Source organism: Geotrypetes seraphini, chromosome 2 (assembly GCF_902459505.1).
Source record: "Geotrypetes seraphini chromosome 2, aGeoSer1.1, whole genome shotgun sequence".
Lineage (NCBI taxonomy): Eukaryota > Metazoa > Chordata > Amphibia > Gymnophiona > Dermophiidae > Geotrypetes > Geotrypetes seraphini.
This window is the reverse complement of record NC_047085.1, coordinates 523,981,571-524,053,659: the sequence shown is the minus strand read 5'-3', so window position 1 is coordinate 524,053,659 and position 72,089 is coordinate 523,981,571. Positions and strand designations below refer to the sequence as shown.

At 42.3% G+C, this 72,089-nt stretch overlaps 1 long non-coding RNA gene across 1 annotated transcript; it reads left to right on the top strand.

Moving 5' to 3' along the window:
• Window positions 1–15,343: 15,343 nt before the first annotated feature.
• Window positions 15,344–65,229, top strand: LOC117354750. The gene is made up of 13 exons (XR_004538233.1): window positions 15,344–15,357; window positions 15,611–15,628; window positions 15,877–15,888; window positions 24,495–24,515; window positions 24,770–24,781; window positions 25,035–25,052; window positions 43,504–43,518; window positions 47,961–47,972; window positions 55,668–55,688; window positions 56,006–56,026; window positions 57,885–57,905; window positions 63,970–64,025; window positions 65,052–65,229. It is a non-coding gene; the product is annotated as an uncharacterized LOC117354750 (long non-coding RNA).
• The last annotated feature ends 6,860 nt before the right edge of the window (window positions 65,230–72,089 follow it).

The window sequence follows — 72,089 nt, the reverse complement described above, 5'->3', positions numbered from 1 at the left end:
TGGCGTTCTAAGGCGTACTATCCCGTTTGCGTTCTTTTTCCTGTCGCTAATGTATCTGAAGAAAGATTTGTCCCCTTTCTTAATGTTCTTCGCTAGAGTTTCTTCCGTTCGAAGTTTGGCCTCCCTGACTGCTGTTTTGACCGCTGCAGACTTTGTCCTGTATTCAATGTTAGCTTCTTTTTCCCCGGTGCGTTTGTATGAGAGAAATGCTTTTTTCTTCTCCTTGACTAGATACGAGACCTCATCTGTGAACCATTGGGGTTTCTTTTTCCTTTGTTGTTTGGTTACCGATTTTATGTAGCGGATAGTTGCCTCATGAAGGGTCGATTTCAAGGTTGACCACATAGCTTCCACATTATCAGTCACTTTTTGAACCTGCAGTGTCTGATAGATGAAATCTCCCATGTGTGTGAAGTCAGTGCCCCGGAAATTGAGTACCCTTGTTTTTGTTTGTGATCTAGGGAAGCCTTTCTTAAGGTTAAACCATACCATGTTATGGTCACTGGTGGCTAGTGTTTCTCCCACCGAGACCTCCGAGACGCTTTCCCCGTTCGTAAGTACCAGGTCCAGGATGGCCTGGGCCCTTGTGGGCTCTAGTACCAGTTGTTTGAGCCATACTCCCTTCATGGACGTTAATATCCTTCTGCTATCACAAGTTGTCGCTGAGAGTGTGTTCCAGTCTACATCAGGCATGTTGAAGTCTCCTAACAGAACTACATCCCCCCGTAAGGTGATATTCTCCATGTCTTCAATTAATTCTGTGTCCTTGTCCTCCGATTGTCTTGGGGGTCTGTATACCACACCAAGGTATAGGCATTTTTCTCCGCCTCTGGCCAGGTTTACCCAGATGGATTCCCCAGTATACTTGACATCCGTGATCCTGGTTGTCTTGATGTTCTCTTTGATGTAAAGTGCTACCCCACCTCCTAACTTACCCTCTCTGTCTTGCCGAAGCAGGTTGTATCCTGGTATAGTTATATCCCACCCATGAGAGTCTGTGAACCATGTTTCGGATATTGCTACTACGTCTAGATCTGCATTAACTATTTCTGTTTCTAGTTCTAAAAATTTATTCCCTAGGCTGCGTGCGTTAACATACATAGCTCTCCACTCTTTCTGATTTTTAAGCTCCTGTAGTGAGCCACCCATTGGAGTTAAAGTGTCTCCTAGCGATTCTTTTGCATTAAGGGTACTTACCTCAGACTTGAAAGCGGAGTTTTGGTTTGCCATATCAGGATTGTTACTTACTGCTCCGGTGTAAAAATGGGTATTCTCCCCCGACTTACCTAGTTTAAAGCCCTTCGAAGTAGGCGGGCTAGTCTGTGTCCGAAGACATACTTACCTCTGTTGGTCAGGTGGAGTCCGTCTGGTCCCTGTAGTCCCTGTAATGCCTCTCCGTGATTCAGGAATCCGAAGTTCATTTCCTGGCACCATCGTTGCAGCCACTCATTCGTCTTCTGGATGCGTTCGTCCCTGCCCCTTCCTCTGCCCCTAACAGGAAGAATGGAAGAGAATACTACCTGTGCTCCTGTCTGTTTCAGTCTCTTTCCCAGTGCTCCGAAGTCTGTAGTTATGTCCTCCAGGGTGTTCTTGGCAGTGTCATTCGTTCCTACGTGGATGAGCAGCATGGGGAAGTGGTCCTGGGGCCTGAGAAGTCTATCGAGACAGGTGGTCACATCTCTTATTCTGGCTCCGGGCAGACAGCAGACCTCCCTCGACTGCATATCCGGTCTGCATATTGGTCCCTCGGTGCCCCTCAACATGGAGTCCCCAATGACTATTACTCTACGCTTCTTTTGGGGGTGTCGATCCATTGTGCCCGGAGATGGAGATGTGTGCTGATCCTGGTCCATCTCTGCGTCGGTAGTCTCTTCCTGCAAGACCTGGAATCTGTTCTTCAGGCTCAGATGTGGAGTCGATGTGGAGCTGCCCTGGTGAGAGAAAGAGTGAGAAGGTGAAGAGATTGTGAATGGGGGGGGGGGTCTCCTACGTTTACCTGTGGAGGAGGTCACTAACTGCCAGGAGTCAGTGTCTCCATCCATCTCCTGAACTGCAACAGTTGGTTTCTCTGACGACGGCCCTGGAGTCATCATGGGAGATCCGTCACGGGCTCGTTCTGAGATTTGGGATAGTTCCTGCACTATCCCATCTATATAGGCCTCATCCTCTCTGATGCCTCTCAGACGTTTCACCTCCTCCCTGAGGCTTCTTAGTTCCTGCACGATGTCGTCATCCTGCTGGCCGATCTCCTCTGTCTGTGTAGAGGCCGTAATGTACTGCTGTGGGATGGCCTCGGTCTGCACGGAGACGTCCTTTCCCGGTGCTGTGTTCTCCTCCATCTGTGCGTAGGCTGAGGTCATCTCCCGGATTACCTCCATGCAGGGGATGCCGACCTTGTTTGTAGGTTTCATACTCCTTGTTCGCCCTGCCATAACAACAAAAAGGGAGAGAGTAAATGTGAGAGTATAAGAGATAGTATGAGAGTAAGAGAGAGAGTAAATGTGAGAGTGTGAGAGGTAGTATGAGAGATAGTAGTAGTGTGAGAGTATGAGAGAGATTAAACTAAATTCAGGATTAAACTAAAAACATTTTTATTCAAAGACGCATACCATAGCATTTAAATATTTCCTCCCTAATAGCTAGCAAACTAAATACAAACCGCTTCTAAGAAGCGATCCCCTTTCCTGATGTCATATCCTCCCACTCTCTTCCTCTCCTTTTAATTTTTCTTTTAATGATGTAATTATCAACTTTCCCTTCCCCTTCACCCTCAAGCTCACATTGGTAATTGTAATTTTTCCATTTAATGTTCACACACACACCCATCTTATAATAATTTATTTTTAACATTGTAAACCGGCCAGGTGTCCGTCGATGTTCGGTATATTAAAATTAATAAACTTGAACTTTAAGTTTATCAAATAAATAAGTTTCTAATGATTTCCTTCTTTATTTGATAAACAAGAATGTTGATTTTAATTTTACAATAATAATAATAATAACTTTATTTTTGTATACCGCAATACCACAATCAGTTCAGAGCAGTTTACAGAAGAGACTGTACACAGACAGTGAATTTACAAAGAAAAAAAAGAAATACTTTCTTTTTTATATAATTCTTTATTCATTTTATAACTTACATCAAGTACATCAACATTGGTATTAACATTTTTAACTTAGATATATCACTTGAAATTCTACAATTAATCTTATCAAATTAAATTTATCCCCTTCCCTCCCATCCCTTTATATTTCATAAAAAACATTTTCCAATAATAAATATCCCCCTCCCCCGCCCAATACTTTCAATTACATTAGTAAGCCGAGAGTAGTTAGGTATGTCCGGAAGTATTTCAGAGATAAAAACAGGCAGGAAGGAGTCAGAGAAATTTGTCAAAGAGATAGGTTTTAATTGATTTCCTGAAGGATTGGTATGAGGGTGAATTAGAAATGAGGGTGGTTAGACATTTATTCCATTTGCCTGCTTGGAATGACAGTGATCTGTCAAGGGAATCTCTAGTAGATACAGCCCTTCAGTGAGAGGAAGGCAAACAGATAGGTATTATGTGTGCAAGTGTTGCCTGGAAATACAAAATGGTACAAAAGGTAGATTGGGGATGAGCATGTTATGGTTTTGAAGCAGAGGAAGGCAAACTTGAAGATGACCCTTGCCTCCATTGGCAACCATGTAGTTTTTTGAAGAACGGGCTTACATGGTCTGACTTTTTGAGACCATAGATAAGACGGATGGCAGTGTTCTGAATGATTCTCAAGTCATTTGATGGTTTTCTTAAATGATCCCAAGTATATGATATTACAGTAATCTAAGGTGCTTAAGATTAGAGATTGGACCAGCAATTGTAAAGAGAAGTCAAACTAGTGTTTGATGGTACGTAGTTTCCAGAGGGTACAGAAGCATTTTTTAACCTGGGCATTGGTGTGATCTTCAAAAGTCAGGCATCGGTCCAGGATGACTCCAAGAATTTTGATGGTGGAATTGATTGGGTAGATTAACCCATTTAATTTCAGAGAGGTATTCATTAGCTTGTGGTTAGGACTTGCCAGGAAAAGCTTGTTTTTTTCTGGGTTCAATTTTAGTTTGAATTGTGTAGGCCATTGTTCTACCTTAGTGAGAACAGATGAGGTGAATTGTTCTGTTTCTTGTGTCAGTGAGGTTATGGGAATGATAATTGTAATGTCATCTGCATATATGTATGATTTCAATTTTAAGTCAGATAACATATGGGCCAATGATGCCATGTAGATGTTGAACACAGAAAGAGAGAGAGAGGGGAGCCTTGTGGGACTCCGCAGGGGTTACACCAAGAATAGGAAAAGGTTCCGTCACTGTGGACCTGGTAAGTACGTTTTTTTAGGAAGCCTGTGAACCAGGTTATTACCTGACCAGAAATGCCAATAGAATCGAGGCACTTGAGTAGAATGTCATGGTCTACAAGGTAAAAAGCACTGATCAAGTCAAACTGAAGGACCAGTGCACTTTTTCCCAGAGAAAATAGATGGAAGAGTTGGTCAGTCAGTGACGCTAAGACAGTTTCTGTACTGTGGTTTGTGCGAAATCGTGACTGAGAGTTGTGTAGAATGTGGTTCTATTAGATGAACGCTGCTAGTGATGGAGTAAGCCCAAACCTTTGATCTTATTCTTTTTTCTTCTGAACTATTTCGATGTGACATATATTAAATTGTAGCCAGTGTTTATATATGTCTGTGTTATATATGTATGTTTGTATGTGTGCATGTCTGTATCTAACAGCATATTTCTGTCTATCTGTCTATAATTCTGTCCTATTTCTGCCTATGTGAGGTTATTAAATTTGCAGATGACACCAAACTCTGCAGCAGGGTTAGAACCACGGAAGACTTCGAAGACCTGCAAAGGGACCTAACGAGGCTGGAAGAGTGGGCAAAAAAGTGGCAAATGAGCTTTAACATAGAGAAATGCAAGGTCATGCACATAGGGAAAAAGAACCCAATGTTCAGCTATAAAATGCGGGGATCATTGCTAGGGGTAAGTAACCTTGAAAGAGACCTGGGGGTGATGGTGGACACAACATTGAAAGCATCAGCACAGTGTGCGACAGCCTCAAAGAAAGCGAACAGAATGTTGGGTATCATTAAAAAGGGTATCACGACCGGGACGAAGGAAGTCATCTTGCCGCTGTATCGGACAATGGTGCGTCTACATCTGGAGTACTGTGTCCAGTACTGGTCGCCATACCTCAAAAAAGATATGGCAGTACTTCAGGGAGTCCAGAGAAGAGTGACAAAACTGATAAAAGGTATGGAAAACTTCTCATACGCTGACAGGTTGGAAATGCTGGGGCTATTCTCCTGGAAAAGCGGAGACTCAGAGGAGACATGATAGAAACCTTCAAAATCCTGAAGGACATAGAAAAGGTAGACAGGGACAGATTCTTCAGACTGTGGGGAACTAAAAGTACAAGGGGGCACTCGGAGAAATTGAAAGGGGACAGGTTTAGAACAAACGCTAGGAAGTTCTTTTTTACACAGAGGGTGGTGGACACATGGAACGTGCTTCCGGATGTTGTGATAAGCCAGAGCACACTACAGGGGTTCAAGGAAGGTTTAGATAGGTTCCTAAAGGATAGGGGGATTGAGGGGTACAGATAGAAGTAGAGCATAGCAATAGTCAGGGACCACTTCACAGGCCATAGGCCTGATGGGCCGCCGCGGGAGCGGACCGCTGGGCGCGATGGACCTCTGGTCTGACCCAGGGAGGCAACTTCTTATGTTCTTATGTCTGTCTCCCTCTATTGATTGCTGCCAATAAAGTGACTTTGCGGCTCTGTGAGTTTCCCATTAGATGTTCTTCTCTAATATCACTGATAAGAACATACTAACATAAGAATTGCCGCTGCTGGGTCAGACAAGTGGTCCATCATGCCCAGCACCCTAACCGAGACTAGCCCTACCAGCACCCATTCTTGTTCAGCAGGAACTTGTCTAACTTTCTCTTGAATCCTTGGAGGGTGTTTTCCCCTATAACAGCCTCTGGAAGAGCGTTCCAGCTTTCTACCACTCTTTGGGTGAAGAATTTCCTTATGTTTGTACTGAATCTATCCCCTTTCAACTTTAGAGAGTGCCCTCTCATTCTACCTACCATGGAAAGGGTGAACAACCTGTCCTTATCTACTAAGTCTATCCCCTTCATTACCTTGAATGTTTCGATCATGTGCCCTCTCAATCTCCTCTGTTCGAGGCCCAGTTTCTCTAATCTTTCACTGTACGGCAGCTCCTCCAACTCCTTAACCATCTTAGTCACTCTTCTCTGGACCCTTTCGAGTAGTACTGTGTCCTTCTTCATGTACGGCAACCAGTGCTGGATGCAGTACTCCAGGTGAGGGCATACCATGGCCTGGTACAGTGGCATGATAACCTTCTCTGATCTGTTTATGATCCCCTTCTTTATCATTCCTAGCGTTCTGTTTGCCCTTTTTGCGACCGCTGCACATTGCGTGGACGGCTTCATCAACTTGTCGATCAGAACTCCCAAGTCCCTTTCCTGGGAGGTCTCTCCAAGTACCGCCCCGGACATCCTGTATTCGTGCATGAGATTTTTGTTACCGACATGCATCACTTTACACTTATCCACATTGAACCTCATCTGCTATGTCGATGCCCATTCCTCGAGCCTGATTATATCACGTTGCAGATCTTCACAATCCCCCTGCATCTTCACTACTCTGAATAATTTCGTATCATCCACAAATTTAATCACCTCACTCGTCGTACCTATGTCCAGATCGTTTATAAAGGTGTTAAAGAGCATAGGTCCAAGCACTGAGCCCTGTGGCACTCCACCCGTGACACTCTTCCAGTCTGAGTATTGTCCATTTACCCCCATTCTCTGTTTCTTATGCTCCAGCCAGTTTTTAATCCATGTGAGAATTTCACCCTTGATTTCATGGCTCACAAGTTTACCAAAGTAATAATAATAATAATAATAGTTTATATACCCCATTACCATGAAGTTCTATGCAGTTTACAAAAGATTAAATGAAGGTACAAATTGATTGAACTTAAGAGGGGTGGAAGAAAGTGATTAATAGGTCAAGAAAACCATTATTGAGGAGAAAGAGATGTATGGGTCAGTTGTCTAAATACTTCAGGAACAGGTATGTTATTAGACGCTTTCTGAATTCCTCATAGGTAGTGGGCGAAAGCAATTGTTCTAGCTCTTTACCCCATAATGCTGCTTGATGTGAGAGAAGGTGTTCAAGGTGTTTTTTCAGTTTACAACCTCTAACTGGGTGGGAAACGAAGTTCGAATGTGAGCTTCTCTTGTGTCTATTGGCTGAGAAGGAGAAAAGGTCAGTTATGTATTTAGGGGCTAATCCGTATAGTACTTTAAAACAGAGGCAGGCGAACTTAAACCTTACAGGTGCTTCCATCGGTAGCCAGTGCAACTGCTAGTAGTACAGTGTCACGTGATCAAATTTCTTTAGCCCGAAGATTAGTCTGACCGCTGCATTTTGCATTAATTGTAAACGTCGCATATTCTTTTGGGAAATTGCTAAATAGGCGATGTTACAGTAGTCAAGTTGACTTAGTACGAGGGATTGAACCAGGGTTCTGAATGCTGACGTATCAAAATATGATTTAATAGATCTAAGTAGTCGTTCATGTGGAACCTTGTCGAATGCCTTCTGAAAATCCAGATATACAATGTCTACCAGATCACCCTTGTCTATCTGTCTGTTTACTCCCTCAAAGAAGTGCAGCAAGTTCATCAAACATGATCTGCCTTTGCTAAAACCGTGCTGACTGGTCCTCATCAGCCTGTGTCTATCAAGGTAATCAAAGATGCTGTCCTTTATCAGTGACTCTACCATATTTCCCGGTACAGAAGTCAGTCTCACAGGTCTGTAGTTTCCCAGATCTCCCCTTGAACCATTCTTGAAGATCGGCATAACATTCGCCACCTTCCAGTCTTCTGGAATCTTTCCCGATTTGATTGACAAATTGGCTATTAGTTGATGCAATTCTGCTATGGTCCCTTTCAGTTCCTTGATGACCCTCGGATAGATGCCATCCAATCTCAGGGATTTATCGCTCTTAAGCCTATCAATCTGCCTACAAACCTCCTCTAGACTGACCGTCAATCCTGTCAGCTTTCCATCTTCATTTCCAGCATATAGCCTGATGGGTTCCGGTATGCTGTGTACATCTTCTTTGTTAAATACAGACACAAAAAATGTGTTCAGTTTGTAGGCAATTGCTTTGTCCTATTTTAGCGCTCCCTTTATTCCATGGTCATTCAATGGTCCACCGCTTCCTTCGCGGGTCTTTTCCCCTTAATATATTGAAAGAACAGCTTGAAGTTCTTCGCCTTCTGAGCTATTTTTTCCTCATAGTCTCTTTTGGCCCCTTTTACTGCCTTATGGCACCTGTGATGTTTATGCTTTTTCCAGTTTTCATCCATTTTTGACCTTTTCCATTCTTTAAACAAAGTCTTTTTGTCTGTTGTCTCTGATCGCTTCCTCATTCTTCCCTTTAGGTTTGCATTACTTATAATTTGGTAAGTCCAAACATTTGATTTTCTGAACAATTGCCAAAGTCAAAAGTATTGAATTGGTGTTATTGTATCAGAAAAATATTAATAGGAAAAAGAAAAAAGTCATTTTTAGTTAGGAAAGCCTTGGCTTTCTAACCCTTAGAGCCGTAATTTAAAAAAAGTGTGAGGTCATGTGAGGTGATTGCTGGTGAGGACGGTTTCTTGCTAGCTCCATGCTGGATGAACTTGCATTGCATTAAACCCCCCTTTTTCAAGTTTTTGGGTTTGCGTTTGCCTTCAGATTGTATGGATAGATTTGTTACTTGGTCTCAGGCTTCCATGTCAGCTAAATCAGCCAAAAAAGATCGAGACCGTCTACAGCCTGCCGAAACCAAAATGGTGGAGACACCATCGGCAACAGTGTCCCAATTCACTGAGGTGGCACTGAGTGATTTAAAAGCAGCCATTGCACATGTACTTGAACCCCAGCTTGAGCAAATATCTGCCCAGATTACTCACCTAGAACATATTTAGTCAGAGGCGGTGATGAGAACAACCGAATTGGAGCAATGGGTATCGGCGATTGAGGACACTGCGACCACGCAGGCTGCAAGACCTACTACGGGCACAATCGACGAAACTGGAAGACCTAGAAAATAGGTTCCGTTGCTCGAACCTATGTTTCTTAGGTCTGCCGGAGACAATCCCAGAGCGGCGCTTTTTGGAACTTTTGGAGTATTGGTTGACGGATGAAATTCCTCTCCCACCCATACTCGGCCCAGTGCACATTGTATTGGGCCTCTACATGGCCAAGATATGCACCCCCGGGTTGTGATAGTGAAATTGCTTAACTATCGGCACAAGGTGGAACTACTTTATCAATTCCGATTGAAGAAGAATGAGTTGAAGTATGACGGAGCGCCTATACGTCAAGATTACTCTGCAGTGCTGACAGAACGTTGGAAGCCTTATTGCCTACTGTATACAAAATTGGTAGGTCTCAAGCAGCATTTTCAATATGTTTATCTAGCGCTTTTGAAGATTCATCATAATGGCATGTGGCAATCATTGCCTAGACTGCAGGTGACTTTATTGCTACTCTGGGAACTTCTACTTCTAGTGGACCTTGAGGGTGCAGCATTTTAGATTTTGTGGAGTTATTCCTTCATAACATTTTGCAGATCCTTTTTGGTGGTATTAGTTCTCTGTTATTTTAATTGCTAGGGGATATCACGGTATTACTGGCCTGTTCAAGGAGGGGGTGCCTTGTTAATCTAGCGTCAGTTCGTACCTCCATTGGTATCCCTATTGGGAGGATATGTTGGGGTTTCTGTGGGAAAGAGGAGGATGGGTTTGTTGGGTTGGTTAGGTTTTGGGGAGCAGTGGCAGCACTGGGGCTTGCTTTTTATTATGGGGGATCTATATGTTTGCACATACTGGGGTTGTTGAGTTGCAAATTATTTTTTGTACTGTGTTTGGGTACTGCTTCCTTCTTTGGAGTCTTTACCACTTTTATCTTCTGGGTGAGGCTGGGTGCCCAGTAGATTTTGTTTACATTTATTGGCTTATGGTATGTCCCCTGATATACCTTGAGTAATCGCCCATTGGGAATCATTTCCTGAAATGTGTCAGGCATAACATGCCCAATTAAGAGAACGAAAATTCTCACTCTGTTGAAGCATCATAGGGTGGACATTGCCTGCCTCCACGTCTGTATTTAACAAACAGTATCAGTAAGGAAACACACCTTACTGATACTGAGCATGCGAAACTGAAGTAGAGTTGGGTGGGAGACATATTACGCTTCTTCCCCTGGTAAGAAGGCTGGCGTGGCTTTGCTGATTCATAGGGGTTTACCTTGTGAGGTTCAAATTAAACAACATGATCCCCAGGGTAGCTATTCACTGTCCCACATTACAGTGTGGGGTACCACCTTCCACTTGCTTATAATTTATGGTCCCAATGTGTATTCTCACCCTTACTTTCAAAACTTGGTGAATCTTTGCATTAAAGAGCCTCCATTACAATTGAAAGGAAAGAGAACCATAGCGACAACTTTTAACTTCAGAAAGGGAAACTACGAAGCAATGAGAGGAATGGTAAAGAAGAAAGTTAGGAACACTTCCAAAAAATGGCATACGGTAGAACATGCCTGGTCCTTTTTCAAGGATACGGTGAGCGAGGCGCAAAATCTGTATATCCCCAGATTCAGAAAAGGGTGCAACAAGAGTCGAACAAAAGACCCGGCGTGGATAACTAAAATAGTGAAGGAAGCGATAGGCAATAAGAAAAACTCATTCAGAAAATGGAAGAAGGACAAATCTGAGGGAAACTGGAAAGATCACAGAAAGTATCAAAAAGAATGTCACCGTGTGGTTCGAAAAGCCAAAAAAGAGTATGAAGAGAGGCTATCCAAGGAAGCACGAAATTTCAAGCCGTTCTTTAGATATATTAAAGGGAAACAGCCGGCTAGGGAGGAGGTGGGACCGCTGGACGACGGAGACCGGAAGGGAGCGGTGAAGGAAGAGAAAGAGGTCGCAGAAAGACTTAACATGTTCTTTTCATCGGTATTTACAAGCGAAGACACAACCAACATACCGGAACCTGAACAAATCTTCAAGGGAAATCAAGCACAAAACTTAACAACCATGGAAGTGAGCCTTGATGATGTGCGCAGGCAGATAGAAAAACTAAAAACTGACAAATCGCCGGGTCCGGATGGAATCCATCCAAGGGTTCTGAAGGAACTAAAGGAGGAAATAGCGGAACTACTGCAGCAAATTTGCAACCTATCTCTGAAAACAGGTGTGATTCCGGAGGATTGGAAGATAGCCAACGTTACGCCCATCTTTAAAAAGGGATCAAGAGGGGACCCGGGAAACTACAGACCGGTGAGTCTGACCTCGGTACCGGGGAAAATGGCGGAAGCACTGATAAAAGAAAACATCGATGAACATTTTGAAAGAAACAAATTTCTGAAAACCAGCCAACATGGTTTCTGCAGGGGAAGATCGTGCCTGACTAACTTACTGCACTTCTTCGAAGGAATTAACAAACAGATGGACAGAGGAGACCCCATAGACATCATATACCTAGATTTCCAGAAAGCCTTTGACAAGGTGCCTCATGAACGTCTACTCCGGAAACTGAAGAACCATGGGGTGGACGGAGATGTGCATAGATGGATCAGAAACTGGTTAGAAGGTAGGAAACAGAGGGTAGGGGTGAAGGGCCACTACTCAGACTGGAGAAAGGTCACGAGTGGTGTTCCGCAGGGCTCGGTGCTCGGGCCGCTGCTTTTTAACATATTCATAAATGATCTAGAAACAGGGACGAAGTGTGAGATAATAAAATTTGCAGACGACACCAAACTATTTAGTTGAGCTCGGACAAAGGAGGACTGCGAAGAATTGCAAAGGGACTTGGACAAACTAGGGGAATGGGCAGAGAGATGGCAGATGAAATTCAATGTTGAGAAGTGTAAAGTATTGCAGGTGGGAAGCAAAAACCCGAGGTATACTTATGCGACGGGAGGGATGTTTTTGAATGAGAGTACCCAAGAAAGGGACTTGGGGGTGATGGTGGACATGACAATGAAGCCGACAGCACAGTGCGCAGCTGCCGCTAAGAGAGCGAATAGAATGCTAGGTATAATGAAGAAAGGTATTACAACCAGAACGAAAGAAGTTATCCTGCCGCTGTATCGGGCAATGGTGCGTCCACATCTTGAGTACTGCGTCCAGTATTGGTCTCCGTACCTTAAGAAGGATATGGCATTGCTCGAGAGAGTTCAGAGGAGAGCGACACGACTGATTAAGGGGATGGAAAGCCTTCCATACTCTGAGAGATTGGAAAAACTGGGACTCTTTTCCCTGGAAAAGAGAAGATTAAGAGGGGATATGATAGAGACTTTCAAGATCATGAAGGGCATAGAGAGAGTAGAGAGGGACAGATTCTTCAAACTTTCAGAAAATAAAAAAACAAGAGGGCATTCGGAAAAGTTGAGAGAGGGCAAATTCAAAACAAATGCTAGGAAGTTCTTCTTTACCCAACGTGTGGTGCACACCTGGAATACAATTCCAGAGGACGTTATAGGGCAGAGTACGGTACTGGGGTTTAAGAAAGGATTAGACAAATTCCTGCTGGAAAAGGGGATAGGGGGGTATAGATAGAAATTTACTGCACAGGTCCTGGACCTGTTGGGCCGCCGCGTGAGCGGACTGCTGGGCGCGATGGACCTCAGGTCTGACCCAGCGGAGGCATTTCTTATGTTCTTATGTTCTTATGATAGTGGCTGGGGATTTTAATCAAGTTCTGGATCTGGCCATGGATAGATCCCACTCTCCTGTGGGATCATTGGGGAGGAGTACTAAGGGTATTCCTTACTTTTGCCCATCCTTGGGGTTGGTGGACCCAGGGCATCTCTTACATCCAACCGACCATGATTATACCCACCAGTCTAGAGTGCATCATACCTTTTCGTGCATTGACTACCTTTTGACTGCTGAATCTTTATTTACTCAGGTAGAAGAGGCTACAATTGGTCCCTTGGAGGTATCTGACCATAATTTAATTTGGTTGGATGTCTCTATGGGTGGCCCATCGGGCCTTGGGTGTGGGTGGTGGTTCCCGGCATATTTACATGGGGATAAACAATTTACTGCTTATTTACAGACTAAATGGGATGAATACCTTCACTTTAATTCTCTACACTTAGAGAGTCCAGTCCTATTTTGGGAGGCAGCGAAGGCCGTCCTCGGGTGACATTATTTCGTACGTGTCCGCTGAGGAAGAGATGAACTTTGTTGGACTAGCGCAGAAATGGACTCAAGAACTACGGGTCTCTATAACGCCGGATATGTTGAAAAAGGGCCTGCAGCTAGGTCATAAACATCTGACTCAAGCCACAGACAAAGAACGTAATTATACATTTGTGCAGGTGATCATTGGATTAAATGTTTGCAGACACACGCCACTCTTGGACACATGATTTGGATTCAACTTATAGCATATGTGGCACAACTTTGGAATTGCTCATGGCGCTTACATCCTAGTTTTCTTTTTACGTTGCAGGTCCGTCTTCACCCTATTCGACCGGGTTGTGCAGCCTTTATTAGGAAAGCCATTGTTTTGGGCAGAACTAGTATTTTGCATTGCTGGCTTTCCCCACAACCAGCTACTATGTCACATTGGAGGTCTCTGATGATCCACCATGCACTGATGGAAAGGAGAGATGTGGGAGCTCTGAAAAACAGATGTTGGACTCCCTTTTGCATGACTTCAGAACAAACTTGGGGTTTGAGTGGTTAACGGAGGTATCCCTTTCTATGCACTTGCTGCTGCTGCTGCTGCTGCTCCCGGGGTGGGAGGGGATGGGGTTGGTTGCTGATACACTCTAACTGCTGATTGTTTTTGAAATTACTTTACTGCACTTGTTTGCTGTTGTTTTCTGAACCTTTAATAAAGAGATTTACACATAAAAAAGTGTGAAATTCTGACCTGTTTCTCACAGTTCTTCAGAGACAGAGAAACTGATTTCTTCAACTGCCAGTTTTTTGCCTGTGACAACTAATCACAAGTATTTTTGGCTAGAACAACAATCGCTAAAAAAAAGAAGGAAAACCTAACAAGCCCTTCTTCAGAACAAGCGTGGGTCTGTTGCCCTTACAGACTTGCCAGCCTCGTTTTCTCACATAGCAGCCGCTAGGACCATGGAGACTTTAGAAGTTAAGATATCTATGCCTCCAATTTCACTACAAACCGGCACGGAGAAAATGCCAGTGATTTTTATGGCTCCTTCCCCTCAGGGACCTGCTTCTGTTCCAGCGGGGGAGGGAAGTGCCATTCCAGCTCAACTGGCTGCACCCCAGCATTGGCAGCAATCAATAATATGAGGCAGCTCCTGGATATCCCAGGTAAGTGTTGGGACGTGGGTGCTTTCAGCGGCTAATAGGAAAGCCACACTGGGACGTTGGTTCCCACGCAGGGACTCTGAAGGCTGCACCGTTGAGAAGATTTTATTGGGCCACGTTCTTCTTCTCTTGTTCCCTCCCCTCGGGGCCATATTTTGACTCTGCAAGGTGATGGAATCCTATCGCTGCCATCACAGCAAGTAAAAAAAGGGAAACTCTATATTATTAATACTTATAATATGATAATTATTAACTAAGTACCCAGAAGCTCTTGCTGCTGAATTTTGGTACTGGCATATTAGACAGAGAGTTTGAATTCATGAGTGGCAGTGGCTCTCTTTTTTTTCTTATAACTAGTTATAACTAGTTTGACTTTATGATTGTGCTACTATGTTCTTCAATTTCAACCACACTGTTTGTATTTCAACTAACTGTTGTGAACCGCCTAGAACTCCCTGGGTATGGCGGTATACAAAATAAAAATTATTATTATTATTATTATCTTATTGGGGAGATGCCACTGAAGAAGTTGGTGGGTTGTAAATGTGGTGGAAGTTACAAAAAATACAAATAATAATTATTTACAAGTCTTGACGGAGCAACTACCCTCCTACACCCAGTTGCACAGATGGTTGCAGAGAGCTCGTGGTGGGCTATGTCTCCAGTTTCAGAACCATTGGATATGGAGGAATCTGACAGCAAACCAGTATCCTTCAGCCACTGTGTCTTCCTCTGTGTATATGTGTGTGTCTGTCTCTGTATTTCTGTGTGTCTGTCTATATCTGTGAACATATGTGTGTCTGTCTCTATTGATTGATGCCAATAAAGTGACTTTGCTGCTGTATGACTCTCCCATGAGATGTTCCTCTCTAATATCACTGCTCTCATTTTTCCCTTTAGGTTAATGTTTCGGTAAGTCCAAGCTTTTGTTTTTCTGAACTATTACCAAAGTCAAAAGTATTGAATTGGTGTTATTATATCAGAAAATCTTGCTCTTTGTAGCCACTCTATCTACATCTGTGTGCGTGTGAGTGTCTGTCTTCATATCTGTGATTATATGTGTGTCTACCTTTGTGTGTGTGTGTATTCATATGTTTGTCTGCCTCTGTCGACTTTCCCATGAGAAGTTCTTCTCTAATATCACTGCTCTCATTCTTCCCTTTAGTTGACCCTTTTTGAAGAGGTAAGCCCAAACCTTTGATCTTATTCTTTTTCTTCTGAACTATTCTAGATGTGACATATATAATTGTAGCCAGTGTTTATATCTCTGTATATATGTGTGTGCGTGTTTGCATGTCTGTATCTAACAGCATATTTCTGTCTATGTCTGTCTCCCTCTATTGATTGATGCCAATAAAGTGACTTTGCTGCTGTATGACTCTCCCATGAGATGTTCCTCTCTAATATCACTGCTCTCATTCTTCCCTTTAGGGTACATTTGTGGTAAGTCCAAGCTTTTGTTTTTCTGAACTATTGCCAAAGTCAAAAGTATTGAATTGGTGTTATTATATCAGAAAATCTTGCTCTTTCTTTGTAGCCACTCTATCTATATCTGTGTGCGTGTTTGCATGTCTGTATCTAACAGCATATTTCTGTCTATGTCTGTCTCCCTCTATTGATTGATGCCAATAAAGTGACTTTACTGCTCTGCTACTATTTATTATTATTTCTATTGCGCTGAAAGGTGTACCCAGTGCTGTACATTTTAACATACAATAGACAGTCCCTGCTCAGAAGAGCTTGCAATCTAATTTAGACAGGATATTTCAGAGTTGGGGAGATTATGGTAGAGGAAATGATACAGTGGGTCTAGGTATCTGACAGCAGTGTGCGGGAGTTAGCTTGGATTTGAGTACTGCCAGGGATGGAGCATGACGTATTGATTCAGGCAACCTGTTCCAGGCATATGGTGATGCAAGAAAGAATGGCTCACATTCTTTCAAAGGAGCAAAGCATTCATTGGAGACAGACAGGGGATATGCAGCCCCACTTGATGGTGAAGTCTCTGACAGCGGTACGCTCCCCTAGCTATAGTAAGCCTTTGAGCATGTGCAGGATTGTCCTCCCCTCTGCCGGTCAGTCTTTTTCTGACCCGTTCCTGTACAGTCACGGCTCTCCCCTTTGTCAGAGAAAAATATTAATAGGAAAAAGAAAAGTCATTTTTAGTCAGGAAAAGTGTGAAATTCTGACCTGTTTCTCACAGTTCTTCAGTGAAAGAGAAACTGATTCCTTCAACTGCCAGGTTTTTCTTTACCAAAGCTTTGGGCATGGCTACTGGATAGCTTCACTTTCTTTAGTTGCTCTATCCAGTTGGACACAGGGGTTGTTTCTCTCATTGGCAGGACATGCCTTTGACATTCTGAATTCATTTCAATTTGATGCAATCTACTACATTAGCTTTCATCTCTTCTATTTACTACCTCAGCACTTTGGAGGTTTTTCCACACTTACAGAGAAACATGAAGCCTGAGAATACCTTTATCTATCCATTCAGGCTTCATGATGTTCTAATTCCTGAGAAAACCTTGATCCCCTTCTCCAAATGAAGAGAAAGCTGGTCATTAAATGATAAAGACCACTACAAATGGCTGCAACTACATCACTGCTTTAGTCATCAAAATCTTTGACAAATTTTTCATACTCTTTTCCCTTCTATTTTGACTCAAGCCACAGTCTTATTACAGACAGGACATGCAGCTTCAAACCTATATAAGATGTTATTACTTTGATATTCTTCTCTCTTCCATTGAGTTTGAATGTAAGCATACAAACAGATATTGTAACTCTATGTTTTGTATTGATTCATGCACTGATGTACTGTGAACCTCATTGATGTTTCAGTTTTATATTCTCTTGTATTTTTCAAAATCTTAATAAGCTTTCATGGAAAAAAAGAAACATAGAAACATGATGGCAGATAAAGGCCAAATGGCCCATCCAGTCTGCCCATCTGTAGTAGCCATTATCTCTTCCTCTCTCCGAGAGATTTCACATGCCTATCCGAGGCCCTTTTCAATTCAGACATAGCTAATTTTTTCTATTTTTTACATTGGTACACTGGATCACAGCACTTGTACCCTTGTTTGAGATCCAGTTTCACTTCAACGGAGTCTCATTGGTCACTGTGGTTGCTCACATCCCCATAGAGTTCCCTTGGAGTTCCTTTCCCTCATTCAATCCTAGGGGCTTTCCATGCTTTTCATCTCTCTTACAGGGCCAGAAGATGCTAGCTTTCCTGCGCACCTTACGTGCCACCAGTATCTTCGAGAAACCATCTACATTTCATTCCCTCTAAGATCAACTGTGAGACATCTATCTTCTCCTCACTTCACATTTTTACATCCCTTCATTGTTAAATGAAGACCCATGCTGAACTCTCAAACCTCAGACACTGTCAAGGGACAGTCTGAATACCTTCTGAATACTCAAAAAAACAAACAAACGAGTGGTTAACTGGCATTCACTCGAGAAAAAATAAAAATTATCCCAGGACAAGCAGGCAGGTATTCTCACTAGTGGGTAACGTCATCCAACGGAGCCCCGATGCGGACGTCTCACAAGCATACTTTCTTGTAGAAACTTCAGAAGTTTCCAGTCACCCGTACCGCGCATGCGCGAGTGCCTTTCCGCCCGATGCACCGGGCGTGTCTCCTCAGTTCTTACTTTTCTGTGGACCCGAGAAGTCCGTTTTCGACTCTCTGCGTGAAGTACCTTCTCTTGTGCCTTCTGAGTTCGCGGTTTTGGGTTCTGTTACTCATTATCGTTGATTCGCATTGCGTTTTCTTGTTTTTCAAAAAAAAAAAAAATTATTTCGTTCGTTTGACCGGGCAGGCCATGTGGCCACGGCCCCGCAGCTTCAATCTTGCGGCGGAGCTTTTTCGGCCTATGTGCCGGCCTGTCACCGGTTTTAAGAAGTGTGTCTAGTGCCAGCGTGCGATTTCGTTGATGGACCTTCATCGACCCTGTATTCAGTGTCTCGGGCCTCAACACCTTCCGAAATTGTGCCGGCCTTGCTCCACACTTACAGCACTTGCTTTTAAGCATCACTGCATCTTCTGGGAGTCGCTGTTCAGCATGGAGGCGTCATCGGAGCTGTCCTTATTGCAGGGCTCCGTGCCTTCGACTTCCGCTTCGAACTCCTCAGCCTCAAGTCTTCTCAAGCCTGCCTCGTTCGTGCCGGCTTCGAATCCGACGCCTGCTGCGGTATCTTCCGCTGTCTCCTCAGGTCAGGTAACGCAGCCTCCCATTGCTCCAGTGGTGCTCAAGGTGCCCAAGGCTTCTAATCCCAAGCCCCCTAGCGGCCGAGACCGCGAAGTCCGTGCAGAAGGTCCCATTGCAGATGAGGATCCCTCTTTGCCGGCTTCGTTCCATGCCATGATGGAGCAGCGTTTCGTCGAGCTCTTTACTAAGATTGGGTCGACGCTTCTCTCTCAAATCCAGCATGGGCATGCGGAGGCCTCCCGCGAGGTCGAGCCGCCTCCGGTGCCCCCTCGATTGTCACTCTCGCTGCTGGGAACCGAGTCTCGGCGAGTGGCTGGTCTGGCTTCGGGGCGTGCATCGCAAGGAGCAGAGTCTTTGCCCGTGCCACCTCCGATTCACTCGATGCATGGCGCTGAATCCTCTCCACTGCCTGGAGCGGATCCTTCCTCAATGCCGAGCCTCGAGGCTTGGCGGGTACCTTGAGGGGCTTCTTCTCAGCTACCTCTGCTTCGATCCACAGCCTCCAGCCCCATCTACTCGCTGGACGCCTCGTCTGAGCCTCGCTCGCCTCGACGTTCGAGACCTGCTTCTAGACACAGTTCTGGTCATCGCTCGAGACATTCATCGAGGCATTCATCAAGGCATGCCTCGCCTCGTCGTAAGTACCCCTATAAGGAATATTCTCCTCCGGCTTACTCACCTCCTCCTATGCCGGAGCTCAAGGTTGCCATGCGATCGCTCTCCCCCTGCCGATCCTCGGTCTCTGCGGATCAGGATGCCTCGACATCGAGTCCTTCTCGAGGCCCAGTTCTGGCTGACCAATTGTCTTTCTCATCGTTCCTGCGTCAGATGGCGGTGGATCTTGATATTACTCTGGACTCGGGTTCCAAGTTTTCCAAGGAGTATTTGGAGACGATGCATCTTCCCCAGCCTCTGGCTGAGTCTCTTTGTCTGCCTCTGCATATGCTTCTGGACCAGATCTTTATGAGATGTTTAGAGACACCTTACTCCATTCCGGCTGTCCCCGGGAAGTTGGATAAAAACAATACTTCATACAGCAGTCAGATACAGCATTAGTTAAAATACAGTTTCAAATATTACTAAAAATAAAGTTTAGAAGAATAAAAATACAACCACATCGTAAAATTAAAATCAACATTCTTGTTAAATCCTTATTAAATCTTGTCCGATAAAAATGGAATCAAAAATAAAATTGCTTAGAGTTATTCTAGATAAAGATTTAATCTTTGATGGCCAGATAAGCTCTGTTGTAAAAGCCTGTTTCCATAAACTTCAGTTCATTCGTTCCCTAAACTCAATTCTTGAAACTGATGCCATTAGAACCCTTGTTCACTCACTGGTCATCTCTCATTTAGATAACTGTAACTCTCTATATAATGGAATCACTCAAAAAGAACTACATCATCTGCAGCTCATTCATAACATGGCAATGAAACTTATCTATAAGGTTGGGAAATATTATCATTTAACTCCTCTTCTGTGAAAAGCTCACTGGCTACCCATTACTCACTATATTACCTATAAAACCTTAATGCTTGTTTTCAAAATCAAACTTTCGCATCTCCCATCTTTTCTTGATAAACTCATCATCCCTTTTTGCCCTTCCTGGACTCTTAGATCGGCCGATCTGAATCTACGGACCATACCTTCCATCAAAGAATTCTATTACACTAGGAAAACTAATTTCTCCATAGTAGATCCTACTTTATGGAACGCCATGCCACTCCAACTCCTAGAAACATAGAAACATAGAAAGATGACGGCAGAAAAGGGCCACAGCCCATCAAGTCTGCCCATTCCATTTACCCACCCTATTAAGTCTGAGTGCTAATGACTTAGTTCCTTAACTCAACCGTCGTAGGGATCCCACGTGGATGTCCCATTTATTCTTAAAGTCGAGCACACTGGTGGCCTTGATCACCTGCACCGGAAGTTTGTTCTAGTGATCTATCACCCTTTCTGTGAAGAAATACTTCCTGATGTCACCACTAAATTTCCCTCCTCTGGGTTTGAGCGGGTGCCCCCTTGTGACCGAGGGTCCCTTGGGAAAGAATATATCGTTTTCCACCTCTACACGACCTGTGACGTACTTGAATGTCTCGATCATGTCACCCCTTTCCCTGCGCTCCTCTAGGGTATAGAGCTGCAGCTTGCCCAGTCTTTCTTCGTATGAGAGACCCTTGAGTCCAGCGACCATCCTAGTGGCCATCCGCTGGACCGACTCAGCTCGAAGCACATCTTTCCGGTAATGTGGCCTCCAGAATTGCACACAGTATTCCAGATGAGGTCTCACCATGGTTCTGTAGAGTGGCATTATGACTTCAGGTTTGCGACTGACGAAGCTTCTATTGATACATCCCATCATTTGTCTTGCCTTGGATGAGGCCTTCTCTACTTGTTTGGCAGCCTTCATGTCTGCGCTGATGATCACTCCCAAGTCCCGTTCTTCTGAAGTCTTAGCTAGTATTTCTCCATTCAAGGTGTATGTTCTGCATGGATTTCTGCTACCGAGATGCATGACCTTACACTTCTTAGCGTTGAAGCCCAGCTGCCATGTTGAGGACCAGTTTTCCAATGTGATCAGATCCTGCATCATACTATCTTTGAGATTGCTTTCACCTACTATATTACACAGTTTGGCGGCGTCGGCAAACAGTGCTACTTTACCCTAAAGCCCTCGGGTCAAGTCCCTTATGAATATGTTGAAAAGGGATGGTCCCAGGACTGAGCCCTGCGGCACTCCGCTAGTCACTTCCGATGTCTCAGAGAGGGTGCCATTGACCACCACCCTCTGAAGTCTTCCACTCAGCCACTCCTTGACCCATGCAATTAGTTTCTCACCTAACCCCATTGATTTCATCTTGTTTAATAGTCTACGGTGTGGGACACTGTCAAAAGCTTTACTGAAATCCAAGTACACTATGTCCAGAGACTCTCCCAAGTCCAGCTTTCCTATCACCCAGTCAAAGAAGCTGATAAGATTGGACTGGCATGACCTGCCCCTAGTGAATCCATGTTGGCAGGGATCCCTCAGATTCCCCTCATCCAGTATTGTGTCCAGTTTGCCTTTAAGTAGGGTTTCCATGAGTTTACACACTATTGATGTGAGACTCACTGGTCTGTAATTCGCAGCCTCCGCTCTGCAACCCTTCTTGTGCAGAGGAACAACGTTGGCAGTTTTCCAGTCCAGGGGGACTCTCCCCAATCTCAGGGAGAGATTGAAGAGCACGGCTAACGGTTCCGCCAAAATATCGCATAGCTCTCTGAGCACTCTTGGGTGCAAATTGTCTGGTCCCATGGCTTTGTTCACCTTGAGTCCTGACAGTTCTCTGTAAACATCAGCAAGTGTGAACTCAAAATTCTGAAATGGGTCTTCCATGCTTTGCTTTGCTTCCAGCTGTGGCCCTTGTCCCGGTGCCTCGCATGTAAAGACTGAACAGAAGTAATCATTCAGTATTTTGGCTTTATCGGAATCTGTTTCCGCTTAATTCCCGTCTGGCGTTCTAAGGCGTACTATCCCGTTTGCGTTCTTTTTCCTGTGGCTAATGTATCTGAAGAAAGATTTGTCCCCTTTCTTAATGTTCTTCGCTAGAGTTTCTTCCGTTCGAAGTTTGGCCTCCCTGACTGCTGTTTTGACCGCTGCAGACTTTGTCCTTTATTCAATGTTAGCTTCTTTTTCCCCGGTGCGTTTGTATGAGAGAAATGCTTTTTTCTTCTCCTTGACTAGGTACGAGACCTCATCTGTGAACCATTGGGGTTTCTTTTTCCTTTGTTCTTTGGTTACCGATTTTATGTAGCGGATAGTTGCCTCATGAAGGGTTGATTTCAAGGTTGACCACATAGCTTCCACATTATCAGTCACTTTTTGAACCTGCAGTGTCTGATAGATGAAATCTCCAATGTGTGTGAAGTCAGTGCCCCGGAAATTGAGTACCCTTGTTTTTGTTTGTGATCTAGGGAAGCCTTTCTTAAGGTTAAACCATACCATGTTATGGTCATTGGTGGCTAGTGTTTCTCCCACCGAGACCTCCGAGACGCTTTCCCCGTTCGTAAGTACCAGGTCCAGGATGGCCTGGGCCCTTGTGGGCTCTAGTACCAGTTGTTTGAGCCATACTCATATATAAGACCAGATCTGCAGCGGTCAAATCAGCAATTAGGGAGGCCAAACTTCGAGTGGAAGAAACTCTGGCAAAGAACATTAAAAAAGGGGACAAATCCTTCTTTAGGTATATCAGTGATAGGAAAAGGAACACAGACGGTATAGTACGCCTTAGACAACCGGACGGAAACTACACGGTGGCGGATTCAGAAAAAGCAGAACTACTAAATGAATATTTCTGCTCAGTCTTCACCTGCGAAGCACCGGGACACGGACCACAGTTGATGATAAAACAAGACGTGGATGACCCGTTTCAGAATTTTGAGTTCACACCTGGGGACGTTTACAACGAACTGGCAAGGCTAAAGGTAAACAAGGCCATGGGACCGGACAATTTACACCCAAGAGTGCTCAGAGAATTGAGAGACGTTCTGGCAGAACCGTTGGCAGTGCTCTTCAATCTCTCACTAAGTACGGGGAAAGTTCCGTTAGACTGGAAAACAGCCAACGTCGTTCCTCTACATAAAAAGGGTTGCAAGGCTGAGGCTGCAAACTATAGACCGGTAAGCCTCACCTCAATAGTGTGTAAACTCATGGAAACACTAATTAAGTATAAATTAGATACGATCCTGAACGAGGGAAATCTCCGGGATCCCAGCCAACATGGATTCACCAAGGGTAGGTCATGCCAGTCAAATCTAATCAACTTCTTTGACTGGGTAACAAGAAGACTAGACTCAGGAGAGTCCTTGGACGTCGTGTACCTGGACTTCAGCAAAGCGTTTGACAGCGTCCCGCACCGCAGGCTGCTGAACAAGATGAAATCTATGGGATTAGGAGAGACTCTAACTGCATGGGTTAAAGATTGGCTTAGTGGCAGACTTCAGAGGGTGGTGGTCAACGGTACCCTTTCTAAAATGTCGGAGGTGACCAGCGGAGTGCCACAGGGTTCGGTCCTGGGCCCACTCCTCTTCAACATATTCATTAGGGATCTGACTCAAGGGCTCCAAGGCAGCGGCTAATAGGAAAGCCACACTGGGACGTTGGTTCCCACGCAGGGACTCTGAAGGCTGCACCGTTGAGAAGATTTTATTGGGCCACGTTCTTCTTCTCTTGTTCCCTCCCCTCGGGGCCATATTTTGACTCTGCAAGGTGATAGAATCCTATCGCTGCCATCACAACAAGTAAAAAAAGGGAAAACTCTATATTATTAATACTTATAATATGATAATTATTAACTAAGAACCCAGAAGCTCTTGCTGCTGAGTTTTGGTACTGGCATATTAGACAGAGAGTTTGAATTCATGAGTGGCAGTGGCTTTTTTTTTATCTTATTGGGGAGATGCCTCTGAAGAAGTTGGTGGGTTCTAAATGTGGTGTAAGTTACAAAAAATACTAATAATAATTATTTACAAGTCTTGACGGAGCAACTACCCTCCTACACCCAGTTGCACAGATGGTTGCGGAGAGCTCGTGGTGGGCTATGTCTCCAGTTTCAGAACCATTAGGATATGGAGGAATCTGACAGCAAACCAGTATCCTTCAGCCACTGTGTCTTCCTCTGTGTATATGTGTGTGTCTGTCTCTGTATTTCTGTGTGTCTGTCTATATCTGTGAACATATGTGTGTCTGTCTCTATTGATTGATGCCAATAAAGTGACTTTGCTGCTGTATGACTCTCCCATGAGATGTTCCTCTCTAATATCACTGCTCTCATTCTTCCTTTTAGTTTGGCTTGTATGGGAATATGGTAAGTCCAAGCCTTTGTTTTTCTGAACTATTGCCAAAGTCAAAAGTATTGAATTGGTGTTATTATATCAGAAAATCTTGCTCTTTGTAGCCACTCTATCTATATCTGTGTGTGTGTGAGTGTCTGGCTTCATATCTGTGATTATATGTGTGTCTTACCTTTGTGTGTGTGTGTATTCATATGTTTGTCTGCCTCTGTCGACTTTCCCATGAGAAGTTCTTCTCTAATATCACTGCTCTCATTCTTCCCTTTAGCTTATCGGTCCGGTAAGTCCAAGCTTTTGTTTTTCTGAACTATTGGCAAAGTCAAAAGTATTGAATTGGTGTTATTATATCAGAAAATCTTGCTCTTTGTAGCCACTCTATCTACATCTGTGTGCGTGTGAGTGTCTGGCTTCATATCTGTGATTATATGTGTGTCTACCTTTGTGTGTGTGTGTATTCATATGTTTGTCTGCCTCTGTCGACTTTCCCATGAGAAGTTCTTCTCTAATATCACTGATCTCATTCTTCCCTTTAGTTGCCCATCGCTGATAAGGTAAGCCCAAACCTTTGATCTTATTCTTTTTCTTCTGAACTATTCTAGATGTGACATATATAATTGTAGCCAGTGTTTATATCTCTGTATATATGTGTGTGCGTGTTTGCATGTCTGTATCTAACAGCATATTTCTGTCTGTCTATAATTCTGTCCTATTTCTGTCTATGTCTGTCTCACTCTATTGATTGATGCCAATAAAGTGACTTTACTGCTCTGCTACTATTTATTATTATTTCTATTGTGCTGAAAGGTGTACCCAGTGCTGTACATTTTAACATACAATAGACAGTCCCTGCTCAGAAGAGCTTGCAATCTAATTTAGACAGGATATTTCAGAGTTGGGGAGATTATGGTAGAGGAAATGATAAAGCGGTTCTAGGTATCTGACAGCAGTGTGCGGGAGTTAGCTTGGATTTGAGTACTGCCAGGGATGGAGCATGACGTATTGATTCAGGCAACCTGTTCCAGGCATATGGTGATGCAAGAAAGAATGGCTCACATTCTTTCAAAGGAGCAAAGCATTCATTGGAGACAGACAGGGGATATGCAGCCCCACTTGATGGTGAAGTCTCTGACAGCGGTACGCTCCCCTAGCTATAGTAAGCCTTTGAGCATGTGCAGGATTGTCCTCCCCTCTGCCGGTCAGTCTTTTTCTGACCCGTTCCTGTACAGTCACGGCTCTCCCCTTTGTCAGAGAAAAATATTAATAGGAAAAAGAAAAGTCATTTTTAGTCAGGAAAAGTGTGAAATTCTGACCTGTTTCTCACAGTTCTTCAGTGAAAGAGAAACTGATTCCTTCAACTGCCAGGTTTTTCTTTACCAAAGCTTTGGGCATGGCTACTGGATAGCTTCACTTTCTTTAGTTGCTCTATCCAGTTGGACACAGGGGTTGTTTCTCTCATTGGCAGGACATGCCTTTGACATTCTGAATTCATTTCAATTTGATGCAATCTACTACATTAGCTTTCATCTCTTCTATTTACTACCTCAGCACTTTGGAGGTTTTTCCACACTTACAGAGAAACATGAAGCCTGAGAATACCTTTATCTATCCATTCAGGCTTCATGATGTTCTAATTCCTGAGAAAACCTTGATCCCCTTCTCCAAATGAAGAGAAAGCTCTTCATTAAATGATAAAGACCACTACAAATGGCTGCAACTACATCACTGCTTTAGTCATCAAAATCTTTGACAAATTTTTCATACTCTTTTCCCTTCTATTTTGACTCAAGCCACAGTCTTATTACAGACAGGACATGCAGCTTCAAACCTATATAAGATGTTATTACTTTGATATTCTTCTCTCTTCCATTGAGTTTGAATGTAAGCATACAAACAGATATTGTAACTCTATGTTTTGTATTGATTCATGCACTGATGTACTGTGAACCTCATTGATGTTTCAGTTTTATATTCTCTTGTATTTTTCAAAATCTTAATAAGCTTTCATGGAAAAAAAGAAACATAGAAACATGATGGCAGATAAAGGCCAAATGGCCCATCCAGTCTGCCCATCTCTAGTAGCCATTATCTCTTCCTCTCTCCGAGAGATTCCACATGCCTATCCGAGGCCCTTTTCAATTCAGACATAGCTAATTTTTTCTATTTTTTACATTGGTACACTGGATCACAGCACTTGTACCCTTGTTTGAGATCCAGTTTCACTTCAACGGAGTCTCATTGGTCACTGTGGTTGCTCACATCCCCATAGAGTTCCCTTGGAGTTCCTTTCCCTCATTCAATCCTAGGGGCTTTCCATGCTTTTCATCTCTCTTATAGGGCCAGAAGATGCTAGCTTTCCTGCGCACCTTACGTGCCACCAATATCTTCTAGAAACCATCTACATTTCATTCCCTCTAAGATCAACTGTGAGACATCTATCTTCTCCTCACTTCACATTTTTACATCCCTTCATTGTTAAATGAAGACCCATGCTGAACTCTCAAACCTCAGACACTGCCAAGGGACAGTCTGAATACCTTCTGAATACTCAAAAAAACAAACAAACGAGTGGTTAACTGGCATTCACTCGAGAAAAAATAAAAATTATCCCAGGACAAGCAGGCAGGTATTCTCACTAGTGGGTAACGTCATCCAAAGGAGCCCTGATACGGACGTCTCACAAGCATACTTTCTTGTAGAAACTTCAGAAGTTTCCAGTCGCCCGCACAGCGCATGCGCGAGTGCCTTCCCGCCCGATGCACCGGGCGTGTCTCCTCAGTTCTTACTTTTCTGTGGACCCGAGAAGTCCGTCTTCGACTATCTGCGTGAAGTACTTTCTCTTGTGCCTTCTGAGTCCACGGTTTTGGGTTCTGTTACTCATTATCGTTGATTCGCATTGCGTTTTCTTGTTTTAAAAAAAAAAAAAAAAAAATTATTTCGTTCGTTTGACCGGGCAGGCCATGTGGCCACGGCCCCGTGGCTTCGATCTTGCGGCAGAGCTTTTCGGCCTATGTCCCGGCCTATCTCAGGTTTTAAGAAGTGTGTCAAGTGCCAGCATGCGATTTCATTGATGGACCTTCATCGACGCTGTATTCAGTGTCTCGGGCCTCAACACCTTCCGAAATCGTGTCAGCCTTGCTCCACACTTACAGCATGTGCTTTTAAGCATCACTGCATCTTCTGGGAGTCGCTGTTCAGCATGGCGGCGTCATCGGAGCTGTCCTTATCACAGGGCACCGCGCCTTTGACTTCCAGTTCGACCTCCTCAGCCTCGAATCTTCTCAAGCCTGCCTCGTTCGTGCCGGCTTCGACTCCGACGCCTTATGCGGTGCCTTCCGCTGTCTCCTCAGGTCAGGTAACGCAGCCTCCCATTGCTCCAGTGGTGCTCAAGGTGCCCAAGGCTTCTAAGCCCAAGCCCCCTAGCGGCCGAGACCGCGAAGTCCGTGCAGAAGGTCCCATTGCAGATGCGTATCCCTCTTTGCCGGCTTCATTCCATGCCATGATGGAGCAGCGTTTCGTCGAGCTCTTTACTAAAATTGGGTCGACGCTTCTCTCTCAAATCCAGCCTGGGCATGCGGAAGCCTCCCGCGAGGTCGAGTCGCCTCCGGTGCCCCCTCAACGGTCACTCTCGCTTCTGGGAGCCGAGTCTCGGCAAGTGGCTGGTCTGGATTCGGGGCGTGCATCGCAAGGAGCAGAGTCTTTGCCCATGCCATCTCTGATTCACTCAATTCATGGCGCTGAATCCTCCTCACTGCCTGGAGCGGATCCTTCCTCAATGCTGAGCCTCGAGGCTTGGCGGGTGCCTCGAGGGGCTTCTTCTCAGCCTCCTCTGCTTCGATCCACAGCCTCCAGCCCCATTTACTCGCTGGACGCCTCGTCTGAGCCTCACTCGCTTCGACGTTCGAGACCTGCTTCTAGACACAGTTCTGGTCATTGCTCGAGACATTCATCAAGGCATTCATCGAGGCATGCCTCGCCTCGTCATAAGCACCCCTATAAGGAATATTCTCCACCGGCTTACTCGCCTCCTCCTGTGCCGGAGCTCGAGGACGCCATGGGATCGCTCTCCCCCTGCCGATCCTTGGCCTCTGCGGATCAGGACGCCTCGACATCGAGTCCTTCTCGAGGCCAGCTCTGATTGACCAATTGTCTTTCTCATCTTTCCTGCGTCAGATGGCGGTGGATCTTGATATTACTCTGGACTCGGGTTCCAAGTTTTCCAAGGAGTATTTGGAGACGATGCATCTTCCCCAGCCTCCGGCTGAGTCTCTTTGTCTGCCTCTGCATAAGCTTCTGGACCAGACCTAAGATGTTTCGAGACACTTTACTCCATCCCCGCTGTCCCTGGAAAGTTGGATGCCAGGTATCGCACGATGCACCATAAAGGATTCGACGGTGCCCAGCTCTCTCACCAGTCCCTCTTGGAGTCCTCCTTGAAGCGTTCTCATCCCTCCCAGGTCTATGCCTCCGTTCCTCCTGGCCGGGAGGGCAGGACCATGGACAGATTTGGCAAGCGCATCTACCAGAACTCAATGATGGCCTCTCGAGTCCTGAATTATAGCTTTCACTTTGCGACCTACTTTGAGTTTTTTCTGTCAATTCTCCAGAGGTTTCTCCCCTTTTTGGACTCTCAGGCTCGCTTCGAGTACTTGGATGTTATGGCGTCGTTGTCCCAACTTCGTCTGCAGATGATGCAATCGTCTTATGACGCTTTTGATCTTGATGCGAGAGCTGCTGCTTGTTCGGTGGCCATGTGGCGCCTGCATTGGCTTCGGACAATTGATATGGACCCGAATCTCCAGGACAGGCTTGCGAATGTTCCATGTGCGGGAGCCGACCTCTTTGACGAGTCATTTCAATCCATTCTCTGCCAGAAGCCCAAGCCTGCTATTTCTCACCCGTCTCGCCAGCCTATGATCTATCAGCGGCGCTACCCTCCGAAGCAGGCACCCGCCATCCGTCAACCTGTGAAGAGGCAGCACCAACAGAAGCCCCAACAAAAACCGCAGCCTTCTGCTGTCCCCAAGGCTCCTCAGCCTTTTTGACTGTCTCGTAGAGAGCATAACTTCCATCGTTCTGCCCTTCCCTGTTTTTCCCATCGGGGGTCGTCTCCATCATTTTTATCATCGATGGACGACTGTTACCACCAACCTCTGTGTCCTTTCCATTGTAAGGGAGGGATACTTTCTTCAGTTTCATCAATTTCCTCCGGAACATCCTCCAAGAGAGTATCCTTCCAACTTAACCCAGACCGCCCTTCTTCTTCAGGAAGCTCAGGCTTTGCTCCGGCTACGCGCCGTAGAGCCGGTCCCTTTGGACCAACAGAACAAGGGTTTTTACTCCCGGTACTTCCTTGTTCCGAAGAAGACGGGTGATCTGCATCCTATTTTGGACCTCAGGGTGCTCAACAAGTTTCTGGTCACCTCCCCCAACCCCATAAGCTCCACCAAACTCACCCAAATCAACATAAAACCTGTACCCTCCACACTCCCCCTCCACAAGACTTACACAAAACATAACACCAGCACAAATGGGAAGGAGGGAGGGATAATCTTTTCATGAAGAGAGTATTCTACTGTTCCCCTTTCCTCACAGAATTCACTCCAGCCTGCCATAACATCCAAGTTCAAGTTTCAAGTTTATTTGTTCTTGATGAATCGCCTATTTAAATTGCTAGGCGATGTACAACATAAAAAAATATACAAGTGAAAAATGTTAGTAAATAACATAAAATAACTTTTGTTATGAGATAAAACTTAACATACTAAACACGTACATTTAAAATAATGTTTATGGGTTAAGACTTACAAGAATTGTGAGGGTAAGAGGGGAAAAAGTTACAATGTTTGGATAGATGAGAGGAAAAAACATAAAAGGGAAGAACAAAAAGGAGGGTAATGTTAGCTGCTTTAAAAATCGATATTTAATATACTAGGAGTCATAAGCATCCTTAAAAAGAAATGTTGGGGTAAGAGATTCCATGAATGGGGGGCCATAACTGAGAACATATCGTGCCGTCTGATTCCTATAACTTTCAATGAGGGAACGGAGAGAAGACTGTAAGAGGTTGAGCGAAGAGATCGTGTCGTGCTATAAGGGATTAGCCATCTGTTGATGAATTGGGGTTCATTAAAACTTAAGGCTTTAAAAAGTAAAAGTAATACGATGGCTTACCGGAAGCCAGTGGGATTTAATCAACAGAGGGGTAACATGGTCATATTTTTTTGCGTTGTAGATCAATTTCACGGCAGTATTTTGTATTATTTGCAGCCTTCTTTTTTCTTTTTGCGTAACGTTAAAGAGGAGAGAATTACAGTAATCTATTTTAGATATTATTAAAGAGTGGATTAGAATATTAATGGATTCAGGCTGTAAAAATTTGTCAAGTGAACGAATTAAACGTAGTTTATAGAAACATGATTTAACAGTATTGCTAATATAATCGTGGTATGTAAGTTTATCATCTATCAAAACGCCCAATATTTTTATACTGGTAACCAGTTCTAATTTAGTGTTGTTAATGGAAATTGGAGAGCTTAATATTGTATCTTTTTTCCAAGAAAAGAGCATCGACTTCGTTTTATTGAGATTTAATGCCAATTTATTTGTGTTAAGCCAGTTTTTTATTATTACAAGTTTGTTATTGATAGCTGCAATGTCATCTTTATTTTCCGGATTTAATGGATGGATGAATTGAATGTCATCAGCGTAAGCGAATGTTGTAAAACCTAAGGATTGTGTTATATTTAGAAGTGGTGAGAGGAATATATTGAAAAGAAGGGGGGATAGTATTGAACCTTGCGGTATACCGTATTTTGAAGGGTAAATTTTGGACGTGCTATCATTAAATCTGACGAAAGATGAGCGACTTGACAGATAGGAGATGAACCATGCTAATACTTGGTCTTTAATTCCAATTGATTCTAATCGATCGATTAATAAGTCATGGTCTATGGTATCAAAAGCGGCTGTTAGATCTAGGGAGATTAGAACTACGGATTTATGGTGGTCAAGAAAGTAATGAATATTATTGGTCAAGCCTATCATGGTGTATTCAGTGCTATGGAATTTTCGAAACCCAGTTTGGTGGGGATGGAGAACATTGGTTGATTCAACGAAGTCTGAAAGTTGTTCGAATACAAGTCTCTCAGTAAGTTTTGCCATAAAAGGGATATTTGCAATAGGGCGATAATTAGAAATTTCATCTGGAGTAATTTTATGATCTTTCAGAATAGGGGTAATTATGGATTGTTTCCAAGTCTGAGGAAGCGAAGCCGTAAGAAGACTATTTTGTACTAAAGAGAGGATGAAGGGACCCAAGCAGGAAAAAAATTTTTTAAGGTAGAATGGTGGTATTGCTTCGTCGCGAGTGCCCTTTAGATTAATTTTACGCAAACTGAGTTCTATATCATTTATTGTTGGGATTTTAAATTTGGAGCATTTGGACGTTGGAATGAATTGAGAAATATTATTATCTGTAGGTTGACTGGATATGCCTAATTGAAATGTATTTCGAATGTTATTTAGTTTGGTTGAAAAGTAATCTGCAATTTCTTCTGCTGTAAGAGTGCATGTTTGGACAGTATTCTTTTTTAATAAAGGAGATACTGATTTCATCAGTGAGTATAAGGCTGCTGGATTTTTAGCTTCTATAATTTTATTATTATAATATTTATTTTTGGCTTGATTGATTTTTTGTTTGTAAAATGATGCGTGTTCCTTGTATTGTTGTAAGTTTTTGAAAGATTTGTTGTTTCTCCATTTTCTTTCTAGTGATCTCTGCTGTTTTTTCAGAAGCGTAAGTTCTTCTGTATGCCAAGGGTTTAAAGATTTGCGGCTTGAAATTGTTTTGGATATTAAAGGAGCCTTAGTATCTACGAGATCCCTTACTGTGGATTCCCAAATTAGAAGTTGTTCGTCAAAGGAAGAGAAGTTGAAAGTTGTACTGATGGAATTAAAAATAGTTGTTACATCAGTAAATTCAATTTTTGAGAAGTCTCTATAAGAAATTGTTTTATAATTTGCAGGTAAAAGGTTTGGTATGATTTGTTGAAATGTAAAACTACAAGATATAAGGTGATGATCCGACCAGGGTACAAGATGAACTGAAGGTTCTGAATATTTGAAAGGAGGGGATTTAGGTATAAGTATCATGTGAAGAGTATGTTTAGCTATATCAGTTGGTTGGAAACAGGTTTACGGTGTTTATAAAAGTAAGCATGTCCTTTGTAGCTGAGGTTGATTGATCTTCAAAGTGTATGTTAAAATCTCCCAAGACCAGGGGATGTGAAGAAGCTGTGCAGTGATCAAAAATTAGATTTTCTAATGATGTTATGTTGTTTTGTCCAATGGGAGGAGGAGCATAAAGTAGTAGATAAGATTTAATTTTAACATGTAAGTATTCGATAAGGACATTGCCTAATGATTGGTCGCACGCATCGATCAAACCATTTAAAAAAATTAGGGCTAAACCACCGCCCTTACGATTATGGCGGTGATTCCAAAGATAATCATAATTTGGGGGGCAGCAATAAGATAAATAAGCTTCTTCTCCTTCTGATAGCCAAGTTTCTATAATACAGAAGATGTGAAATCCCTGGGTTAAAATTGTATCTTTAAGAAGGTGATGTTTATTTTTGATAGATCTAGAATTAATTAGGCCTATTTTTAAGTTTCTATTGTTACTATTGAAGTTAAAAGTGTTTAAAGATAAGAGTCTATTTGAAGAAGTGTTAGAAAGTTTAGGTTGAGTAGGAAGTTCTACTATAGTCTTTGATCGGGACGGGATAGTACTTTTTGATGGAGGTCGGTGGCCCCAATGGACCGGAATATTATAGCTATTTGAAGTCATATTAATCTTTGTATTATTGGGATTAAGGATGATAGATGATTCAGAAATTAAAATATGATGTGAGAATAAAATATTAGTAAAAAACTAAAGGACAAGGATCCAAGATGGCCGACGGTCCCGTACGCTGAGCAGCACGCCGGAGATTTTCTGAAAACTTTTCAGAAAGGAAAGAGTTACTTACTTAGAATGCCGAAGAGGAGAGGCCGCAGCGCCGCTGGAGCCTCGCGGCGTTTGGCGGTCCCCTCGTTCGGCAACATAGAAGAACTCCTGCGTCGGATGCAGGATGTCCCGGCAGCGTCGGTGCCCCCGCTGGAGACGCCTCTGAGGGGCGGGAATGAGGCGATCTCCTTGGGGCTGGAGACTACGCTGAGCCCCGATGCTAGGGCACCTCCCCCACCTCCTCAGGTTACCAGCTCCCCACGAGAGGAGGAGCTGCCGGTAGAAGGCAGGCATCTACCCTCGGAGGCCAGGGAGAACAGTGAGGGGAGCGTGGAAATGGACTCCCTGAGTTTTCAGATGAGTCCAAAGAATAATGAGGAATTGGAAACATCAGGGACTACTTCAGGCCAGCAGAAGGATTACCAGGAACAGCTGAAAACTGGTGAGACTATTCAAACTTTTAATTCTTCATATGTTATTGAAAAACCCAGAGAAGTAACACTGGATTCAATTTGGGATTTGGTGGCTGACCTGGCCAAGTCTGTCAAGCCCCAGCTTTTGCAGCTGGAAAATAAAATTACTCTTCAAGAAACTGAGATAAAAAATATAAAAGTTGAAATTGGTGAATCTAAGAATTCTATTGAGAATATACAACAGGAATTAAAAGCATCAAAACAGCTTAATGAAGTAATAATAAAAGATAATACAAATATGCGTAGAAAATTGGAAACTTTGGAGAATTTTTCACGTAATAATAATCTCCGACTGATTAACTTTCCTAAGATACCCTCGGTGACGCCTAGGGATATGTTGAAACGTTATATGTTGGAGATTTTGGGTATTCCAGAGGATACATTACCACCACTTACTCAAATATATTACCTACCAACGAAACCTATTAAATCACCATCTAAACAACAGGAGAATAATCAACCAATTAATGTTTCAGCAATTTTGGAACTTTCGGATAGAGAGCTTGCATCTCCGGCAACATTGCTCCTTACTGTGGCTCTTGCTCCAGATAAAAACTGGTTGCTTAGATTGTTCTTTAGAAACAAAATGAAAGAATTTCTTGGACAAAAAATATTAATGTTTCCAGACTTGGCACGGGAAACCCAGAGGAGAAGGCGAGAGTTTCTTTTGATGAAGCCAGGGGTTACATCTCTTGGTGGGACTTTTTTCCTTCGACACCCTTGTAAATGTGTAATACAATACCATATGAAGAAATATGTATTCTTTGAACCATTCCAGTTGACAGCCTTTTTGGTAGGAACTCGGCTGGATGAAGGAAAATCAAAATCAAAGTGAAGTGCATTTGAATAATGATATCCTTCCTCAGCCAAGGGATCTTGTTTTCCTAATATTTGAATTGATAGTTGTTAGTATTTGTTACTAAGTCCGCCTTATCCTTCTTGGATCTAATTTTGAGGACTTGAGCTGAATTTAAGCCAAAAAAATTTTATTTTATTTTACTTGATTACCATGTATTTTACTTTTGAGTATTATTTTCCTGCTTTTCTTCAACTTTCTGTACAAGTGGATACTTGATTTATAATATGTAAAAAATTTGATAAATAAATAATTAAAAAAAAAAAATAAAAAACTAAAGGACAAAATAAAAATGTAGAATAAAAAAAAAGAATAAAAAAGGTGGCGCCCTCAGTTTGCGCACGAAGGAGCGCACTAAGGAGCAGGATCTGCGCCGCAGAGAGTCTGGGAAGATATAGCATATGCTAACCTGTTGGGGGCGGAGTCCAACAATCACGCGACTGCTCCACCCCATCACCTTAGAAACCTCCCTAATCATTTTTCTTTCTTACAAGCCCTGTCTATTAACCCTTTTTATCTCCTCTTATAAACTTGTCAATCCTTATTCTATAGACCCTTGACAACACGTCATATATTCCCCTCACCCTCTGCCCCCCATTTTACCCACACCATCATTCAATAAATATTACCAGCAGGTGACATCAGCTCAGATAATGTTATATCACACCAGATGAATCTGGTGTTCTTCTTTAATCTTCCTTTTTCTTTTTTAACTTCTTTCTTCTTTTCGTTCCTGTCAATAGGTATTCAGCAGTATTGAATTTGTTTCCCTTTATTCTCATTGTATTTTCCGTTAATGTCTTCTAGCCTAAACTTTATTGTGGTTCCTCCTCTTTCCTTCTTCTTATTTGTCATTTTCTCTTTGTATTTAGTTTTTATATGTCTTTTTTAAATTTTGTATTCCCCCTTTTTTACTATTGTATTTCACCAAGAATTCAAGTTAGGCGAGTAATCAAATTTTAAATAAACTTGAAACTTGAACTTGATCAAATGGCTCACCTTTATCCGCATCTTCATTCACACCTTCAAAGAAATGCAGTAGATTGGTGAGGCAAGATTTCCCTTGACTAAATCCATGTTGGCTTTCTCTCATTAATCCATACTTACAAGATTCTGTCATTTTGTTCTTTATAATAGACTCAACCATTTTGCCCAGCACTGACGTCAGCCTTACTGGTCTATAATTTCCCAGAACACCTCTGGAACCCTTTAAAAAATCAGCGTCACGTTGGCCACCCTCTAGTTTTCTGGTAGTATTCTGCATTTTAATGAAAATTTCAAATTATTAACAATAGCTCTACAATTTCATTTTTCATTTTTATCATCACTCTGGGATGTATACCATCTGGTCCAGTTGATTTGCTATTGTTCAGTTTGTCAAACAGGCCCATTACATTATCCAGAATTACAGAAATTTGTTTAATTTCTCTGATTCATCAGAACTGAATACAATATCTTGCACCAGTAATGCCTTAAGACAAAAGAACAAAATCCAAAAGGTGGCACAAAGGAGATGAAGCAGCAAAACAACAAAATGATTATGGAACAGATCAGACATACCAGTGCCCAAATGACTTAAAAACAAACTAAAAAGGATATATATAGTCACAAGTGACCCACAAGATAAAAACCAAATAACACAGGCCGAGTTCTAGCAAAGTAAAATGCCTTCCTCAGGGGTCTTATAGGGCCCTTGGCTGCCTTAAATATAAAAACGTGATAGTCACAAAAAATCCATGCAGTTTAAGAGGCTACAAATGAGCAGCACAGCACAGAAGCCTCCAGTGTAAGCTCATATCTTGATACCAGCCTACTGATATGAAGTTATTTGGCCAAATAATAAACTACAAAGTGGTACATCTGATTTTCTGTCCCACAATCTTTTGGTTCTTTTCATTATGTTTATTTTTATTTTTCATTTGATGTCCCTCTTAAAGCAAAAGGTCAAAGCTTTTTACAAAACAAATCACGATGAAGAGAATGCCAATATTAATAGGAAAGATAAAACAATCAAACAAGATATTCTTACAATGAAAATAAAAAATATAAAAACAATATACTATTCAAATGATTAATTTAATAATAGATTTACTGATGCCATGAATTTCATTTAGAGTTACCCTGAAAAAAATAAATCTTCCAAAGTTATTTAAATTTGGAAAAGGATTTCTCAGATCTTTTTTTTTTTTTTAATAAATCTTTATTCATTTTCAAACATACACAAAGTGCATATAAAAAATACAACAATTGGTACAATAAAACAGAACTTATAACTACCAAATAATACTAGAAATATCTTCCCCCCACTCACCCATCCAATCCAGATGTGTATAAAACTCTATAAAACAAAGGAAGGCTTATAATATTAATTGGTGGTTAATGGAAGTCGCTCGAAGGAAGGAAAGGTGAGTAGTGGAGTCCCTCAGGGATCAGTGCTGGGGCCAATCCTGTTCAATATGTTTGTGAGTGACATTGCTGAAGGGTTAGAAGGAAAAGTGTGCCTTTTTGCAGATAATACCAAGATTTGTAACAGAGTAGACACCATAGTGTCCGAAGATCTAAAGGTGAAAAAACAGTGTGACAAGGCAGTGGCTGCTGCCAGAAGGATGCTGGGCTGTATAAAGAGAGGCGTAGTCAGTAGAAGGAAGAAGGTGTTGATGCCCCTGTACAGGTCATTGGTAAGGCCCCACTTGGAGTATTGTGTTCAGTTTTGGAGACCATATCTGGCGAAGGACGTAAGAAGACTTGAGGCGGTCCAGAGGAGGGCGACGAAAATGATAGGAGGCTTGCGCCAGAAGACATATGAGGAGAGACTGGAAGCCCTGAATATGTGTACCCTAGAGGAAAGGAGAGACAGGGGAGATATGATTCAGACATTCAAATACTTGAAAGGTATTAACGTAGAACAAAATCTTTTTCAGAGAAAGGAAAATGGTAAAACCAGAGGACATAATTTGATGTTGAGGGGTGGTAGATTCAAAGGCAATGTTAGGAAATTCTACTTTACGGAGAGGGTGGTGGATGCCTGGAATGCGCTCCCAAGAGAGGTGGTGGAGAGTAAAACTGTGACTGAGTTCAAAGAAGCGTAGGATGAACACAAAGGATCTAGAATCAGAAAATAAGATTAAATATTGAACTAAGGCCAGTACTGGGCAGACTTGCATGGTCTGTGTCTGTATATGGCCGTTTGGTGGAGGATGGGCAGGGGAGGGCTTCAATGGCTGGGAGGGTGTAGATGGGCTGGAGTAGGTTTTAACGGAGATTTCCGCAGTTGGAACCCAAGCACAGTATCGGGTAGAGCTTTGGATTCTTGCCCAGAAATAGCTAAGAAGAAAAAATGTAAAAATTTAAATAGAATCAGGTTGGGCAGACTGGATGGACCATTCGGGTCTTTATCTGCTGTCATCTACTATGTTCCTATGTAACATAGCTGAGCTTGCCTCAGACTCTGCAGGGCAGTTCCACATCATTGACTGGGAGATGACTGAAGAGCTGGCTGGTAACTTACTTCCAGAATTCTTTTCCCCAGAGCCGATGGTGGTGGAAGATAATAGCACTGTGGTTGAGAGCTGGCCAGAGGAAATGGAGATAGCTGAGTTAACAGTGAGTCTGTGAAAAGGTGTTTTTTTTCTGCCTGGTTTGCTGAGCTCTAAGAAATGTGACAGTTTTCTCCTCTCTATGAAATGTGAGCAGCTGAGCCAAACACTAGGCTGTAGTTTTAGCCTGGTAAAACTTAAGGCTCCCTGGTTTCAGGACTCTGTGCAAGAGCCCAGCTTGGAACTGATTAGCATAGCATCTGTGTAAGGTAATTAGCCTGCATGTCACTTAGGAACAGAGATTAAGAATCTGAGAGTAATCCTGCTCCATTTCCTTTGGGAAGCTCCAGCCCAGCTGGAGAGTGATTGCACTGCTAAAAAACACACTACTATGAATGTTCCTCCTATAGCTCTGCATGGGAAAGCTGTTTCTATTAACGGTTGCACTGCTTAGCTTTATTGAAAGCTAATGGACTGTATTTTGCACTGGCATCAGGAGATATGCCCGATTGAAGGACTCTGGTACAGGGGACTGTATATGGTTTGTCAAGCAAGCCCAAAGCTTATTAGTGAGATTCAGTGAATGAAGTGAAAACGTTTGCCTTTTTGTTTGTATTATTTTCATGCTACCAGGGAAACCTGGGTTGTATGATGATCCTGTGGCTGGTGGCCGAATAAAGCTTGTGTTTTGAACCAAGGTCATTCTGACAACCATGTTTTTAAAAAATTTTTGGAAGTAAGCTTGGTTAGTCATTTGCCAGTGGCAGCCAACTTGAAAGGATACCCTAATTCTAAAGGGACCACGCCAGAAGTGAACAACGTGTCACTACCCGGCAGCTCAGGGTATCCTTATAGAGCCCGGATGTGACAGAGTAGAAAAGGTTCAAATAAGAACGACCAAGATTATAAAGGGGATGGAACTCCTCTCGTATGAGGAAAGACTAAAACGGTTAGGGCTCTTCAGCTTGGAAAAGAGATGGCTGAGGGGAGATAAGAGTGAAGTCTATAAAATCCTGATTGGAGCAGAACGGGTACAAGTGGATGGATTTTTCACTCCATCAAAAATTACAAAGACTAGGGGACATTCAATGAAGTTACAGGGAAATACTTTTAAAACCAATAAGAGGAAAAAAATTTTCACTCAGATAATAGTTAAGTTCATCATTTATGAACCGCCTAGAACTATTTAGTTAAGTGGTCTAGAAAATGATTTATGTTTATGTTTAAACACAGCTTCAAATAACTGGGCTTTCAGCCTGGATTTGAATACCGTCAGAGATGGAGCCTGATGTAATGAGGCAGGCAGGTTGTTCCAGGCATGCAGCACAGCAAGGTAGAAGGGAAGGATATTGGAGTTGGCAGTAAGGGAGAAGGGTACCAACAGGAGGGACTTGTCTGACGAATGGAGTTCCTGGGGAGAGTATGGGGAGTAATAAGAGAGGAGAGATACTGAGGAACTGCAGAGTGAGTACACTTGATGTCAGTAAAGTGAGCTTGAATTGTATGCAGAGATGGACAGAGAGCCAGTGAAGCAACCTAAGGAGAAGAGTAATGTTGGTATAATGACCCTGACGGAATATGAGGTATGCAGAAGCATTTTCAACAGATTGAATGGGAGAGAAATGGCTTAGCAGAACAGCAGGAAGTGCATTGCAGTAATTCAGATGAGAGGTGAAGAGAGCATGGATGAGGGTCTTGGCAGCGTACTCTGAAAGAAAAGGAAGGATTTTTAGCAATATTATAGAGAAAGAAATGACAAGTTTTAGCAATCTGTTGTATATGCCAGGAGAAGGAGAGCGACAAGTCAAAGATCACCTCTGAGGTTGAAAGCTGAAGAGACTGGAGTATAACCCCTTCCTACCGACTCCTGCACTGGCTGCCAATGGAGGCTCGCACGAAGTTCAAGCTAGGATGTCTCTGCTTTAAGGTATTATCAGGTCTAGCCCCTAAATATATAATAGACCTCTTCTCATTCCCAACTAACAGACATGAGAGAAGCACACACCTGAAATTTGTTTCCCCACCGGCTAGAGGATGCAGATATAAGAGACATCATCAACAACTTTTATCGTACCAAGCAGCCTTATGGGGCAAAGACCTAGGAAAACTAATCACACACTCAAACAACTATAGCGAATTTAGGAGACACCTAAAAACATACCTGTTCTTGAATTACATAGGTAACGAACAAGGACAATAGCCCCCTTCGTAATTCCACCCATATCTGATCTTGCAAACTTAACCTCTAACCTCTAATCTCTAAACTATGAATGTCCCAATCAATTAATGAAACTTTTCTAACTCATTGTAAATAGCACGGAACTTCCCGATCCGGCAGTATATAAACTGTTGTTATTATTAATGTTGTTAATATCAGATGGTCACTGTTATACTCTGTAATTCACCGACTGTACAGTTTCACCTCACTGTAAACCGCCTAGAAGTCGCAAGATTGTTGGCGGTATATAAGAATAAAGTTATTATTATTATAAGAGTGTTATCTACTAATATAGAGAATGGGGAAAGAGGAGAGGTGGGTTTAGGAGGAAAGAAAATAAGTTCAGTAATGACTATATTTAATTTTAGATGGTGACAAGATTGAGAGGGGACATGATAGAAACATTCAAGATACTGAAGGGAATAGACTTAGTAGATAAAGACAGGTTGTTCATCCTCTCCAAGGAAGGGAGAATGAGAGGGCACTCTCTAAAGTTGAAAGGGGATAGATTCTGTATGAACGTAAGGAAGTTCTTCTTCACCCAGAGAGTGGTAGAAAACTGGAACGTTCTTCTGGAGTCTGTCATAGTGTAAAACACCCTCCAGGGATTCAAGACAAAGTTGGACAAGTTTCTGCTCAACTGGAAAGTATGTAGGTGAGGCTTGGCTAATTTAGAGCACTGATCTTTGACCTAGGGCCCCCACCTAAGTGGACTCCTGGGCACGATGGACCCAGCAGCGGAAATTCTTATGAGCCAGGAGCCAGAACCAGACCGGGTTGAGAGCACCCTGTGGCTATGACAACAATCTCCAAAGTTGACCCCAAAGGAGGCATAGTCATTTCCAGAAGCAGAGAAGAGTGAAGGAGGAGGTGACTGTGCAAAAATGTAAAGATAGCACATGGTGTTAGAGGAATGAAACTTGTGCAATTGCCCTTGACCCCATGGCCAGAAAGAGCCACAAGACCACTGGAAGCTGAAGGCAGCTCAACCTGGTAATGATCTTTGGGGTCCCAGCTATGTCTAACACCACTCTGGCAACAAATACAATAAAACCTGACACATTCTAATCACAAAAAATATATATAGTTGGGTTTTTTTACCTTTTGTTCTATGTTCATTTTATTTTTCAAATCAAGTTGGTCCCAGTCTCTGATTTCTGCTTCCCTCTTTCGTCTCTTAGCTCACTCACCAGGATCTCCTGTCCATTTGACATTTCTTCTCTTCCCATGTTCACCCTCCATCTCCCTTCTCTGTGTTCCTATAGTTCCTTGTCTAGTATCTCTGGTCTAGTATCATCCATCCTCACTCCTCTATCTCTAGCTTCTCTGTCCAGTATCAACGCTTTTGTCCCTATGCCTTCCTATGTACAGCATCTCCCTGAGTCCCTGCTCTCCCCAAAAAATCTAGTATCTTCACTCTGTGTCCCCATGTTCAAAATGGTCTCTTTCTTTCCATGTTCCCATACCCATCATGACAAGTATTATCCCTCTGTGGTTATACTCCATCCCCATACAGCATACATAGAGCTTTGATTCACTGCCTTGTGTCTATCATGTCACCTGTGTTTCCTCTGAGTCCATCTTCTCCCCTCTCTGCATCGCCCACACCACCCATCCAACTTCTGATTCTCTCTCTCTTCTCTTCTTTCAGCATCCGGCTCTTTCTGCCACTGTGGGTCAATAAGTTGTCTCCCTCTTTCTTCAACCCCTTGGTCTGGCATCTTTCTCCCTTCCCTGCAGTGACATGTGGTAAGGGCCTTCAGGAGATTTACCCCACACCCATAAGGCAGATGGTGCTCAGCCAATCAAATTCAGACAAGGGGGTTCAGAGAATCCCCAGCCAAAGAGCCCTGCTTTTTTTCCCTTTTGGTTTCCTTTTTGTTTGATGCAGTTTGACTAGTTGAGCAGGCTGCCCACTGAATCCCCTGAAAGCCCTCTCCGCATGCCACTTCTTCCCTGTAAATCCTTCTATGGAACAGCACTTCTCTCCCTTCCCTCCAGTCCTGACCCTTTATACAGGCCTCCCCCATGCATTTCTATAATTTCTTTCTCTTCTCTCCAGCCATTCCTTGCAGATCTTGCCTTCAGTCACCCTGTAGGTCTAGCACCTCTCCTTGCTCCCAGTCCCCCCGCCACCAATTCAGCACCCCTCTCTCTTATCCCTAGCCCTCCTGCCCACAGATGAAGTACCTCCATTCCTTGACCCAACCTTTCCCGCAGGGTCAGCACCTCTCCCCCTTCCATTTCCATTTCTTACTTTCTATCAATTTTGAAAAGATCTTAAAACCCACTTATTTAAACAATATAATATACATTATTGATTTTCATATTATCATGTAGTTATAATATACTTTTAATCTATACTATTTTAGTTTATTTTGTGGTTTTTTATTCATTAGTTTTATGCTTGTATTAGTTACTTAGAATTATATTATGTATGATGTTATTATTATTATATTGTATGCTGAGTACCTATTGTGTAAACTGCTTTGAACTGCTGGGTAGGTGATATATAAAAATAAATTATGATTAATTATTATTCCCTTCAGCACCCAGCACCCATCTCCCCACAGGTCCAGCATTGTGTTGGTTGGCCAGGCACCCATAATTCACTGAAATACCATGGAGGGGTGAGGGAGGAAAAAGGACTGAGAGATATGTAATCCTTGGTAGCTGGTGTGCACTGCCTCTGGGTGGGCTTTAGGTGAAACTGGGTGGGCCTGGGACCTTCCGTGGCTATGCTCCCGGTACATGTGTCTGTTCTTGTCTGCATTCACTATCTGTTAGCGTGTGTGTGTGTGCACAGACGTGTTCATAGGTGTCTGCACACCTCCATTGATTGATGCCTTTGCTGACAGAACAGTGACTTTACTGCTCTTCTCTAAAATCTCTGCTCTCGTTCTTCCCTTTAGAAAAACGGTATACGGGTAAGTCCAGACTTTTGTTCTTCTCAACTGTTGTAGATTTCAAAACCGCTTCTTTTTTGGAGTTACTGTGTCAGTAAAACTTTCTCTTTGTAGCAACTGTGTCTAGCTCTGTATACATATGTGTTCGTGTGTGTGCATGTATGTTCATGTGTGTCTGGTGTGTGCGTGGGTGTGCATATACAAATGTTGCTGTGTGACTATCTGTGAGTATCTTTGTGCCTCTATTAGTTGATCCCTTTGAAGTGACTTTGCTGCTTTTCTCTAGGATCTCGCTCTCCTTCTTCCCTTGTACCTGGTTTGTTTGTTTTTTTTCATTCAGAAAGCTTTCCGGAGAAACAATCGCCGTTAAAGTAATCCCATGGGACATAATTGCTGGTTAACCTGGCTCTTCTAGCAGCCTCCTTCCCCGGAACTAATCACCTCTAGTTTTTCCATGTTAGTACAGTGAAGGGGAAGGAAGGCCACATCGTCTCCCCTCACTGTACCGGATCCTGCTCCCTGCCTGCTTCTTTGGCAGGAAACACCGCCCACTTTTAACTCGGGCTCTCTTCAGCCCTCTCTTAGCTCTATTAAGGGGCACAGAGGGCCACTACGTGGTCCAGAGCCTAGCACTGCCCTGCAGAACAACAAGGCAGAGGAAGAAGGAACGTTCCCTCCATCTTGTCCCTCCATCCTCCGCCCGACGCCACTCCTGACGTGAAGATTGGGCCTGGCTCTGCCCACAGTAGAGTTCCAGCAACTCTTCAGGCCTATTTGACGGCAGCAAAAAAGTTTAATCGCAGAACAGCAAGGCAGAGGAAGGAGTAAGGTTCCCTCTATCTTGCCCCTCCCTCCTCTACCCGACGCTGCTCCAGTCCCTCCTAGAGCAAAAAAATAATCCTACCCATACCACAGAAAAAACAAACCCCAAAAGAAATACAACTCACTCCAAACTTCCTCACATACATACCAACCAACCCACACCTCTCAACTCCACAAAATGAAGATAACAAAACAGAAACAAATAGTCATCGTCTTGTTACTCTTTATGCTACCAAACCGGAAAGCAAAAGGAAACTATCACTCTCTAATTCCAGTTTTAGTAACAAGTAATACAAACCACCACCCAGCAGGGAGATACCATATAAACGTGGTTGACTGCTCCTCCTGCATGCACCACAGGATTCCCCAGACCTGGGGGAGAAGACCTACAAACGCCTCCCGAAACCATCCCAGGAACAAACCAACCCCCCAATCAAACTACCTCATCTACCCAAAAACTTCAAGTAACACTAAAACAGAATTTACATCAATAAAATGCGCATACATGAACATCAGATCCCTAGGCCCAAAACTGAGATTTTAAGGGACTGGATAGAAACAGAAAAACTAGGATGCCTCTTCCTCACAGAAACATGGCTACCTCAGATGCCGACCCCAGAATAACAGAAGTGTGTACACAAGGCTACAAAATACAAGTAGTTTGCAGAGACAAAAAACAAGGTGGAGGACTAGCCATCCTAGCCAAAAATACTCTAAATATAGCCCTACAGGACAAAGCCTTCATCCCACACATGAATCTACTCTCATGCCAACTATCGAGCCCCACACTGAAAGAAACCTTAATATGCCTACTTTGCTACATAACACCAGGAATATGGAACATAGCAAAATCAGAATTTGAAGAATTTATTCTCAGAAACTCCCTCACATCAACATACAACCTAATCCTAGGTGATCTTAACCTGCACCTAGAAGACAAATCTTCCAATCAAACCGAAAACCTCCTTGCATTCTTCAAAACACTTTCCTACAGAATCCTGGACCCACAAACCACACATAAAAAGGGCTACCAACTCAACATAGCTGCCTTCATGTCCCAAACATCCACCACTCAAGAAATACACACCACAAATGGAACTTGGTCTTGCACCCTCTGGTCAGACCACTAAAGATACACCTTCAAAATCAGTTGGACACAGGGCAAGACCAAACAAAATAACCACACAAACACACAAAAAGATCGACCCACTTACATTCTGGAACAAAGTAGACACCATGATCTAAGATGGCAACCACAAGGATTTCCTAAACCACTGGCACACTCTAAGCACAGCCATCCTTGAAGACATGACACAACCACAAATAAAAACCAGAATCTGAAGACGCTCAGACAAATGATTTGACAATGAACTACTACAACTCAAATGACAATGCAGACGTCTTGAAAGAGAATGGTGAAAAGACAACCAAGAACACACAAAAACAACCTGGAGAATACTGAACAAACAATACAAACAAAAGCTAAAAGAAAAAAGAAAATCATACTACACCAGTCAAATAGTCACAGTTCTTCAGAGACAGAGAAACTGATTTCTTCAACTGCCAGTTTTTTGCCTGTGACAACTAATCACAAGTATTTTTGGCTAGAACAACAATCGCTAAAAAAAAGAAGGAAAACCTAACAAGCCCTTCTTCAGAACAAGCGTGGGTCTGTTGCCCTTACAGACTTGCCAGCCTCGTTTTCTCACATAGCAGCCGCTAGGACCATGGAGACTTTAGAAGTTAAGATATCTATGCCTCCAATTTCACTACAAACCGGCACGGAGAAAATGCCAGTGATTTTTATGGCTCCTTCCCTCAGGGCCCTGCTTCTGTTCCAGCGGGGGAGGGAAGTGCCATTCCAGCTCAACTGGCTGCACCCCAGCATTGGCAGCAATCAATAATATGAGGCAGCTCCTGGATATCCCAGGTAAGTGTTGGGACGTGGGTGCTTTCAGCGGCTAATAGGAAAGCCACACTGGGACGTTGGTTCCCACGCAGGGACTCTGCAGGCTGCACCGTTGAGAAGATTTTATTGGGCCACGTTCTTCTTCTCTTGTTCCCTCCCCTCTGGGCCATATTTTGACTCTGCAAGGTGATGGAATCCTATCGCTGCCATCACAGCAAGTAAAAAAGGGAAAACTCTATATTATTAATACTTATAATATGATAATTATTAACTAAGTACCCAGAAGCTCCTGCTGCTGAATTTTGGTATGGGCATATTAGACAGAGAGTTTGAATTCATGAGTGGCAGTGACTCTCTCTTTTGTATCTTATTGGGGAGATGCCTCTGAAGAAGTTGGTGGGTTCTAAATGTGGTGGACGTTACAAAAAATACTAATAATAATTATTTACAAGTCTTGACGGAGCAACTACCCTCCTACACCCAGTTGCACAGATGGTTGCAGAGAGCTCGTGGTGGGCTATGTCTCCAGTTTCAGAACCATTGGATATGGAGAAACAGGGCCGCCATCAGGGCAGTACTACCAGTCCTGCATTCAGGGGCCCGGGCTCCCCCAGGGTCCTAGGGCAGTGTTCCCTCTAAGGCAGCGGTCTCAAACACGCGGCCCGCGTGTGGCTCTCCTGGTTTTATTTGTGGCCCGCGGTCTGGAGGCGATTATTCTCTTCCTTTTGGAGCATCATCCGGCTCATTCGTTCAAAGCCGCGGGTTGGCGGCTCCTTGCGCTATCCACTCCTGCATCGGAAGCCTCTCTGACGTCACACCATCAGAGTGGCTTCAGGCGCAGGCGCGGATCTCGCAAGGAGCCGCCACCCGCAGCTTTGAATGAATGAGCTGGCCAGACACGCTGCTGCTCCAGTGGCGTACCAAGGGGGGAGCGGTCAACTGTTCTCCTTAGCATGCGGCTCGCAGCTCATCTAGAGTGGTGGTGCCCAACCTGCTTCCCTTTCCTACTCACTGCTGCCACCGGGGATCAGGCCAGCACCATGTCTTTGATCTCCCTGCTTCTCTTCCCTGCTGGGCCAACCAACTCTCGCGGCGGTCCGACGTCAATTCTGACATCGAGAGGACGTTCTGGCTAGCCAATTGCTGCCTGGCTGCCCGGAACGTTCTTTCCGACGTTAGAATTGACGTCGGGCGGCGAGAGTTGATCGGCCCCGTGCAGAAGAGAAGCAGGGAGATTTTGTCCTGTTCCCGATTGCGGCAGCGGCAGCAGCCTATTCCGCGGAGTATGTAACTTGTCGCTCATGCATATTTTTTTTTGCACACACCTCATCAATCATTAGAGGAAACATTGGTCCTAGGCCACCATAGCACAAATTCCTGTATTGTGCTTCTGCTGTGCACAACAATAAACAATAAACACTGCTGTCATACTTTTTTTGTCCCCTGCCGATTTCCTGATAGCACCCCCCCGGACAAAAGGGGGGGGAAGGTGTGCGTGGGGGGGCCCAATAGGATTGCTCAGTAAGGGGCCCAGAAATTTCTGATGGCGGCCCTGTGGAGAAATCTGACAGCAAACCAGTATCCTTCAGCCACTGTGTATATGTGTGTGTCTGTCTCTATATTTCTGTGTGTCTCTGTCTATATCTGTGAACATATGTGTGTCTGCTGCTGCTATATGACACTCCCATGAGATGTTCCTCTCTAATATCACTGCTCTCATTCTTCCCTTTAGGTTAATGTTTCGGTAAGTCCAAGCTTTTGTTTTTCTGAACTATTGCCAAAGTCAAAAGTATTGAATTGGTGTTATTATATCAGAAAATCTTGCTCTTTGTAGCCATTGTGTCTATCTCTGTGTGCATGTGAGTGTCTGGGTTCATATCTGTGTCTATATGTCTTATTATATGTGTGTTTACCTCTGTGTGTATGTGCATTCATGTTTGACAGAAACCCAAGGTCCAGTTACATGATGGGAGGGTTGTCATTGAGTGAGAGTACCCAAGAAAGGGACTTGGGGGTAATAGTGAACAAGACAATGAAGCCGTTGGCACAGTGCACTAAGAGGGGCACAGTGCGCTAAGAAAGCAAAAATAATGCTAGGTATAAGCAAGCAGGGTATTACAACCAGAACGAAAGAAGTTATCCTGCCTTTGTATTGGGCGATGGTACGCCCGCATCTGGAGTACTGAATCCAATATTGGTCGCCGTACCTAAAAAAGAATGTGGCGATACTCCAGAGAGTTCAGAAGAGAGTGACACGTTTGATAAAAGGTATGGAAAACCTTTCATACACTGAAAGATTGGAGAAACTGGGGCTCTTTTCCCTGGAGAAGCGGAGACTTAGAGGGGATATGATAGAGACTTACAAGATCATGAAGGGCATAAAGAAAGTGGAGAGGGACAGATTCTTCAAACTTTCAAAAACTACAAGAACGAGAGGGCATTCAGAAAAATTAAAAGGGGACAGATTTAGAACCAATGCTAGAAAGTTCTTCTTCACCCAACGGGTGGTGGACACCTGGAATGTGCTTCCAGAGGGCACGATAGGACAGGGTACGGTATTGGAATTCAAGAAGGGATTGGACAATTTTCTGAAGGAAAAGGGGATAGAAGGGTATAGATAGAGGGTTACTATACAGGTCCTGGGCCTGATGGGCTTCTGCGTGAGTGAACTGCTGGGCATGATGGACCTCTGATCTGAACCAGCAGAGGTATTACTTATGTTCTATTGACTGATCCCAATAAAGTGACTTTGCTGCTTTGTGAGTTTCCCGTGAGATCTTATCTAAAATCACTGCTCTCATTCTTCTCTTTAAAATCTCACCTTATCTGATTTGATAAGCCCAAACTTTTGTTCTTGTTCTTTGCTCTTATCAAATATTGATGTAAAATATATTTATTTGGTGTTACTAAATAAGAAAACACTTGCTCATTGTAGCCACTGTGTCTATCTCTGTATTCATTTATGTGAATTATGTGTGTCTGCATTTCTCTGTATTTGTGACTATTAAAAAAGGGATGGTTAACAAGACTAAGAATAATATAATGCCTCTGTATCGCTCCATGGTGCGACTTCACCTAGGCGATTGCATTCAATTCGGGTCTAGTTTCCAGGTTTATTCTTAGTTTGATATACTGACCATCACAAGTATCTGATCAGTTTACAGTATTAAAAATTTAAAAGATCTTAATAAAATGTTTAAAAAATGTAGTGATGACAAAACAAGGCTTGATTTGTGGAAAACTAAGGGGAAGGAAAGTTTTAATTACACTTTAAAAATAAGAAATAAACGAAAGGGAGGATGAGAAGGGTAGAACAGAAGGAAAGTTGCTTCTTAAAAATGGTTCTTTGTTGTTTATTTTATTTTATTTTTTTGTGTTGGTTTTTCCATGATTATGATGCAAAGCTGCAAATTTGATATGCATTGTTAAATAAAAATGTTTTAAGATTGGTTTTAAATTTGTTTAAAGAATTTTTGCAGCGGATGTGCAGTGGCATTGCGTTCCAAAGGGAAGGAGCCGTTATGGAAAAAATGGTATTTCTGGTGTAGTATAGATCTTTGATTGAGGGAACTGTTAATAGATTTTGATTGGAGGATCTAAGGACCCTAGATGGAGCATGTGGGATAAGATATAGAGAATGACACGGTGGCGGTTTACCCGCGGCTACTGCGTTTAGCCGCGGGTAACCCGCCAAAAACGGGGAATGAAAATTAGCAGCCTCTGCGGGGACGGGGACAAGGCCATCACCGCCCCTTGGAGCGGTGAATGGTCTTGTCACAGCAGTGAGGCATAAAGGATCGTGCGGTCCCCGCACCCCCATCCGCCCACCCGCACGCCGGCTCAATCGTTTAACCAGCTTCCTCTCTCCACCTCACCTTAGTTTGCCGGTTTTCTTTTTCGGCGACCGGAATGCTTTCAAAAGAGCCGCGCACGCGCGGCTGCTCAGTATTCAATCTTCTGCTCTGACCCAACCGGAAACAGGAAGTTGCAGCAGAGCAGAAGATTGAACTTTGAGCTGCCGCGCATGCGCGGCACTTTGAAAGCGTGCCGGTCGCCGAAAAAGAAAACCGGCAAACTAAGGAGAGCTGGAGAGCAGTAGCGTACCAAGCAGGGCGGGTGGGAGGGGCGAAAAAGGTAATGGCGCCAGGCCTTGGAGCACCGAGGCAGACCGCTTCTCCCCCCTCCCAGCCGAACCCCCGCTGACCCTCCTATCTCCCCCCCCAAGTGAACCTTTCCGACCCTCCCAGCGAAAGCAGCAAACCTCCCTCCAGTAGCGTCGACTTTCTCCTCCCTCTGGCGCATCACTGATGACGTCATCAGTGACGCGGCAGAGGGAGGAGAAAGCCGCGAAGGAGGTTTGCTGCTCTCGCTGGGAGGGTCGGAAAGGTTCACGGGGGGGGGGAGATAGGAGGGTCAGCGGGGATTCGGCTGGGAGGGGGGAGAAGCGGTCTGCCTCGGTGCTCCATTACCTTCTTCGGGCAGCAGCAGCGTTTACAATTCGCTGCTGTTGCCGGCTTCAGGCCTTGTTCTCTGCCGGGTCCTGCCTACTTCCTGTTTTCATGAAGACAGGACCCGACAGAGAGGAAGGCCTGAAGCGGGCAACATCAGTGAATTGTGAATGCTGCTGCTGCCCGATGAAGTTCAGGACATTGAGGAAGGAGCAGGGTGAAATCGGCTGCTGGCTTGGGGGTGAGGGTAGGGAAAGAATCGTGGAAGTGGAAAAATTGGCACGATGGCTTTGTGGGGGCTAGGGGGAGAGAGAAAGAAAGGAAAAAATAAAGAGGGGGGCAGGGGGAGAGAGAAAGAAAGGCAGAAATAAAGAGGGGTCAGGGGGAGAGAGAAAGAAAGGCAGAAAGAAAGAGGGGGACCAAGGGGAAAGAGAAAGAAAGGCAGAAATAAAGAGGGGGTCAAGAGGGAGAGAAAGAAAGGCAGAAAGAAAGAGGGGAGCCAGGGGGAGAGAGAAAGAAAGAGGGGGGGGGGGCAGGAGAAGAAAGAAGAAGGATCAGAAGAAGGACCAGAGACTCATGAAATCACCAGACAAAAAGGTAGGAAAAATGATTTTATTTTCAACTTAGTGATCAAAATGTGTCCGTTTTGAGAATTTATATCTGCTGTCTATATTTTGCACTATGGCCCCCTTTTACTAAAACGCAATAGCGGTTTTTAGCGCAGGGAGCCTATGAGAGTCGAGAGCAGCGTGGGGCATTCAGCTCAGCTCCCTGCGCTAAAAACCGCTATCGCAGTTTAGTAAAAAGGGAGGGGGAATATTTGTCTATTTTTGTATAGTTGTTACTGAGGTGACATTGCATAAAGTCATCTGCCTTGACCTCTTTGAAAACCCGCGGAATATAAATGATAATTAACATTTTCTCTGCATACAGCGTGCTTTGTGTTTTTAAAATTTTATTGTTGGTAGATCATTTTGACTTGGCCACAAAGGTAAGGGGGAGGGAGGGAGGGGAGCTGCTGAAAGACATCTAGTAATCCTTGCTGGCTTGACTGTGCAGGGAATTATTTTTGTAAAATCATGTTTTGTTATGTGACTGGCATTATCTAGACTTTAATTTCTATGAATGAATAGAATGAAAATGATATAAAATTACTTGCTTGCGGGGACCGCGTGTTCCGGCTCACACAAGGAAGGAGGGGGTGAAAGGGAAAAAGTTTCTCTTCCTTGGAAATAGATTCTGAAGTGACCTCATCAAAGAAGACCAGCACTAAATGTACAAGAAATCCCTTAAACAATGTCAAAAGAGCCCAAAATAGAAAACTGCTACTGCCTTGAGACTCCATTATTGAAGGAATCAACTTGAAATCACAGAAGAGACAGGAAAAGGTTAAATGCCTCACGGAATCCTCAGGTACAAAACACAAACCAAATTGTGAATGAAATCAGAGCAGACAGTAAGAATTATAAAATTGATGTCATTATCCATCTGGAAAAAAAGGCGTACTAGAAATAATGCCTCAGCAATACAATTTTCAGAAGTTCTATTTGCTCATGGTAAGGGAGAAGAGAGACTGCTAGTGATGGTGGGGGGACTGATAGAAGATATGAAAGAAGGGTGGTAGAAAGGAACAGATGGTAAAGGAGGGAGGGAAGGGTGGTGGTGGAAAGGAATAGAACAGACATTGAAAGAGGGTAGAGAGGAACAGACCCTGAAAGGAAATGTGGAAGGCAGAGTGGGGAGAAGACGCTGGAAGGGAAGAAGACAGATGCCAGACTATGGGGGAGCGGAGGGAAGAAAATGGGTGCTAGACGGGGACGGTGACGGGGCGGTGAATGGGATGGCAGTGGCGGTGACGGGGCGGTGAAAGGGATGGCGGTGACGGTGACGGGGCGATGAAAGGAACGGCGGTGACGGGGCGGTGCAGAGGATGGTGGGCCGGGGACGGTGCAGTGACGGGGACAGATTTTTTCCCCGTGTCATTCTCTAATAAGATATTTGTCCAGGGAAGTAGGAGAGTTTAAGGGCTCCTTTTATTGAGGTGCGCTACGGGGGTTAGCGCGTCGGATATTTCAAAACGCGTTAAACCCCGCGGCACACCAAAAATCTAATGCCTTGTCAATGGAGGCATTAGCGACTAGCGCAGTAGGCGGTTGAACATGCGGTATTCCGCGTGTTAACCGCCTACCACAGCTTGATAAAAGGAGCCCTAAGTTTGAAGACTAGTAAAAGTATTTTATATGTTGTTCTATGTGAATCTGGTAGCCAATGAGATTCACGAAGAAGTGGGGTGACGTGGTCATATTTTAGCTTTGTAAATGAGTTTAACTGGAGTATTTTGTATCAGTTGAAGTCGGCGGGTGCTTGAAAAGGTTCAAATAAAAGCGAATAAGATGATAAAGAGGATGGAGCTCCTCTCGTATGAGGAAAGACTACAGAGGTTAGGGCTTGGAGAAGAGACGGCTGAGGGGAGATATGATTGAAGCCTTCAACTCCTGAGAGGAGTAGAATGGGTACAAGTGGATAGATTTTTCACTCCATCAAAAATTACAAAGACTCAATGAATTTATAGGGAAATACTTTTAAAACCAGAGGTTCTGGCAAGAGCGGATAGCGTAGCTGGTTTTAAGAAAGGTTTGGACAATTTCCTGGAGGAAAAGTCCATATTCTGAAGAGCTTTAGCCTTTCCTCATTGGGAAGTCACTCCATCCCTTTTCTCCTCCCATCTCATTTCCAGTGCGTCAGTCTCTTTATGTTGCCTTTTATATAATTTTTTTTTCTAATTTTAGATTTGTATTAGTCTTAATTTTAAAATTTAAGGTATTTTTTTAAACTATTGCTTGATGTACATCTCATTATGAGTAGCATAGAGTGATACGGGTAAGGATAAACTAGATGCACATCTTCTTATGAGAAGTATAGAGTGATATGGGGACTAAAACTATGCCAGGGTACACCTGGCGGGGCCTCTGCATGTAGGGATCACTGGACTTGATGTACCTAGGGTCTGATCCGGAGATGACAATTCTTATGTTCTTATGTTCTTTCATTTTTCACTTTTATCTGCAGTCTGGGATGTATACCATCCAGTCCAGCTGATTTGCTACTCTTCAGTTTGTCAAACTGGCCCATTAAATCATCCAGAATTATAGAAATTTGGTTGAATTTCTCTGATTCATCAGAATTGAACACCATATCTTGCACCAGTAATGCCTTAAGACAAAAGAACAAAATCCAAAATGTTGCACAAAGGAGATGAAGCAGCAAAACAACAAAAAGATTGTGGAACAGATCAGATATACCAGTTCCCAAATGACTTAAAACAATCCACAAATGATGACTAACAGTCACAAGTGACAAACAAGATAAAACCAAATAACACAGGCCGAGTTCTGCCAAAGTAAAATGCCTTCCTCAGGGGTCTTTAAGGGTCCTGGGCTTTCTTAAATATAAACCGTGATAGTCAAAAAAATCCATGCAGTTGAAGAGGCTACAAATGAAGAGCACAGGACAGAAGCCTCCAATGCAGGGGTGGAAAACTCTGGACCTCGATGGCCAAAATCCAGTCAGGTTTTCAGGATCCTCAATGAATATGTATGAGATTTATTTGCATGCACTGCTTTTAATGCATATTCATTGGGGAAATCCTGAAAACCTGACTGGATTCTGGCCCTCTAAGGCCAGAGTTGTCCACCTCTGCACCAATGTAACCTCGTATCTTGACATCAGCCCACTGTTTTCAAGTTATTTGGCCACTTAATAAACTACAGTCTGGTACATCTGATCTTCTGTTCCACAATCCTTTGGTTGTTTTGATTGTTTATTTTTATTTCTCATTTGATATCCCTCTTAAAACAAAATCTCAAAGCGGTTTTCAAAACAAATCACAATGAAAAGAATGCCAATATTAACAGGAAAGATAAAACAATCAAACAAGAGACATTCTTACAATCAAAAATAAAAATATAAAAACAATATACTATTAAAATGGTTAAAATTTAATAATAGATTTACTGATGCCATGAATTTCATTCAGTTACCCTGAAAAAAATGTCTTCCAGAGTGATTTAAATTTGGAAAAGGTTTGCTCAGATCTAATATAAGGTGGAAGATTATTCCAAAACAATGGAGAGAGAAAAAATTATGCAGAGGTATGAGTTGATTCATAGTGGGCCATTCTTGGGGATGGAAGATCAAGTCCGTTGGAATCAATGTAAACATGATGGAGTACAAGGTACAGTGAGAGAAGCTAAATTAGAGGGTTGTGAAAGATGAAGAGTTTTAAAGGCTATACACAAACTTTTAAACTGACATTGTACTGTACAGGAAGCCATAAACTTTGTGGAACCTTTTGGTGCTATTTTTATTTTGTTGTTTTGGTATTTTGAATAAAATCCTCGCCTGATGTCCATTTTTGACATTTGCAGCTGCACCTCTAAGTCTCTTTTTACCATTCTCCTTATGTTATCATAGTCTCCTTTCTTAAACTTAAGTGCTGTTCTATTAGATTCCTGTGTGAACTTATTCCAGAGATGATATCAAATCTGAGCATCTTATGATCACTGTTATCAAGTGGCAACACCATTACCTCCTTCACCAATTCATAGGCTCCACTAAGAGCTAGACCTAGAATGGCATCACCTCTTGTTGGTTCCTGAACCAGCTGATCCATAAAGCAGTCTTTGATTTCATCAAGGAATTGTATCTCCCTAGCATCCTCTGTTGATACATTTACCCAGTCAATATCTGGGTAGTTCAAACCTCCCATTATTACTCTGTTACCCAGTTTGATTGCCTCTCTAATTTATTGTTCTTTCTAGCCACTGTGTCTACCTCTGTGTAAATTTGCATCTCTGTCTCTGTATTTCTGTGTGTCTCTGTCTCCATCTGTGAGCATATGTGTTTCTAGCTCTATTGATTAATGCCAATAAAGTGACTTTGCTGCTCTGTGACTTTCCCCATAAAATCACTGCTCTCGTTCTTCCATTTAGGATTACATTACTTATATTGTGGTAAGTCCAAGCTTTTGTTTTTCTGAACTATTGCCAAAGTCAAAAGTATTGAATTAGTGTTATTGTATCAGAAAATCTTGCTCTTTGCAGCCACTTTGTGAATGTGTGTATATGTGTTCATATAGTATTTTTTCTTCAGCAGTTGCGTTTCTACCTCCTGTGTGTACATCTTTCTCTATCTGTGTGTCCATGTCTGTATCTGTGAACATATGTGTGTCTGTCTCTATTAATTGTTGCCAATAAAGTGATTTTGCTGATCTGTGACTTTCCCATGAGACGTTCTTGTCTAATATCACTGCTCTTAATCTTCTCTTTAGAATAAAGCTACTGGTGATGTGGTAAGTCCAAACTTTTGTTTTTCTGAACTATTGCCAAAGTCAAAAGTATTAAATTGATGTTACTGTATCAGAAAATCTTGCTCTTTGCAGCCACTCTATCTACAGCTGTGTGTGTGTGTCTGGGTTCATATCTGTGTCTATATCTGTGGTTATATGTGTGTCTGCCTCAGTGTGTGTGAGTTCATATGCTTGTCTGCCTCTGTTGACTGATCCCAATACAGTGAGTTACTGCTTTGTAACTTTCCCATGAGAAGTTCCTCTCTAAAATCACTGCTCTCTTTTTTCCCTTTAGATAATAATAATAAGAATTTATTTTCTTATATACCGCCCTACCACCTGTTTTGGGCGGTTCACAACAGATAAAGAAAACTGAAACATTTCAGCAAAAAATTACAATTTCATAAAAACAATATTTCATACAGCAGTCAAATACAGCATTAGTTAATATACAGTTTCAAATATTACTAAAAAATAAAAAGTTTAGAAGAATAAAAATAGAACCACATCGTAAAATTAAAATCAAAATTCTTGTTAAATCTTTATTAAATCTTGTCTGATAAAAATTGAATCAAAAATAAATTTAACCTTTCATGACCAGATAAGCTCTGTTGTAAAAGCCTGTTTCCAAAAACTTCCTCTCATTCATTCCCTAAACTCATTTCTTGAAACTGATGCAATTACAACCCTCGTTCACTCACTGGTCATCTCTCATTTAGATTACTGTAACTCTCTATATAATGGAATCACTCAAAAAGAACTACGTCATCTGCAGCTCATTCAAAACACGACAATTAAGCTTATTTATAAGGTTGGGAAATATTATCATGTAATTCCTCTTCTGTGAAAAGCTCACTGGCTACCCCTTACTCACTGTATTACCTATAAAACCTTAATGCTGGTTTACAAAATCAAACTTTCGCATCTCCCATCTTTTCTTGATAAACTCATCATTCCTTTTTGCCCTTCCTGGACTGTTAGATCAGCCGATCAGAATCTACTGACCATACCTTCCATCAAAGAATTCTACTACAATTTTTTTTATAGTAGCTCCTACTTTATGGAAAGCCATGCCACTTCAACTCCTTCTTGAAAATTCACTCGATAAATTCAGGATTAAACTAAAATCATTTTTATTCAAAGATGCATACCATAGCATTTAAATATTTCCTCCCTAATAGCTAACAAACTAAATACAAATTGCTTCTAAGAAGCGAACCACTTTCCTGATGTCATATCCTCCCCCTCTCTTCCTCTCCTTTTAATTTTTCTTTTAATAATATAATTATCAACTTTCCCTTACCTCTTCACCCTCAAGCTCACATTCATAATTGTAATTTGTTGATTTAATGTTCACACATCCTCCCCTTATAAAAATTTATTTTTAACCTTTTATTTTTAACATTGTAAACCAGCCAGGTGTCCTTCGATGGTCAGTATATTAAAATTAATAAAGTTAAACTTGAACTTTATCAAATAAATACATTTCTAATGATTTCCTTATTTATTTGATAAACAAGAATGTTGATTTTAATTTTATGATGTGGTTCTATTAGATGAACACTGCTAACAATGGGGTAAGCCCAAACTTTTGATCTTATTCTTTTTTCTTGTGAACTATTCTAGATGTGACACATATTAAACTGCAACCAGTATTTATATCTGTCTGTATGTCTGCGTGTGTGTGCTTGTATGTGTGCATGTCTATATCTAACAGCATATTTCTGTCTATAATTCTGTCCTATTTCTGCCTATGTCTGTCTCCTTCTATTGATTGATGCCAATAAAGTGACTTTGCTGCTCTGTGAGTTTCCCATGAGATGTTCTTCTCTAAAACCACTGATCTCATTCTTCCCTTTAGGTTTCTGTTACTTATGATTTGGTAAGTCCAAACATTTGATTTTCTGAACTATTGCCAATGTCAAAAGTATTGAATTGGTGTTATTGTATCAGAAAATCTTGCTCTTTGTAGCCACTGTGTCTACCTCTGTGTCTGGGTTCATTTATCTGTCTGTATTTGTGAGCATTTGTGTGTCTATAGGTTTGTCTGCCTCTATCGATTGATGCCAATAAAGTGACTTTACTGCTGTACTACTATTTATTATTATTTCTATTGCACTGAAAAGCATACATAGCAAAGTACATTTTAACATACAATAGACAGTCCCTGCTCAGAAGAGCTTGCAATCTAATTTAGACAGGACATTTCAGTGTTGGGGAAATTATGGTAGAGGAAATGATACAGTGGGTCTAGGTATCTGATAGCAGTGTGCGGGAGTTGAGTGGGGCTTTAGCTTGGATTTGAATACTGATTCAGGCAACCTGTTCCAGGCATATGGTGATACAAGAAAGAATGGACAGAGTCTGGAGATGGGTACGGATAAGAGAGGCTTGCCTGATGAACAGAGATCACGGGGGGTGGGAAGCATAGGGGAGATTAGTGAAGACAGATATGGGGGGCTTCAGAGTGAATGCACTTCTAAGTCAGCAAGATGAGTGTCCCCCTCCCACCGCTGCAGTTAGTGGGAGAGAATGTGTGAGAGAGAAAGTATATATATATATATATATATATATATATATATATATATATATATAACATATTAGATTACAACATATGTAATAATCATCAAGTCCAAGAATATTCAGTACAACCTCTTCTAAAAATTACTTTAAGTAGAGTTCAAATTAGAAATGCACAAAGCACGTAACAGATGACCTGAAAACGCTGTTCCTATATATGAAGGAGAATAGGAATTTTGTAACTAAATCATTCAGTCTTGTGTCAGCAGGAAATACTAACAAACATCATTCCAGCCTTAAAATAAATGTAAAGAAATAAAACAAACTCAGTTTAAGTCTGATTATAAAAGTTAATCTGGTATGCAATATCTAATACATTGTCTGAAGGGATACTTGCACTAAAAATAACAAATAATGCAAAAGGAAATAAGCTTTAGTAATCTACCACACACACACAGATGCTCAGTTCATCTCCAGTAGATTCATGAAAGACACACTGTTTAGAACAGTGGTCTCCAACTCAAATCCTTTACAGGGCCACATTTTAGATTTGTAAGTACTTGGAGGGCCTCAGAAAAAATAGTTAATGTCTTATTAAAGAAATGACAATTTTGCATGAGTGCCTCAATACATAGAAGAAAAAAATCCAAACCCTATGTTTTTTTCTTGACCACAGCTTAGGCCATGGCTACTGGATAGATTCACTCTCTTTAGTTGCTCTATCCAGTTGGACACAGGGGTTGTTTCTCTCATTGGCAGGACATGCCTTTGACATTCTGAATTCATTTCAATTTGATGCAATCTACTACATTAGCTTTCATCTCTTCTATTTACTACCTCAGCACTTTGGAGGTTTTTCCACACTTACAGAGAAACATGAAGCCTGAGAATACCTTTATCTATCCATTCAGGCTTCATGATGTTCTAACTCCTGAGAAAACCTTGATTCCCTTCTCCAAATTAAGAGTTTTTCCGAACTCATCCCAGATTCTTTCCTACACTTGGTAAGGATTTTCATTTACACCAATCTATTACTTTATCATCGTCGTTTCTTCCTTTGCATTCCTTTCCAGCAGACCAAGGTCTCCATGCTTTTATGTTTTTACCTCTAGGCAACTACTCATTTCGCCAACCAAATCAGCTCTTCGTTTCCTCTACATCAGCTACTGAGGAACACAAGAAAACAAAAAAACAATAAAATGCAATATGATAGCACAGAGAAAGAACTCTCTCTCTCCTCTCCGATAGCACATTGTATTAATTTGTGCTATCCAAGAGCACACCTGATCCCTCCTGTGTCAATTGTGGATCATAGAGAGCGACTTACAGCTTCTGCATGGCAAATTTTCATCTTAATTCCTATTCAGGATGTTTCTGAAGCTGCATTATGATCCGCAGTGCATCCATTTTTGCTGTGCAAGAGCTCATATTCAACCTCCTGGTGGGGCATCAATTACGAGCTACAGCAGCTCCAATAGTTGACTTGAAACTGGAATAATCTTCCACTGCAGGTGGTCGAGGCCAGGAGCGTGCCTGATTTTAAGTCAAAATGGGATCTCTTCACAGAGAAAGGTAGGGGAGGGTTATTGGGGTGGGCAGATTTGGTGGGCCGTGGCCCTTATCTGCCGTCTTTTTCTATGTTTCTATGTTTCTATGAATGTTTTTAACAAAGCTATGTAGAATATTTTAAAACCCTAAAACAGATACAGATGATACATGATAGAAAAAAAGGGGGCCATGCAGTAAAAAAGAGGGGGTGAGATCTTCCAATAAAGAGGCTAAATTGAAAACCTAATTGAAAAACTAACAGGTCAAAAGCCATACAAGTTAGCATACCCAGTGAGCTGTGATTGAAAGAAAACCGGTGAGAAGGAGCCACAGAAAAGTGATAGTGGGGGGATGGGCTCAGAAAAGGAACCATGCTGCACATTACTAAAGAACACTAAAAAAAGTTAAGGGATATAAAAATACATAGCTGAATACTGCTAATTAAGAGAAAAAGAAAAAGCCAGAGGAAAAACCCAAAAGAGAGTCATCCAGTGAAAGTTAAGAGGAAAAATGAAAGCAGAGAAAAACGAAATCTAGAAGAAATCATCAGAGACCCATGACATCCTTGAAAAGAGCTGTGCAGGTTTAAACAAAACAGAAGCAGGAACCAAAGTAAAAAATTGTGTGGCGAACCAGAAGTGAGACACTGCTTGCATTTGCAATGGAAAGGGAGTGCAGTGAAGGAGGAGCAATTAAATATGCAATCTGATTGGTGGATTGGGCCACAAAACAAAAAGAAAGAGGGGGGAAAAAGGAAACTGAAGTAAGTGAATGCTTTTTTACTGCATGGCCCCCTTTTTTTCTATCATCTATCATCTGTATCTGTTTTAGGGTTTTAAAATATTCTACATGGCTTTGCTAATATGTTTAATCTTAAACTTGGCAGTAGTATAGAGTTTCATATATGGTTTTAACTTCTGAAATTTTAAATTCAATATTATTTTCGTTTCCCACGTACACACCTTTATTGGATCCCCAGGGTATGTATTCCTCTTCCTTTTCTTGTCCTATACAGTTCCCTTTGTGTCTTTCTAGCTTGTTTAAACAAAGTATTCACTGATCATTTGTTGAGCAGGGTCTTCGCACGTCCACCATTTTTATAATGCAATTAAGTTTTTCACTTCACTCTGCATTTTGCATAGATCCAAATATTTTCTGTTTTCACATTTTGATGACATTTATCACCTTTTTCACCAACTCATTTTCATTAGTGCCATTTACATCACTGTGTCCTTTTGTCACATATCTTTTATACTCTTTGCATGCCAGATATCATTCACAGTTTCACATTTTATCACCACTACTATTCATAACTTACATTCATTCTTAATGCACCCCTCATTATTTATAGGACCCCTGAAGAAGACTTTTTGTCGAAACGCGGACCGTGTTGGGTCCTGTATCCCTAGCGGACTAGGTCCTTTAAGGCTCTTATGTGGATGATTTACTTTTATGTGGATGGAATTATTTTATGTGGATGATTTTAGTGTACCTTTGGAACTTTGATACTTTCTAATAAAGTCCATTTGGGAGCATCGTCACTCCACAGAGTTTTTTTGGTTTTCTCTGCTTTTTCAGTTTGGGACTCATCCAATGCTTCCAGGTGAGTCTTTCTCCGCCAATTTCAACCTTGCAAATATGACACATTCTAATCACAAAATAAAATAAAAAAGGTAAATGGTGCTCAGCCAATCAAATTCAGATCAGGAGGTTCGGAGAATCCCCAGCCCAAGAGCCCTGCTTTTTTTTCCTTTTGGCTTCCTTTTTTGATTGATGCAGTTTGACTGGTTGAGCAGGCTGCCCACTGAATCCCCTGAAAGCCCTCTCCGCATGCCACTGCTTCCCTGTAAACCCTCCCATAAAACAGCACTTCTCTCCCTTCCCTCCAGTCCCGACCCTTTTTACAGGCCTTCCCCATGCATTTCTATAACTTCTTTCCCTTCTCTCCAGCCATCCCTTGCAGATCTTGCCTCCAGCCATCCTGTAGGTCTAGCAATTCTCATCCTTGCCCCCAGACCCCCCACAACCAATTCAGCACCCCTCTCTCTTATCCATAGCCCTCCTGCCCACAGATGGAGTACCTCCGTTCCTTGACCCAACCTTTCCTGCAGATTCAGCACCTCTCCCCCTTCCATTTCCATTTCTTACTTACTATCAATTTCAAAAAGATCTTAAAACTCACTTATTTAAACAATATAATATACATTATTGATTTTCATATTATCATGTAGTTATAATGTACTTTTAATCTTTTAATCTATACTTATTTTAGTTTATTTTGTGTTTTTTTATTCATTAGTTTTATGCTTGTATTAGTTACTTAGAATTATAATATGTATGATGTTATTATTATATTGTATGCTGAGTACATATAGCGTTATGGACCCCAGTTCGGTTACAAAAATTGGATAGCTCTAAGTCTAATAGATGTTGGCATTGTCATCTCGAAGCAGGGACTTTAGATCATTTATTATTCTATTGTCCATTTATTATGAATTTCTGGAAATCAATTTGGGACCAAATTAATTGTTTATTAGATAACCTAGTAGCATTATCATATGATACTGTGTTATTTGGTATGGCAATGAGAGCAAAAAGTCAGATTTCTACAAACAATAACAAATTATTACTCATAATGACTGGTGTTGCCATTCAGCAAATTACGTATAATTGGAAAAACTGGAGTAGATTAAATTATAATTTCTGGTGGAATTCCTTATGTCATATATATAAAATGGAGAGATTTTTGGCAATACAGCGGGGTAGTTTCAAGAAATTTCAAGATGTTTGGGAGCCATTAACAAAGTATTGTACAGATTCGATGAAATTTTCTTTTCCCTTAAATTTACAAGTTCAATTGTGAGGGAAGGGGGGAACTTTATTGGTATATATTATATAAGTATTGATTATTTGATAGGTAAGGGGGGAGGGGGGAGTTAAGAATATATTACTGATACCATTGATGATTATTAAGTGATATAGCTATTGTTAATTTGTTTGGACATTTTATCAAACTTATTGTAAGTTTGAAAATGAATAAAGAATTAAAAAAAAAAGAATTATATTATGTATGATGTTAATATTATATTGTATGCTGAGAACCTATTGTGTAAACTGCTTTGAACTGCTGGGTAGGTGATATATAAAAATAAATTATGATTAATTATTATTCCCTTCAGCACCCAGCACCCATCTCCCCACAGGTCCAGCATTGTGTTGGTTGGCCTGACACCCATAATTCACTGAAATACCATGGAGGGGTGAGGGAGGAAAAAGGACTGAGAGATATGTAATCCTTGGTAGCTGGTGTGCACTGCCTCTGGGTGGGCTTTAGGTGAAACTGGGTGGGCCTGGGACCTTCCGTGGCTATGCTCCCGGTACGTGTCTGTTCTTGTCTGCATTCACTATCTGTTAGCGTATGTGTGTGTGCACAGACGTGTTCATAGGTGTCTGCACACCTCCATTGATTGATGCCTTTGCTGACAGAACAGTGACTTTACTGCTCTTCTCTAAAATCTCTGCTCTCGTTCTTCCCTTTAAATAAAGGATATAGAGTTAAGTCCAGACTTTTGTTCTTGTTCTTCTCAACTGTTGTAAATTTCAAAACCGCTTCTTTTTTGGAGTTACTGTATCAGCAAAACTTTCTCTTTGTAGCAACTGTGTCTAGCTCTGTATACATATGTGTTCGTGTGTGTGCATGTATGTTCATGTGTGTCTGGTGTGTGCGTGGGTGTGCATATACAAATGTTGCTGTGTGACTATCTGTGAGTATCTTTGTGCCTCTCTTGGTTGATCCCTTTGAAGTGACTTTGCTGCTTTTCTCTAGAATCTCGCTCTCCTTCTTCCCTTGAACCTGGTTTGTTTCTTTTTTCTTGCAGAAACCTTTCTGGATAAACAAACGCCATTAAAGAAATCCCATGGGACATAATTGCTGGTAAATCCAACTTCCTCTTGTTAGGTATATTAGCAATTTGAGCATAGGTAAAAGACAGCAATTACCAATCATTTAGCCACCTCCTTCTCTCTGGTCTATGACATAATCTTTATTAAAATGATCCCACGTGTTGGCAGTAGGTGGCAGTGTTGCTTCCATGAACCCCAACATTATGCAGCTTTGCAGGAGACCTGAGCTTCATAGCCATGGCATATGCATCAACCTGCTGGCTCTGGGAGCTGCCCTGAAGGAAGTGTTTTCTCTGCGTCTGTGGGCACTGCATAGGGATTGGGGAAAGGAGGTGGAGCAGTGGCTTTCAACCCAGTCCTCAGGGACATCCAGGCCAGTCGGTGCACCCACAATGAATATGCATGAGAGATATTTGCATGTAATGGAGAAAGGGTGTGCTAAATATATGAGGGATCTTCAAAAGGTTTCCGCACTTTTACTTGTTTGAACACTATTTATTAATTATCTCAAAAGGAAATTATATCACTCTTCCACATAATCACCCTGTTTTATGATACATTTTTCCCAGCATCCTACTAACTTCTTAAACCATCAGAAAAGAATATAAAAAATATGGATATATGAAAGTGCAGGAACCTTTTGAAGAACCCTCGTATCTCTTGCAATTTCATTACGGATTTCCTGAAAACTCAACTGGCATGTGGTCCCTGAGGACTTGGTCCAAATCCACTCAGGTAGGGCACAAACCTGGCTCTTCTAGCAGCCTCCTTCCCCAGAACTAATCACCTCTAGTTTTTCGATATTAGTACAGAGCAGGAAAGAAACCGGTCTTTATTAGAGATCTACTGTATGAACACCAGGAACATGAAAAAACAGGAAGTAATAATGTAATCCAAAATAAAAATTCTGCATTCAGACCTAAACAGCACCTAATCAATGTGTTCTTGAAGCAACTCCCACTTCAATACTGATCACGATAATCCCTTCAGAAAGATTTTGTGTTTTTCTCTCAGATTGCCTCTGCTCAGTATTTACTTGTCTTTTTCTCTCTTCTAGAAGGTCCTGGCCTCGCTATCAGCCAAAGGAATGTGCCAAATGGCCACCGTAGAATCCTCTCTGTACTCTTCTCTTCCATACAAGGGATCTTCTTCCATATCATCTAGCACTTGAAGCCTATTTTTCTGTAGAGATGTCTCATGATTCTGCTGTCCCTTGTTTCGCTTCCTCAATAAAGTATAAGCATTCACATTCCTGGTTCTACTTCCTTCATCTCTTGAGACATGAGTTATCACAAGTACAATTACAATATTGCACAAGTTCTGTGTGGATTACAGAGACAACCAGAATAAAACATGAATTTGTGCAGACTGGTGAACCCGTTTCCCCCTTTAACCCTGGTTTCTAGGGTAATAGAGAAAGGGTGAGGTTCTTGTCTCAAATATGTAGCCACCCCCTGAGTCAGTGGAAGGGGCAGTGGGGTCATGTATCCTGCTTAGGAGATCTAGAGTTTGAAATCACCCTCCCTCTCCAGGTGGCAAAACATGTCACACACCAGACTGGGCTTCCCAAATACTTATGTTTATTGCTTCATTGGGGAAGCAGCTGTAGATGAAAAGTTATAGTAGACACTGTTTAGTCAAGCAGGTAAATAAAGCCGTCCTCTCAAGATGGATGGCCTAGACTGAAACATCTTGAAAGAATATTGGTAGAAGGAGGTATTAGAGGATCCACTGAGAATCTCCCCAATTGGGAGATTATTATTATTATTATTATTATTCTTTATTCTTATATACCGCCATACCCATTGAGTTCTAGGCGGTTTACATCAATTAGCAAATGATCTGCATTGAATAGCAGATTTACAACAAAATTAGAGGTAGGTTTACAAAATTAGAAGCAGATTTACAGCATTGAATAGCAGATTTACAACAAAATAGAAGTAGGTTTACAAAATTAGAAGCAGATTTACAGCATAATTAGAAGAATTTTTGACAGAAAATTGCAGGCTGAATTACAATAAATAACAGTGATTTGCCGCAGTCAGCCGTGAAGTTACAGCGATTCTTAACTGTCTGCAAAGAGGGCAGGTTTACATCAATATTACAGAAATTGCAGGTTTGACCGAGCTAGGTAGGGGAGGTAGAGAGTGGGGGAGGGAGGGACTGGTGAAGGAGGAAGGGGGCAGCGGTGGGGTAAGTGTCATGTGAGGTGAATGGGTTATTAAGGGTCGTGTTTGCTGAAAAGGTACGTTTTTAGTAGTTTTCTGAATGATAGGTAAGTGGGGGCCTCGAGTATCATCTGAGCTAGCCATGGGTTCGACTTGGCTGCTTGGAAGGCAAAAGTTCTATCCAGGAATCTTTTGAGAGGGCAGTGTTTAGGCGAAGGGAAGGCGAACAATTGAGTTCTCCGTGTTGTCCTGTTGCTGCAGTAGAGGTTAAAGTGTGTGTTTATGTAACTTGGGGAGGAGCCGTTAACCGATTTGTAGCAGAAGCATGCAAATTTAAAAAGAATTATACACTTCCATAAATAAATATGTCTCAACAGAGAGCTTGTTATCAAGGCTGAAATAACTGGGGTACAATTTACAGATATCACTTAAATATAAATGATTTCAATTGACCCGATCAATTCGATCCACCCTTTCACTCCGATATAACAGTGTCCCACTGGTTTTCTTCTTTCCACCCTATTATATCTATCTTTTCATTTAGTGCAATATATTCTAACTGTCCCATCTTGTTTCTTAGGCTTCTGACATAAGAACTTGACAATAGCCATACAGGGTCAGACCAATGGTCAATCTAGCCCAGTATACAATCCAGGTCACAAATGCTTGGCAGAAACCCAAATAGTAGCAATAGTAATTCTCTAGCTACTGTATTCTCCATCTCAACTCCTGTTGACCACTCTGAAATACTAATTGGATGTGAAGATGTTTCATTGCATGGGCCAAGCTTTTGCGTTACAAAATGGAAAACAGATTTCAACACACTTTGCTTAACGCCTACCGCAGAGAAGTCCAGTACTCTCAGCTCCTCCCATCACACTTGGTCACCTCTCCATTCTTATTGCAATGTCATATTTTGTGGTCATAGAACATAAGAATTGCTGCTGCTGGGTCAGACCAGTGGTCCATCGTGGCCGGCAGTCCGCTCAAAGGCCAGCGCCCTAACTCTTCTGACACTCTCTGTTCTCACATACTGTGCTTGTATTCAATAACGACCTTATTGCCTGTGTGTGTTCTATATCTTGATGAGGTTGCCTTCATCTTATGCCTTACTGCTGTGCAATTTCTGTCTCTGTAATAATATACATTTCTTGTATCTATTTACAATTTGTTCAGCAGTTGGCAATTTTGCAATTTTTTTTAGTTCAATCATTTTTATTTGTTGTTAGTTATCAAACAGGTTATACAAAAAAAGAACAATAGGGATAGTTAATGTACAACCAGAATAGTTTTATAAGAATAAATGTATGGATATGTTAACAAAATAATGTATGAATTCAGTAAAATAATACATATGACAAGGTTACATTAATAGGGCATGACAGCTACTTCCAATAACGCATCCCATGTTTTTCCAAAGGAATGTAAGGATCTTTTCTTAACTGCAGCTCTTTCATCTTTTGCAGTAATGTTAAAAGCAGCCACTGAGGTATCCTTCCATTAAATTCAATCCTTTGTTTTCCTCAGCAGATAGAGCCTTCTTTAGTCCATTGCTACCAAGTAATAGCGATTTTTGCCTCTGTAGAAGACTCTGGTGAGACCTCATTTAGAATATTGTGTTCAATTCTGGAGGCTCCAAAAAGACATAAAAAGGATGGAGTTGGTCCAGAGGAAGGCAACTAAAATGGTGTGTGGAGAGGGGAGATATGATAGAGATGTTTAAATCCCAAAATTTAACTACAAAATATTACTCACCAAAGATGGGTTACACTCCCCCAATAACCATTTCACAAACCAGTGGAGAAAAGCCTCAAAAATTTCAATGCAGCAGTAAACAACTTCAATACTGTTTTAAAATCCAAGCTGCTTATGTACTATCACTGGCAAAAAAAACTCCACCACCACTGAAATGTAATTATCAAAAGGGTAATATACCCATCACTGTGCACAGAAAAAGCAAAACAAGTTTTACTTAGCTTGAGACCATGGTCTGAAACGCTGTGCTGTGCTGATAGAAAATGCCTGGAACAAGGTAAGCTCTTCTGAACAGGGACCTTCTATAAAATGTCAATGCATAGTGCTGCATATTCCTGTCACTGCTACAGAAGTGATAAATAGTAGTATCAGCCTGGAACAGGGTAACTTATCATGTAAGCTCTTCAGAGCAGGGACCTTCTATGACATGTCAATGCACAGCGCTGCATAAGCCTGTCACTTCTACAGAAGTGATAAATAGTAGCATCAGTAGGAGTTGTTACAAAATCCCGGGCCTGGAACAGGGTAACTTATGATGTAAGCTCTTCTGAGTAGGGACCTTCTATAAAATGTCAATGCGCAGTGCTGCATATTCCTGTCACTGCTACTGAAGTGATAAATAGTAGTATCAGCCTGGAACAGGGTAACTTATCATGTAAGCTCTTCTGAGCAGAGACCTTCTATGAAATGTCAATGCGCAGCTTTGCGTAAGCCTGTCACTGCTACAGAAGTGAAAAATAGTAGCATCAGTAGAAGCTGTTACAAAATCTCAGCCTGGAACAGGGTAACTTATCATGTAAGCTCTTCTGTGCAGGGACTTTCTATAAAATATCAATGCACAGCCGTGCATAAGCCTTTCACTACTACAGAAGTGATAAATAGAAGCATCAATAGGAGTTGTTACAAAAACCCAGCCTGGAACAGGGTAATTTATCATGTAAGCTCTTCTGTCAAGGGACCCTCTATGAAATGTCAATGTACAGTGCTGCATAAGCCTGTCACTGCTACAGAAGTGATAAATAGTACCATCAGTAGGAGTTCTTACAAAATCCCAGTCATGAACAGGGTAACTTATCACGTAAGCTCTTCTCAGCAGGGACCTTCTATGAAATGTCAATGTACAGCACTGCATAAGCCTGTCACTGCTACAGAAGTGATAAATAGTATCAGTAGGAGTTGTTATAAAATCCCCAGTCTGGAACAGGATAACATCATGTAAGCTCTTCTGAGTAGGGACCTTCTATGAAATGTCAATGTACAGCACTGCATAAGCCTGTCACTGCTACAGAAGTGATAAATAGTAGCATCAATAGGAGTTGTTACAAAATCCCAGCCTGGAACAGGGTAACTTATCATGTAATCTCTTCTTAGCAGGGACCTTCTATGAAATGTCAATGTACAGCACTGCATAAGCCTGTCACTGCTACAGAAGTGATAAATAGTAGCATCAATAGGAGTTGTTACAAAATCCCAGCCTGGAACAGGGTAACTTATCATGTAAGCTCTTCAGAGCAGGGACCTTCTATGAAATGTCAATGCACAGTGCTGCATAAGCCTGTCACTGCTACAGAAGTGATAAATAGTAGTATCAGTAGGAGTTGTTATAAAATCCCCAGCCTGGAACAGGATAACATCATGTAAGCTCTTCTGAGTAGGGACCTTCTATGAAATGTCAATGTACAGCACTGCATAAGCCTTTCACTGCGATAAAAGTGATAAATAGTAGCATCAATAGGAGTTGTTATAAAATCCCTGCCTGGAACAGGGTAACTTATCATGTAAGCTCTTCAGAGTAGGGACCTTCTATAAAATGTCAATGCACAGTGCTGCATATTCCTGTCACTGCTTCAGAAGTGATAAATAGTAGTATCAGCCTGGAACAGGGTAACTTATCATGTAAGCTCTTCAGAGCAGGGACCATCTATGAAATGTCAATGCACAGTGCTGCATAAGCCTGTCACTGCTACAGAAGTGATAAATAGTAGTATCAGTAGGAGTTGTTATAAAATCCCCAGCCTGGAACAGGATAACATCATGTAAGCTCTTCTGAGTAGGGACCTTCTATGAATTGTCAATGTACAGCACTGCATAAGCCTTTTACTGCTATAAAAGTGATAAATAGTAGCATCAATAGGAGTTGTTACAAAATCCCTGCCTGGATTAGGGTAACTTATCATGTAAGCTCTTCAGAGTAGGGACTTTTTATAATATGTCAATGCACAGTGCTGCATATTCCTGTCACTGCTACAGAAGTGATAAATAGTAGTATCAGCCTGGAACAGGGTAACTTATCATGTAAGCTGTTCAGAGCAGGGACCTTCTATGAAATGTCAATGCACAGTGCTGCATAAGCCTGTCACTGCTACAGAAGTGATAAATAGTAGCATCAATAGGAGTTGTTACAAAATCCCAGCCTGGAACAGGGTAACTTATCATGTAAGCTCTTCTTAGCAGGGACCTTCTATGAAATGTCAATGTACAGCACTGCATAAGCCTCTCAGTGCTACAGAAGTTATAAATAGTAGCATCAATAGGAGTTGTTACAAAATCCCAGCCTGGAACAGGGTAACTTATCATGTAAGCTCTTCAGAGCAGGGACCTTCTATGAAATGTCAATGCACAGTGCTGCATAAGCCTGTCACTGCCACAGAAGTGATAAATAGTTGTATCAGCCTGGAACAGGGTAACTTATCATGTAAGCTGTTCAGAGCAGGGACCTTCTATGAAATCCCAATGCACAGTGCTGCATAAGCCTGTCACTGCTACAGAAGTGATAAATAGTAGTATCAGTAGGAGTTGTTATAAAATCCCCAGCCTGGAACATCGCTTCGATGTTATTATAAGCGATTCATCAAATAAAGGTCAAACTTGAAACTTGAACTTGAAACTTGATAACATCATGTAAGCTCTTCTGAGCAGGGACCCTCTATGAAATGTCAATGCACAGTGCTGCATAAACCTGTGACTGCTACAGAAGTGATAAATAGTAGTATCAATAAGAGTTGTTACAAAATCCCAGCCTGGAACAGGGTACCATCATGAAAGCTCTTCCGAGAAGGGACCCTCTATGAAATGTCAATGTATAGCACTGCATAAGCCTTTCACTGCTACAGAAGTGATAAATAGTAGTATCAGTAGCAGTTGTTACAAAATCCCCAGCCTGGAACAGGGTAACTTATCATGTAAGCTCTTCTGAGCAGGGACCCTCTATGAAATGTCAATGCACAGTGCTGCATAAACCTGTGACTGCTACAGAAGTGATAAATAGTAGTATCAGCCTGGAACAGGGTAACTTATCATGTAAGCTTTTCTGAGCAGGGACCTTCTATGAAATGTCAATACATAGCACTGCATAAGCATGTCACTGCTACAGAAGTGATAAATAGTAGTATCAATAAGAGTTGTTACAAAATCCCAGCCTGGAACAGGGTAACATCATGAAAGCTCTTCTGAGCAGGGACCTTCTGTGAAATGTCAATGCCACAGTGCTGCATTAGCCTGTGACTGCTACAGAAGTGATAAATAGTAGTATCAGCCTGGAACAGGGTAATTTATCATGTAAGCTCTTCAGAGCAGAGACCTTCTATGAAATGTCAATGCACAGCGCTGCATAAGCCTGTCACTTCTACAGAAGTGAAAAATAGTAGTATCAGTAGGAGTTGTTACAAAATCCCCAGCATGGAACAGGGTAACTTAGCATTTAAGCTCTTCTGAGCAGGGACCCTCAATGAAATGTCAATGCACAGCACTGCATAAGCCTTTCTCTGCTACAGTAGTGATAAATAGTAGTATCAGTAGAAGTTGTTACAAAATCCCCAGCCCAGAACAGGTAACTTATCATCTGTAAACATGCAATACCAGTTGGCAGCTGATATATTCAGACTAGAGAGTTGCGCGGGGATAGAGATCCCACCCGTCCACAACTGTCCCCATCAAAGTCCCACCCATCCCCGTGAGGAATCCCTCCATCCCACCCATCCCCGCGAGGAATCCACTCCATCCCCACACGTCCCCACGAGGAATCCCCTCCATCCCCACACGTCCCCACGAGGAATCCCCTCCATCCCCACACGTCCCCACGAGGAATCCACTCCATCCCCACACGTCCCCACGAGGAATCCACTCCATCCCCACACGTCCCCACGAGGAATCCCCTCCATCCCCGCCCGTCC